The 72089-nt window shown below is 39.5% G+C and overlaps 3 protein-coding genes across 7 annotated transcripts in view; 1 reads left to right on the top strand and 2 right to left on the bottom strand.

The window, feature by feature from the left end:
- The window catches only part of smox (spermine oxidase), a 14740-nt gene extending 11118 nt beyond the window's left edge, over window positions 1-3622 (bottom strand). The window contains exon 1 of one of the 2 annotated variants that reach the window (XM_034130487.1): window positions 3509-3622. The gene's annotated coding sequence lies outside the window, so the exon portion shown is untranslated. The remainder of the gene's footprint in view (window positions 1-3508) is intronic. The other variant, XM_034130488.1, reaches the window with a different exon arrangement.
- A 25973-nt stretch (window positions 3623-29595) lies between these two features.
- Window positions 29596-57532, top strand: rnf24 (ring finger protein 24). Of its 4 annotated transcripts, none has more exons than XR_004555789.1 (6): window positions 29596-30112; window positions 43361-45179; window positions 45734-45776; window positions 46558-46599; window positions 50649-50728; window positions 53306-53378. XR_004555789.1 is itself a non-coding variant. In XM_034129334.1 (6 exons), the coding sequence occupies exons 2-6, from the start codon at window positions 43368-43370 to the stop codon at window positions 53445-53447; spliced, it is 450 nt and encodes a 149-aa protein (XP_033985225.1). In that variant the 5' UTR covers window positions 29613-30112; window positions 43361-43367; the 3' UTR covers window positions 53448-57532. The 4 variants fall into 4 exon arrangements, 2 of the variants coding, with proteins under 2 accessions (XP_033985225.1, XP_033985224.1); XM_034129334.1 differs by having other exon boundaries at window positions 29613-30112; window positions 43361-43510; window positions 53306-57532; XR_004555788.1 differs by lacking the exon at window positions 29596-30112 and adding an exon at window positions 40639-40997.
- A 6107-nt stretch (window positions 57533-63639) lies between these two features.
- Window positions 63640-66441, bottom strand: ccdc86 (coiled-coil domain containing 86). The gene is made up of 5 exons (XM_034129332.1): window positions 65938-66441; window positions 65758-65891; window positions 64757-64886; window positions 64595-64669; window positions 63640-64071 (listed from the first exon to the last, which is right to left on the bottom strand). The coding sequence occupies exons 1-5, from the start codon at window positions 66286-66288 to the stop codon at window positions 63883-63885; spliced, it is 879 nt and encodes a 292-aa protein (XP_033985223.1). The 5' UTR covers window positions 66289-66441; the 3' UTR covers window positions 63640-63882.
- Between the last annotated feature and the right edge of the window lie 5648 nt (window positions 66442-72089).

Genomic DNA, 72089 nt, shown 5'->3' with positions numbered 1-72089 from the left:
CTGTGGCGCTTGTTTATCAAATCTGTGGTCTTAAGTGGAGGCTAACATGTTTGTTTCCTGCGCTGTAACGTGTAGAGCTATAGTTAAAAAATAGACGGTACAAATTGTTTCTTTTTAATGGATGTTTTCAAACCGCGGCTCTTTTATATTTCACAGCTGTAATAGGTGAGGTTCACAGGAGGACTCTGCTTTGTGGCAAACAACAAAGATTGACAGCATATCTGACCAAATGAGAATGCAGGGTAGATGATATTGTTTTGTAATGTATTATATTTTGTTGCATGTTTTGTGGCTTTGGGCCAAATGCAGCTCTTTGTCCATGACTTAACGAGTGACCATAATGCTTTGCGGTTAATTGCATGTTTGTGTGTGTACATGTATGTTAATATCATAACATATAAAAGGCTATATTATGTGTTAAGGAATAATTCTTCTAGATATCTAACCTTTTGCTCTGTGACGTGTTATCTCCTTTAAGGAAAGGCATTGGTGCCATATGTGTTGTTGTCACCAGTGTGTGACCGGTCAACTTGACTGGCATGAAGGGTAATTGTCGTGGGAACACTGAGGCACTTCTTTATCGGTGTTTGTGGGCTCTAGGATGTGAAATCCTTGAGGCCATGAGCGTCGGACGCAGGTGACTCAGTGTTTAGTCTACTCCTTCAGAGATGTTGATTTCTCTCTGTGAACCTGTTAAAAGGTCTAGCATAGAGAGAGGTTCTTCAGAATTGACGTGGCAACTCTACCGTGTAGTCAGAACCTCTGACTCTTTGATTTGTGATGTGAATCCTCCGGCCGAATACTCTGAATAAACCCATCAGTGTTTGACATCAAAGCTCCAACTCTCACCGTGTCTCCTTCCTGAGTCGGTGACTCCATGCATTACTACACAGAAGTTTCCTCCACATTATGTACATTAGCACCCGGTTGTAAATCTATTAGCGTATGAAAAATCTTCTTAGTATTACCTTTTAAACCATTTAAATCCTTTCTGATGAAGGGTAATGTATGTTTACTTCCAATGAGCAAATGTCTTGTGAGTAATGTGAGAAAAACGTTATGTAAATCACAATATGGTACTAAATGCAAAAATATAGGTTGTGAAAATGTTTACTGCCATGAGACCCCAGGGAACAGCTGTTTGTTTTACACAGTTGTTTCCATTTCTGAAACACGTTTTTCCTCATAATATATTTTAGCGGCTATATAGAGACTATTTAAATCTGTAAGCTTGAATTTCCTGCACTTGCATTTTTTTGCGTATATTTGCATACATGTCTTAGCCTTTTCTTTGTTTGTTATGAATATGAACTCGAAGTAAATATACACTTCAATAAACCTGCAGTCCCTGTTTCTGACAAGGCCAAAAATCGTAATCATTTTGTAACAAACTCAAGGAACAAGGGTCAACTTTAAATCCTTACAAAGTGTTTGTTTCAAGTTCTTTGCTCTACAATTCTCACTACTGTGTTGACCTTTTCAGAATACAGTATATTTCTCTCTATGCATATGTATATGTATATTCTCTCGTGCCAGAAATCCATACTCTGGCAGCAGAAACAGGATGACCAACCAGATTTAATATTTCGCTTTTCACTACAATAAGGTTAGAAAAGATTGGTGGACTTCACTGCAATTCAATTAACTTTTACAATACACATCTTTCCATCCTTTCAAGGGAAATCTATATTATATCTTCAAAGATTCAAGTGTCAACTCACAAATAATGTTTTATTGTTAGGCTTAGAGCTATAAAAAGAAGCTAATTTCAGTGCAAAAATGTACTTGATTCTGCAAATACGTACGCCACAGTGACTTCAAAAGGAACAACACATCTAATTCATAGACAGTGTTCGAACTCTTAACACACACGCCCCTGTAACATATTGTGCATCCCTCCCTTGTTGCTTGTAATTATTCAACGGCTGGTTGATACACTCGCCACATGCCGCCTCTCCATGCTTTACACCAACCCTGCAGATTAATGTGTGGACTGGCCTTGGATAGGCAGCTCAGGGTGGGGGTGGGGTGGATAGGGGTTTACTACTGACCTAGAAATGGCAATCTACAATACAGTGCATCTGCCAGAGGCCTTTTGAAGAACAGGGCTAGCGTTCAGTGGGAATATCTTAAATGAAAAATAAACTCCCTGTCTCTCGTCTTTACTGCTCTCATCTCTCCTTTTACTCCTAACATTGCGCTTTCCAGCTGTGTCTACACTCACATCTGCATCTTCTGTAACACATACACACACACGTTCTACTACTGTACACCACACTGGATGATCCCCTGGTGCAGTTAATGAGTGCCCTGAGACTTTCGTAGTATACCTAAAGACACACAGGCTCAATGCTCTCAAGTACACAATGATGACAGGAAAGTATTATCAGAAAGAGAGGGAGACCAATAAAATATATGTTATTTGTTAAGTAGGGCCTATTGCTGTCATAAAAAAAAAATAACATTTAAAGCCCTGAAAAATAAAACACAGGCACCACTGTGCAACAAACACTCGTTATAAAAAGTTGATATATTATAACTAACGGCAACATTGAGAGATTATAAAGCACTTACTACTGTTACTGCATTATTACTTGTTTTAATCTGGTTGGACACAAACTGAAATCAAAAGCTCTTTTTTTATAGATATTCACAGACTTGTTCTGTTAAAAAACATTTCCTTAGTGTCTTAATAATAACAAGCAAAGGCTTATTATAAAGTGAGTAAGCGTTTTTTTCGTGACCTGATCTTTCTTGATCTTTTATAAGTAGATTATAAGTGCCTGTTAAGCATGAATTAAATGAATTATTCACCATTCATACAGCCATTAGCTACAATTCATTAACCCTTTATTAACGGTGGCTTGTGGAAACTGATATCTATGTGCAAATAAAAGAAAAAGATCACAATGAAAACTTTAAATAGGTAAGAAGAACATCTTTCTGAAGACAGAGAGAGGATCAAAGTGTTTCTTGTCATCCTATATGCTGCCTGCCTTCATGGAAACTCCTCTGAAAGCCTTTACTGCCACGTATAAGATGAGATGCCAAAGTGGCAGCAGACAAAGCGGACAACTTCACTGACTTACTCTGATTATTGCCTTCGAAGGACACCATGTGATGGAGATAAAGCAAGACATACACATTTTAAACCTGAACCTGAATTAACCAAAAAAGCGAAAAACACAATCCACCTTATTCCAGGCAGCGTCCCGTTAAACGATGTAGAATACATCAGTGTAAATAACGTTTCCTGTGCTCGATGTGCTTTACAGGTTGTTGTTGTTTTGTGCAGCGTTTTACTGTTTTGTCAACAACTAGGTGACATTTAGCGTAATGTACGTTTTCTCACAGCTCTGACAACTACAGAAAATAAGCTGTTCTCACTGTTTCTCCTGCGATGTGAAGGTACGTATAGCGGAATCATTTTAGTCAACATTTAAATCGCCCCCCGCCCCGCAGTTGAATAAAAATGCTCCTAAATGTTTTTAGTGGAGCAGCTGGTTACCTGACTCTCTTGGTCTTCAGATTTAAAACCTCTGAGTGCTCCTCTTTCCTTTGTGTCCGTTTTCCCTGAGACCGGCTGCGCTTTGTATTTATGCTGGAAACCAGAAGCAGCCAGTTTCCCTGTGGCCGCCGCCTCCTCATTAATAAATATGAGAGGCGATGACGACAATGACCAGCCCTCCGCTGAGTAAGCCTGCTGCCCGTAATACACACACACACACACACACACACACACACACACACACACATACACACACACACACACACACACACACACACACACACACACACACATACACACACACACACACACACACACACACACACACACACACACACACACACACACACACACACACACACACACACACACACACTTGTAAATGCTCCTTATTGTCTTCTGTGTATATGTGACACTGTACGTGTATGCACTTGTCTTGTAACTCCTATATCGCTAAAGAAAAAGAAAAAAAAAAAGAAAATGTTATTACTGTAAAATACATTGAAAAATAATTATTGAATGATCATGCATTATTTATTAACTATTATATATTACCAAACAATTTGTAAATAATTGAAATGACAACAATAACTTGAAATTACTTTTTCCACTCAGAGGTGGGAAGTAGTGGAGTACAAATACTTTGTTACTGTACTTAAGTACATTTTTCTGTTATCAGTACTTTACTCCACTACTTATTTTTCTAACGACTTTTTACTTTTACTTCTTACATTTTTAACAGAAATCCCTGTACTTTCTACTTCTTACATTTCTAAAACAGGCTGGTTACTTTAGTTTTAATCTGTGTTTGGTGGCATGATCATTATTATGTAGAGTCATTGCGTGCCTATTGATTTCAACACGATCCGGGTATCCATCATTTCCTGGTCTTCTCTAAAGAACAGGGACCAATGAAAACTTTGTCATGTTGCCGTTGTTTAGCAATTTTAGGCCCCGTCCACACGGACACAAAACGTGTTGTATCTACAGTTCTCTATCGTTAGCTACTACTACTGACCATGCTATGTACTGCAACTTCCGTATCAGTCCGTGATGTCCCTGTATAGTATATCTTTATATAGGTAGAAACGTACTAACACTTACTTAATTATGCCGTCAAATGTGAATAGCCTACTACTACGCATACATACAAATAAATGTATTCAACTACACACCTGTACATTTTTGTGAATGCTTCACCTGTGGGCTCAATTTGAAAAACTGTCTTTACAAAAAGTGTTTTTTTTTTTTTTTTAACATTGTTATGTATTGGCATTTGGGTCTTACAATAAAGTTCAGTTAAAATGTAATAATCCCAATGCTAATAAAAGCATTTGTTTTTTTATTAACGTATATTTACATTTTTTATAGGCCGTATTTAAGGTGTGACATCATTGCATGTGAAAATATCCTGTAATATTAAATGTGAAACAGCATTTCCAAAAGTTCACATGTGGTTTATCAGGTCCGACAATATTTCACATGCACTAAATAAAGAGTAACTTAACTCCACTTAAATTTGTTCCCAATTGTTGTGGGGATGTTCCTTGAAGGCGTCGAGGTGCTGGGTCCAACCCGGTATCACGGCAAGACGTGAACATGTGACGATCTACCATGCTGGGAGACGTGAATATGTCACGGTTTCGTCCCTTCAAACGTGACAGTTACACGGTATTGTTAACATGGCCCAACCAGTGGAGAAATACTACCCGGAAGTGCCTAGCAAATGGTCTACCGCGCCTATTGGTCGGTTTTTATTGTCAAAATTAGATGTTTTTAATTTATTTTTTAATCGTCACACTCGATTTTGCCGATTTTCTTGTTGCCCTAGCTGGTCGACACCTCTTTTAGCAGAAACAAAGGCTACATTAATGTATTAAATCGATGTTAATCCATGTGTGTGGAGGTGAGGATGTGGAATTAACGGACGTGACGTTGTGCGATTGCGTTGCCAGGCAACGCAATTTACAAACTCTTCAACTACAACCCTAATTATATTTTAAAACATTTTAGACGGCCTCACGAAATACTTTAATGTAAATTAAAATGTAAATGTGAAGGAATGTGTGTAATGTGGTGATTGACATTATTCACCCACGGATCTATGGGTTGGGGGTATTATTCCGCACGGACATTTTAGTTAACCGGACTCCTGTTGATGTGAAATCCGAAAACATTTAAAAAAAAAAAAATAATACTTTATTCCGAGTTTGCTTGCTTTTCTCTTTGGAGGTCATCACATAACGGCATTGTAATACACGGTTCGGCTGCATTAAATATTATATATCTGCCGTAGTTCTGTATTTATAGAGCCCTGATGAGAAGACTTCTGGACAAACAGGAAGCACTGCCGCCAAAACTGAAAACGTGACGTGGATCATAAATATATCAGCAATTAAACAACATCTTACATTTATTTTCACACAATACGTCTCCTTGCAGTATCAATACTAATTCGGCTGACTTTTATATGTGATCCAATTGGTAGATAGGCTGTATTTACACCATAACGGTGCACAGCTGATAGAAAGGCACATCTAGTGGTTAAAGCACGTTATTGAATTTTATTATTTTATTATTTTTCACAAAAATGAAACCATCAATAGCAGAAACAGAATTAACTGTCATTAGTAAACCACCCAAAAAAAAAGATCATAAATGGTTTTGTTTTATATATATTTTAAGGATAATAATAGCAATGTAACACTGTCTATGACACTTACTGTATAACACTGATTTGAAAAACATACAGAAAAAACTAATTAACTGCCCTTAATAAAGTATTTAAATATACATTTCAGGTGTGCTGTTTTGTTTAGATCATTGACATCTGGAGCTCTTTTAATGTCCTTTTTGATTATTGTTACACCAGGTCTTGTCAAAACCTTTATTCCATATTCAATATCCATTACTAAACAAAACAGCAATTCTACTCCACTACAATTCAGAGGTTAACCTGGTATTTTTACTCCACTACATTTATTTTAGTTACTTTGCAGATTCTGATTAATGATGTGAAATATAAACAACCCTTAAATCAGGCTTTAGTTACACCTGAGTAAAATTCAGGGAAAGGTGATTGTTAAGTGCCAACAATCAGGAGAGATATTTGATAGTTGCTGCTTGAGAAGACTAAACATTTATCTGCAGATCCCTATAAAGTATATTCATTACTCGTTATTCTCTACTAATAGTTAATGAAAGACTGTATATAATGGCTATTTTGCATATCCCTTTCAAGATTTCAAGATTTTCTAAGGATCATTGACATATCATATACACAACTAATTCAATAACGTGCTTTAACCACTAGGCGGTGCACACAAGGTACACACAGCCATAATAACTTTGTATTATTAGTGTAGGACACTTGTCCACTTGTATAACATCTGAAGATGTGTAGTTTTATTCATGTTTTCACATAATTGTACAGGATATTGCTATATTATTTCACATGTTTTACTTATAATATCTGATTTGTAAAACATCACAGACAGAAAGGTATATCCGTCATTTAACAGTAAGCTATTGCAATTCTGAATCCATAGATGTGTCTCCCATCACCCAAATCCCCTGACTATTCTCTCAACTCAGTATTTACATTCTTATATTCAAAGAAAATCAGTAATATCTTTAAAAACGACAAGTCCTTTTATATCAGCTGTGCACCGTTATGGTGTGTATAACGTATTTTTTTTCGGATTTCACATCAACAGTAAGTCCGTTTAACTAAAATGTCCGTGCGGAACAATACCCCCAACCCATAGATCCGTGGGTGAATAATGTCAATCACCACATTACACACACCCCTTCACATTTACATTTTAATTTACATTAAAGTATTTCGTGAGACCTTCTAAAATGTTTTTAAATATAATTAGGGTTGTAGTTGAAGAGTTTGTAAATTGCGTTGCCTGGCAACGCAATCGCACAACGTCACGTCCGTTAATTCCACATCCTCACCTCCACACACATGGATTAACATCGATTTAATACATTAATGTAGCCTTTGTTTCTGCTAAAAGAGGTGTCGACCAGCTAGGGCAACAAGAAAATCGGCTAAATCAAGTGTGATGATTAAAAAATAAATTAAAAACATCTCATTTTGACAATAAAAACCGACCAATAGGCGCGGTAGACCATTTGCTAGGCACTTCCGGGTATTTCTCCACTGGTTGGGCCATGTTAACAATACCGTGTAACTGTCACGTTTGAAGGGACGAAACCGTGACATATTCACGTCTCCCAGCATGGTAGATCGTCACATGTTCACGTCTTGCCGTGATACCGGGTTGGCTGGGTCAGAGACGACTCTTCTGACGACGCCCAGGTGTGGTTTATTGTAATTGTACTATCTAGTGTACAGTACATTCTGTAATTTAACCTTCAAGTTCACAATGTGCAGTTTTATCAGTTATTTCGATCTACCCAGTCACATCCCACTTGATTAACATCCTGTGTGGTAAAGCAGTATTTTATTCTGTAGAATGTCCCCGCAGCGAGGCTTCCTCCGTTGACAATCCACTAGCGTCCACTAGTTTTACCTTTACCCATGGATGAACAATAAGAACGGATTATATGATTATATGAATACTTTCGTGACGTTTCGCTCTCTCAAAAGTTGGGCCATTTTGTCTTCATGCGCCAATGAGCAACTCTCATAGGAATGTACGAGGCCCCGCCTCCCACGCTGTATCCAGTTCTTATTATACATCCATGGTGTACGCCCTATGATAATTTCCTGATAACAATGACGCCATAGCCCCGCCTCTCCCCACCTCTGCTGCTCACCCCCGCGTCACTCTTAAATGTTGTGGAGTGGAAGAATGAATCAGAACAACCTTCTGGATCCGCACCAGTCTAGTTTCAAGGCAGGTCACTCAACAGAAACTGCCCTCCTCGCTGTCCCTGAGGAACTGCACACGGCTAATGCAGCCTCCCTCTCCTCTGTCATCATCCTTTTGGACCTGTCTGCTGAATTCAACACGGTGAATCATCAGATCCTCCTTCGCACTCTCCAATAATTTGGAGTTTCAGGCTCTGCACTTTCCCTCCTCACCTCATACCTCAAAGACCGTACCCACAGGGTAACTTGGAGAGGGTCCGAGTCCGACCCTTGTCAATTAACTAAAGGGGTCCCTCAGGGCTCTGTTCTTGGACCCCTCCTCTTCTCCTTGTACACAAACTCGGTCGGATCTGTCATTAGCCCGCATGGTTTTTCATACCATTGCTACGCTGACGACACCCAATTCATTCTGTCCTTTCCCCGCTCAGAGACCCAGGTCGTCGCACGCATCTCTGCTTGTCTAGCTGACATCTCTCAGTGGATGTCTGCTCACCACCTCAAGCTCAACCTTGACAAGACTGAACTGCTTTTCCTTCCGGGAAAAGATTGTCCCACTCTTGACCTAACAATCAACATCGGCACCTCTATTGTTTCCCCGACATAGACTGCAAGGAATCTGGGTGTGACCCTAGATAACAAACTGTCCTTCACTACAAACATCGCTGCTATAACCCGCTGCTGATACACTCTTTACAACATCAGAAGGATACGTCCCCTCCTGACCCAGAAAGCGACGCAACTTCTGGCCCAGGCTCTCGTCATCTCACGCCTAGACTACTGCAACTCCCTCCTGGCTGGCCTACCTGCATGTGCCATCCGACCTCTGCAGCTCATCCAGAATGCAGCGGCTCGTCTGGTCTTCAACCTTCCAAAATGTTCCCACACCACGCCCTCCTCCGCTCCCTTCACTGGCTTCCAGTAACTGCTAGAATCCACTTCAAGACAATGGTACTTGCGTACCATGCTGTGAATGGATCTGGCCCTTCCTACATCCAGGACATGGTTAAACTGTACACCCCAGCACGTGCACTCCGCTCTGCATCGGCCAAACGGCTCGCTGCACCAGCACTGCGAGGAGGACCCAAGTTCCCATCAGCAAAAACACGTCGGTTTGCTATCCTGGCTCCAAAATGGTGGAATGAGCTCCCCATTGAAATCAGGACAGCAGAAAGCCTACACATCTTCCGGCGCAGACTGAAAACTCATCTCTTTTGACTCCACTTCGAGCGATAGAATTACTAACAAAGAATGACTAACAAAGCACTTATATACTAATAAAGGACTGGCTTATCTAAAGCCAGTTGAGTAGCACTTGAAATGTTTTGGCTCTATGAAACCTGATGTACTTATATGATCTTCTTGGTCGAATGCACTTATTGTAAGTCGCTTGAGATAAAAGCGTCAGCTAAATGCAATGTAATGTAATGTAATGAAGTAAAACATTATTCAGTAACTATACTTTACAGAACTTTACACCACCGATGATCAGAATGCTCTGAAGGAAACATGCTGCTATTTTATAATCCTTCACCTACTGAAGGTTGAGTGAGTTATGCAAATCTTTCTTGCTTTTGTGCATTAAATGTGATCTAACATTGACTCTGTGGAATAGGAGAGTTTGTTTCTTAAAGGGATCTTGCTGGCAAAAAAAAAAAGGTTAATTATAATAAAACTATTGAATATACTGTATATTACTCTATGATCCTGGTGGGGACCAATCCATTTTGATTGATTATAAAAATAAGAGAATGAGTGTGTTTGACACTGACACAATTAAAACACAATTTATTTAGGAAGTAAATGAATGGTCTTTGATATTTGCGTAATTAATTTAATTACACAAAATAGAAAACAAGAAAATATAGCTTGAAACCCAGCTACATCCTGCAACCACACCAAAACAAATATCTTAGATAAAAAATTGTAAATAATAATATAACTGTTTAGATAGTGGATAGATAGTTTTGATGGTGTTTCCTTAATAATGACAAGACAAAGTGTTTTTAACCGATGATGGGGCCTGAGGTGGATTTGTTTCATGTTGTTGAGCAGGAAATCCCACGGGAAGCAGGCGCTGTTTGTTTTGGTGGGTTGACCCTTAAACCTCTCCAAAAACAAAAACCCCAGCCGCTTTGTCTGCAGGTCCAAACTCATAAATCACCAGGAAGATGATTCATTGGTGTTGTGCACCTCTCCGATGTCATTAGCACTTGTGTGTGAGCGGGCCAACAATCACCAAGGTTCATCTTTCAAGTCGCCTCCCTTCCTGTTCTGGGCTTTGTCTGTATGAGAAGAAGGAAGTTTGTCAGACAGTCATTTGAATAATCAGCAGAAAATGACAAAAGCTTCCATGGAAACTACACATTTTTACAAAAGAAAACACAAATACACTACTATGTCATAGATCTGATGCACTAGTTTCCTACCTGTTTGTTTGAAGATATCATATTGCTATTGCTGCCTGTTACAAAGCTCTGGGTATTATCAAGTTAAACCACTGAGGACACTGAGGGTTTCAATATTAAGCAGTGCATTAAAGCAAACCATGTGACAATTTATGAAAGGGCTCACTTTGATGAATATTAATACATTTAGCAGCTTCCCTCGGCCTCACAGAGCTTTATAGTTTATAGATTTTCAGTTTAATTTAGTGTCTTTGGTTGTTGTTTTGTTTCATAAGCTTCTATAGCATTGTAGCAGGACAGGGGAAAAAGTAACCACACTCCTACAGATTCCCTGAGAAAAAGGGGAGTGGCTAATCAAGCCACCCCTGAGAGAAGCTGGAGGAAAACAATCAAGGAAATGATTGGCACCTGTGTGCTGTTAAAAGGAGGACAGCATGTCATTCAAGGAGAGGAGAAAGAACCAAGAGGAAGTCGGATCTAAAAAGGAGGAAAGTAGATTCTTATGGACTTCATCAGATAACACAGGCTATTTTGGGGAGTTTTTGCCACTGAACCCAGGAGCTGTTGGGGAAACATTTAACTTTCCCCTTCCCAGTTAAAACCTGCAATCCAGTGATCTACTCTGGCCTGTCACCCTCAGATAAGTTATTCTCACTACACCAATATAATTTCCCCTCCTCTTGCACTCTACATCCACACACCACACTCTAGACTGGAAAAACAGAACTTTACAACTTTATTTTCACACATCCCTATCCCCTGAACTACACTCTTACCCTGAGTGACAAAGGACAAAAAATAATTCTTCTTCCCCACACTCACTCACAGTCAATCCACATGATGCAAACAATCGTAGGCTCTCGGAGTCACATAAGTGACTGATGTTTTGTGAGTTAAGATTGACTTGTTTGTTTTTGTATCTATTGGATTTAAGTTTTTCTGGTAAATGGTCTGTGACATGAGTTGTTTGTACTGATTATTATTTGGGTTTAAAAAATACAGACATTTTATGTTGAAAGTGAATTGGTTGATTATTATTTTTTCCTTTGTAAACTTCAGTAGCTAGGTCACCGGGCTATCCCTCTGTTTCTGCGTGTTTAAGCATATCATTCTTTTTGACAGCTGGCTATATTAAATAGTCCTCTGTCTGGCGCCCAAATTAAATGTATTCGTTCAGGGATAAGATACGCTACAGCATCAGGCAGCTGCTTTCAGTGAAATACCCACTGTACACTACCTCCTCAGCACAAGATGAAAGGGTTAAAAAATAAAATAAATCACAGTTAATTAAATATTTAAACATTGGAAATCTAAGGATTCTGGAGAGTTCTCTGAACAGCATTTATACTATTATACAGGCTGATAGATTGTCAAACAAAATAAAACTGAACAGTTGAATGTAAGATAATCAGAACATTGTAGAGACTTTCTGCCAGTCAAACATTTCTTAACAATCCCATAATAGTTGCATATTTTAGTTTCCTTTGGTAGTTTGCTAGTATTTTGACCCACCTTGTTTATAATGTCTGGTTTTCCTCCCTGCCTTTTTATGTTTTCCCAGTTTTAATACATTGATACATGACCTTTTGCATCCTTGGGCTGCAGGCTTCTGTAGGACGGATCAAAGATTCTCTTTGATCAGTGGGTCATTGATTTTGTGCAAGCCACCCACTTTGAAATAGATAAAACATCCACAGTGGCGACTTTTCCACTACTTTGTTTTACTGAGGGTTTAATGCTCATTAGTTACCTTCTTGAGGAGTTGTACTCATGTATACACATTCAACAACCAAACTTGTATTTGTTTTCAAACTATTTTTCGTCCACCTATCAGCATTAAGAAATATAATCTTTAAAGCTGTGGCTCTCCAAGTGATGCCACATTTACATTTTCATTGCTTCATGAACTAATTGAAGTTGGGTGCTCATTGTTCCACTAATACGTATTATTAGCACAGATGTTGCTCTTGCCAGGTTGTTGGGATAATACTTTTTACATTCAGTTCCCTGGAATCACTGCGGTAAGCACAGTCTCCTCATTTAGCTGTCGTTTGGAATACACGTTAAATTATCAGGTTTATTGAATGCTGCTATGTAGTTCCAACACTGCAGCAGAAATGTTTTCTTTAGCATGGCCTTATCGTTTTGATAGCGTATTTCCTGATGGAATCAGAACCTGAATTGAAATGTCATTGTACTGAAAGCCTCTTATGCAAGAGCTCATAAGAGTTTATTAACCTGTGCACTCTGTGCAATAACACTCTAGATAGAAGCACTTAAACCCTTATATCTATAAAGTTCATCATGTAATACCTAAACGACGATAATGCCAATACATTTCCTTTATGTTTATTTTACTGACAGCTGTCTTGAATTGAATACCCATGAGTGGGCTTGAACCAGGCGCTGACACATGCAAAACATGGAATCAGAAAGTTTAGGAGTATTTTCGACCTTACAAAGGGATGGAGATTGTTATGGCGTTAATACCCTTTCCAAGAGTAAACTTGTAAATAGGAATATTGTTTTAACATGGGTCTGTACTGGGAACTTAAAGTGGACCTATCATGCTATATTTAAATTATATATTGTAGGGCCATACCTATATAAGGTATATTTATAAGTTTCTGTTTTCAAAATACCAAACAGATCATGCATTTTAGCCATGCCTCATTTCGCTCTATTTGCTGTTCTCCAGCCCTGTTTTTGCAGGGGGCTGATTCTGTGAGCTGCAGCTGACCACGCCCCCCTGCAGGAGAGGATAGCGTGCTCTGATCAAGTCAGAAGAGGGGGAGAAAAATAGATCTCCGTCCTCCGTGTTTTATTATATAGAGTCATTATTCATTTGTTTTAAAGCTCAAAAATAACAAAGAAGACCTTTGACCGGCATTTTTCAAATTTTGTCCGGAAGATTGAAACTTTGAAACATCTTGACCGGCGAAAGAAAACCTAACTGAAACTCTGCCGCACGGTCCCCTCGTTCCTTGGAAGAGGCGGAGAGGTGGGTGTTTGTCATCTGCTGGTGGACTAACCGGAGAGAATTACAGTGCTTGCCTCGACGGGGAGGGATTACATTGAATTAAAGCAGCAGGAGCAAACGCTTGCCTCGGGGAGGGAGAAAAAAAGCCACAGCGGAGAATAAACAGAAGGGTTACCATGTTAACCATGCGCGGGAAGTCTTCTTCGCTGCTTTTGTGGCAGACTACAGCGCCACTTACAGGCCTGGCATATGTACTACAGCGTCTCCAGCGCTTTCGAGCGGCAATGGCTGGCCGTGGCCCAACCCCACATTCCCCTGATAGGTGGAGAGTTGGCCCAATAGTCGTAGTGCCACCATCCTGACGTCAGGACAGTGTTCAAATTTGGATCAGTTTTTATCAGATCCGTTGCAGCCCCTTTTTTAGAGATTTGGGTATGGAGGAAAATAGAGAGGGTTGTGTTTTCTGACACTTGGTGAGTTCCCTGGAACACCGGGGACACATATTCATGTATAAAAGACGTACAAAAGTGCATTTTGCATGATAGGTCCCCATTCTTCATCCGTCATTCACGCGAGGCAGTCGCAATTTTTACAGGCTCCCACTACCTGTTAGCATCTGGCATCTGTTAGCATCTAGCTCTCCTGCTTACAAACATTTAGCTATCCCTGCTTATACAAGTAGTAGTTTTAGCCTTCTCCCACCTGTAGAGTACGGCTGTGCTGAGGAGGTTTTTTTACCCCGGAGTCGTCGCGGAGAGACGGAGTGGCTCCACGCTTCGGGCTTGGCCTGCTTCCACCGGGCGTGTGCTGCTGTGCGGAGGAGGATTTTACCACGGCTGGGGCCTGCTTTCCACCTGTCCTGGTTCTGCTGTTGCGGAGGCCTGCTCCCACCTGTCGTGTGCTGCGGTGTCGTGTGCTGCTTGCTGAGGAGACCTTTCACCCAGGGGATACCACGGAGGGACCGGAGCGCTTCCACGCTGCTGCTTTAGCCTGTCCTTTGCTGCTGTGCTGATTTGCTCCAGGAACATCGCGGATACTGTGTGATGGTCTGGGAAAATGGCCCATATCGGGATTCTGCTGTGCCTGTTAACTATTTTGGACTATGAGAAGATCTCTAGTCATCCTGAGAAGTCTACTGGATTCAGGTCTGTGTGTCGATTAAGAGGAAAAGATGCCTGTTTTTTGTTGTTATTACTGTCAGGAAATGTTCAACCTAACCCTGGTCCGCCCAGTAGTAGAAGTCAGATCGCTACTCCTGCTGATTTTAAAGCTAGGTCTGGGTTGGGTTTCATCCACTTGAATGTGCGCAGTCTGTTAGGTAAACTAGATTTTGTCCGCATTTGGGCAAGCTCGACTGACGCTGACGTCATTGTTTTATCAGAAACATGGCTAAATAAATCTATTTTGGCCTCTGACATTGCCTTAAATGGTTATAATGTGTATCGCTCCGACTGGCCTAATAAAGGTGGTGGCGTTGCATTTTATGTTAAGAATAAGTTCAGTGTAACCACATTAGTTTCCAAATCTATCAGTAAGCAATTCGAATTTTTAGCCTTAAATATAGAAGTGGCAAAGGGGCAACAGGTCATGGTGGTGGGGTGTTACAGACCCCCCTCAGCTGTCAAGGACTCCTTGTCTTCACTAGCAAATCTTTTATTGCAACTTGACTACAAGGACATAGTGCTACTTGGAGATTTTAACTGGGACTGGTTAACTGCAGTATCAGAGGATTTAAAAAACCTTTGTATCTCTTTAAATGTTACTCAGATTGTTGACAGTCCTACTCGCCCTAACATTAAGTCCCCTAATAAATCCTCCCTAATTGATCTCATTCTAACTAATGTTCCCTATAAATACTCATCTGTGGGAGTATTTGCGAATGATGTGAGTGACCACTGTGTTGTAGCCACAATTAGGGACACGTATTATTATTAAGAGAGACATAAAACATTTTGTGGAGCAGGGTTTTGTTCATGATCTGTTTGATTTTGATTGGGGAAAAATCGATCTGTGTGCTGATGTAGAAACTGCATGGTCTTATTTTTATCTTGGTTTTATGGAGATCATTGATAGACATGCACCCCTGCGTAAATTTAGAGTAAAGGGACGAGACAATCCTTGGTTTTCTGCTGAACTGTCTAGTCTCCTGCATGAGAGAAACAAGGCCTGGGCAAAGGCTAGGAAATCAGGCTCAGAGGTAGAATGGCTGCGTTTTAGGCAGCTAAGGAATAGCTTCACTTCACATGTCAAAAGTGCTAAGTCGAAGTACTATTTGTCAGTTACCACAGAAAACCTAAACAATCCTAGGAAATGTTGGAAAGCCATAAAATCGATATCCACCGGTGATATCCGTAATGAGCTACCTCCGTGCCTTGCCACAGCATCTGGCTCTATATCGGACAGGGCCACCATGTTAAATTGCTTTAATAAGCATTTTGTGTCCTGTGGCTCTCTGTTTGATTCTGTGACTAACTCTGCTTCTGTGAACACCACAGTCTGTGACTCTGAACAATGTGGTCTGGAAAACCCTTTCAGTTTTACTCCTTTTACTGTTAATGTTGTTCATGAAGCCTTAACCAAGTTAGATCCTAAGAAACCGGCTGGCCCGGACAACGTAGAACCTTTCTTTTTAAAGATAGCTGCAGATTTTATTGCTCCACCTCTCACTACTCTTTTTAACCTCTCCCTCAGCACAAATGCAATTCTGAAAGTATGGAAGTCAGCTTATGTCTTGCCTTTGCTAAAAGGAGGGGAGGCAACTATTTTAAATAACTATAGGCCAATCTCAAAATTGTCAGTTCTGGCTAAGGTTCTTGAATGCCTAGTGAGTGAACAAGTAAAGGAGTTTTTATGTAAAAAGGATATCCTGTCTAAACATCAGTCAGGCTTCAGAAAGAAACTTGGCACCATCACTGCGACAATGAAAGTGGTGAATGACATTACGAGTATTTTAGATAATAAGCAGAGTTGTGCAGCTCTATTTATTGATCTTTCTAAAGCGTTTGATACCGTCGATCATCGCATCTTAAAGCAGAGGCTACTCAGTATTGGCATATCCAGCCATGCAGTGGGGTGGTTTGTGAACTACCTCTCTGAAAGGTCCCAATGTGTTCACTTTGATGGGCTGTCTTCTGAGTGGTTAAACATTGCTAATGGTGTTCCTCAAGGTTCTGTTTTAGGTCCACTTTTATTCTCCATATATATCAACAGTTTAGGTGAAAATGTGGATGAAGCTACTTTACATTTTTATGCGGATGATACTGTGATGTACTGTGCAGGTCCCTCCATTAAGGAGGCGGTTGTTAAATTACAGGCTGTTTTTAACATTATTCAGACTCCGCTCTCTGAACTTAAGCTTCTTTTAAATGTTGGTAAAACCAAGGTAATGCTTTTTTCAAAAGCTAAAAAGACACCAGAGCCTGCTTTAGATATTGTTACTATGCAAGTACTAGAAGTGGTTGCCTGTTATAAATACCTTGGTATCTGGCTTAATGATTGTCTCATTTTTATACTTCATGTCAATAACCTGCTTAAAAAGCTGAGGGAGGGTTAGACTAGGTTTCTTTTTCAGAAACAAGTCCTGTTTCTCACTTGAGGCCAGGAAAAGGCTAGTCACTGTGACCTTTTTACCTGTGCTGGACTATGGTGATTTGTTGTATATGAATGCACCTGCCCATTGCCTGAACAAGTTAGATGCCGCCTATCACAGCGCACTGAGATTTGTCACAAATTGTAAAGCACTTTCACATCACTGTACCCTGTATGCCAAGGCAGGTTTGCCATCACTTACTGTACGGAGGCTCAGTCATTGGTACACGTTTATTTATAAAGCTTTGTTGGGTAAACTCCCGTATTATATCTGCTCTCTGATAACACAGAGCGTTGCAAGCAGCTATTGTCTGAGATCGCATGATGTAGTATTGTTAGATGTGCCAAGAGCAAGGACTGTCTTAGGTAAGACAGCTTTTATGTGCGCAGCTCCACTTGCTTGGAACAATCTTCAGCAAGAATTGAAACTGAGCAATCTCATTCCTCTGCATGTTTTTAAAGCTAGGCTAAATTAAATGCTCGTTGATACTATGGGTACTTGTAAATGTCTATAACTATGTAAATATAATGTATGATGTCCTTTATTGTTTTATGTTTCATGTGGAACCTATATGCGGCAGGTCTCCTTTGAAAAAGAGATCTATGATCTCAATGGGACCAATCTGGTTAAATAAAGGTTTGAAATGAAATGAAAAGCATAAATGGTAAGGTAGAATGAAACCCTTTGGATCCCTACTACACTGATTAAACAGTCCGCCGGTCTTTTATTTGCGGGATTATGCAATAACAAATCTGTACTTTCCTTTCTTTTGTACACTTGATCACATGTTTCTTTGCTATCGTAATTACTTTACAGTGTGTCCCGGCCAAGATGATGGGATTAGCATGTGAATGTAAATGTGTTTGCTGCATAATTAAAGCAGAGGAATGCTGGCGTGGGATTGGTGGAGCAGTCGGATCCTGAGAAAGGCCTCTCTGTTTGTTGGTCCAGCAGGGCACAGAGACCTCACATTGTGAGTCTGGCCAGCGTTGGGTTACTGTATTGTCCATCGTTTTCCCACCTCCCTTTCCCTCTCTTGCACAGCCACGCACCACAGAGGGGGAAGAAAGTGGCTTTTCATCGATGGGTCAGTTGGAGCATGCACATCAGGAACTCAGACTACAGGGGAGTCAGTCAGCTGGCTTCATGATCCTCAGCGATTCCCCAGCAACAAGCAACCTGGATGAAACCTACCGATTGACTCATTACCTCCACCAACCAATCAGTGCACTCATTAATGACAGGTTTATTGTTAAAGTGTACACTGGTCAGACTTCAAGCCAAGGTCCTCTGAGTGGGAGAGAACACCCACTTCAGGGAATCAGTGCAGAGTTCACTGCAGGACGTTATGCTCCTAAAAAAGTATTACTTGCTATAAATGTTGTCATGAGCAATTAAAAACCATATTTGGCGGACTTTACTCGGCACTTTATTTCTGTTTGTCCAAGGGTTAACAACAGGGCTGTAGCAGGTATTTTAGTTCATGAGTCAAAGTTCAGTGTTTTTAATGAAGGTAGCCCCCCCCCCCCCACAAAGGTTTCCATTATAACCCTAAATTCCCAGCCAAGAACATGTCCTCTGTGCCCTAAATGGCAGACACAGCACTGTTTAACAGGGATGAAAAAAGAAAACCACTCTATTTCCGTTATGAGCAATTCAGAAACACCAATTCATGTCAGTTGCAAAAGTTTGAAAAGTGAGTGAAAATATACATTAACGTTTTTACAAAAGAAACTTGTCAGCCACTTGTCAACTAAGCCTATTGCCAATTAAGGCATCAAGACGTTGAATGTAGACAAAAAAGACATTCCTTTTTATATTTGTCCAGTCATATTTATGACAGGCGCTAAGTGAGGAAGTTAAGTGGAGTCATGAAAATTCATCACCAACAAGTGAGGTGAAGATGAGTTTGGAAATGTAAAACTTTTAAAAAGGTTCAAGAGATTACATCTTTTTCCTAGCTTATACTGTAATGTCTGTTGCCCCTTACTCTATTTTACTCTTTGTTCTCACTATCACACCACCGGTTACGCAACAGGTCTTGGCGAGAGGTCTGAGTCTCTGTTGTTGTAGTGTAACAAGGAGCTCTGTTACAGAGTGTTTTGGCTGAAATCTTCCCCCCTGAAACAGATGCCCCCTCCTCTTCTCAAGTCCCTCTCCATCAAACATGTTAACCAGTAAGCGGCCTTTCTTACATAATAGCACAAAGGACTAAGCAGCTTATCTTAAGTAAGGCTGAATGGTGCTAACAATGTGCATTTGGAATTTAAGGTTGTCAAATTGGAGTCTAGACAGCACCAACATTAACCTCCTCTTTAAGTTTAGCTTAAACAAAAGGGGAAAAACAGCAACATCTGTAGAGGGCTGGGCGGTGTAAAAAAAAGGGAGTCGTTTTAATGTCATGTTTATGTTAAGCAAGAGAACAAGGAAGACTTCCAATTTGCGCAAAACCAAAACCTATTGATGTGTTGATGAAAAAATTGTACAGTTGCTGAGTATAAACAGCAGTAAACGACACAGCTCAAAGTTTAACTCGAGATAATCCTTTGATTTGAGTTATTTTAGTTCTAAAGCTAAGTGTAGCTCATTGGATCTTTTTAGTGCCAAAGACCATCTCTTCAAGCAAAAACAGGTTACTTTGCTCCTTTAATCTTATATAATATATATATGTATATCTTGTTTATACTTATGAGTATACTTCTTTCTTAATATTGTATTTACATTGTTAATTGGGGCTTTTTAAGGGGGATCTACCATAATAAATGTGACTTTTTTTTTTGCACCTGTTTTTACCACATGCTCACCCTGTCAGTGTTGAATCTCTTGTCTGTTTGTGTGGATGTTTGTTTTACTCAGCATTTTCAATTCTCTAATCCATTTCCTCTTCTCTCTGAGACAGCAGAACAGGGTGCAATCCATGCAGTCTGGTCAAAGGGGGGAAGGCAAACTTGCTAACAGGACAAAGGGAAATGCTGAAGGAAGAGGAAAATGCTATTTTTAGCCTACACAATAAGCATTGTGTTTGTTACTTCTAACTTCAGTTTTCTTCATGCATGTGCAATCACCATATTTTAACTATTGTCAGGGAAATAAGTAAAAAATGTTTACGATATAAAAAATGTAACAGTCAGTTTATTAGTTACTGACTCTGGAGAGAGCAAAGAAGATCGCTCTGTCAAACTTTCTTTCTTTTTGATGAATTAAATTCGTATATGTTTATTAACTTGTTAGTAAATCCACCGATATATATATATATATAGCTCTTAAAGCATGGCTTAAAGTGTGTAGTCTGCAATTCCACTTCTAAAAAAGACCCAAGTAGGCACTTTACTTTTACTGAATTGAGTGGAATTGTCTTCTCAGTAAATGAAAAAACTAAAGTATTAATAAAGAAGAGGTACTGAAGGCAAGCTTTAAAGGAATAGTTCAATATTTAGAGAAAAGCCATTGTTCAATTCAGAAATTAAACTTCAATATTTCATTTAAAGTGGACCTATCATGCTATATTTGAATAATATAGTCTAGGACCATACCTATATAAGGCATATTTAAACTTTTTTTTTTTCAAAATACCAAACAGATAATGCATTTTAGCCATGCCTCATTTTGCTCAATTTGACAATTTCTAGCTCTGGGCAGATTCAGTGAGAACAGCACCATCTACTGGCCTGGCATATGTACTACAGCGTCTCCAGCGCTTTCATACGGCAATGGCCGTGGCTGTCTCCTCCTGATTGGTGGAGTTGGCCCAATAGCCGTAGCGCCACCGTCCTGACGTCAGGACAGTGTTCAAATCTGGATCAGTTTTGATCAGATCCGTTGCAGCCCCTTTTTTAGAGATTTGGGTATGGAGGAAAATAGAGAGGGTTGTGTTTTCTGACACTTGGTGAGTTCCCTGGAACACCGGGGACACATTCATGTATAAAAGACGTACAAAAGTGCATTTTGCATGATAGGTCCCCTTTAAGTCCAGTGTGGCCACAAACTCCCCCGACTATTCTTGATTTCTTTATCAAATTGAGGAAGATGATATGTGTTTGGGCTTCAAGCACAACAATGAAATAAAAGGCCTTAAAGGGCCCATGTCATGCTTTTCCGGTTATTACCCGTCCCCTTGTGTGTTATGAAGGTTTCTATGCATGTAAACGGTGTACAGAGTCACAAACCCTCAAAGTACACCCTGTAGCGAGTAAAACTCTAACACAGAAAATACCTCCCCAAAACGCCTCGTTGGAGATACGTCATTGTCCATTTGATTCTTCCATTTCGTTCCGGGTACGGCATGATGTCAAGCCGTACCCGGAACGAAATGGACCAATCCGTGGAGCCGTTACGTTAAGCCCCCGCTGATTGGTCCAAATTGACCAATCCACGGACTTCCTCACACACACATCTGTGTGCAGGGAGCAGGCAGCTCAGCTGATTTCTCCTCCCTGGCTGCAGGCTGATAACAGACAGTTGGGATCGCGGCAAAATTCTCTCTGCAGACCCATTCTCACAGCGTTTATCAACCTTTTTCTTACTCAATATCAAGCCACACTTATTGTTTTTACTTCGGCTGTGAGTTTGTGTGTGCTCAGGATGAGTTTGGCTGTGTATCGCTAACAAGGAAACAACACCTCCACGGAGCTCAGCGCGATTCACAACGTCCCGACCAATCAGAGCACACTGTGCTCACAGGGAGGGTGGGGGCTGGAGCTATTGGAGCTACAACGAGCCGTTCAAGGCAGAGAGTGAAATTCAGTGAATACACGTAGTTTACAGAGATGCTATATGAGAAACCAATGTGAGTTTGGAAAATTGCACAATATAAATCTATTCTAGTAGACCTCAACAATGGAATTATGATCAGTGGAAATGGCCATGACATGGGCCCTTTAAGATGATAGTTAAGGTTTAAGTAGGTAGGACCCAGACAAAGATAGACTTGAAAAGGGAGCGGCGGGATAATAAATATAGCTTCCTGCCTTATGTTTGGCCTGAAGAACAACAAATGATGCATGATGATTACATCATTGTCCGGGACCTCTGCTGGGTTTCATCCGGTGGTCCTACAGTGAGGACATGAATGGGAGGTGAGACATAACTCTGACCTGACCTGTGCACATGTGGAGGTTATTTTAGAAGTCCAGGAAAGGGATGAGAGGCTGCCTTGATGCAGACGTCATTTTTATGACCTTCAGCTATTTATTCTTCTCATTATCACTGATACAGATAACAGCTCTGAACCTTTAGTAACACTTCTTACCAAGACAGAAGGTTTGGCTAGCACAGTGTTGCAGATCATAGGTCAGTAAAATGTACAAACCATCTTTTTTTTTAAAGTAGCATTATGTCATGTTTTGTTCTCATGGGGCAGCAGTACACTCTGGAAACAAAACATTGACATACAGTATAACTTTGTTCTACATTTACTCATCCAGCAGACACAGAGCAACTTAAGCATTTGTTTGAACTTGTTTTTATACACACCTGACACACCTGTTTTAGCTCCATTTTTGGTCATCACCAAACTCTTTAAAAAATAATGTGGCTAATAATTCCTCTACTTTTTTCACCAGCTTGTCGCTACATTTGTCTCTGTGGTGCTGAGCACGTAGTGTAACGTGGGTTTACCAGAGCTGTTGTGCTGCCAAAACATTAGGCTGAAAGACACTAAATCGTTCAACTCTGCAGATTTCAAAGTTGTGTGATTTTTTTTTTTTTCTCAGTGGGTTTATCACTAAAAGTGACACATTGCACATGTAGTAGGCCTGCAAACATACATACATATTGATGATTGTAAGCTTGAAGCCTCAAGGGATTTTTAAAGTGAAATCACCTTTTAGGTGACCTTAAGAAAACATACAATATTTTTAAATATAATAATGCCAAAGGTTTCTGTTGGGAATCACATTGTGCAGTATTATGACTATGAATACCCTCTAAATCACAGATTACAATACCATGAAACAATGCAAACAAGACATTTGCAGTTGTTTTTCAGGAAATGCTGTCTACAGCTGTGCAGCAACACCATGCATACATTGCTATATAGGAGCTCAGCAAACAGTGTGTTTCCCTCTGGCCTGTGTTTGTCACTTGATATGCCTCCTCGTCACAGGCAACTCTGTTATATGTGTCTCACTGGGAGAACTTGTGGAGATATGTACCGTGGACCTCTCCGGTTACAAAACATAGCCTACATTGCAGCAGCACTACCCTGCTGCTTCTAAATGTCAGGCAGACTGCAAGAGATGCTGACTCTGTTACATAAATGGAGGATGTTCTCATAATGTACAATCCAAGAAGGCTTGTAAACTTTGAACACTGTTTTGAATGTGTCTGATCTCTAACTACAGCAGCGGGAGATCATTTGTAGTGGAAATAATTTGGACTTGTATGGGCCTCTGGGTTAAAGTTAGTTAATAACCAAACCAATCCTGTTCAAGTGAAAGAAAACATTTACTTGTTGCATCTGAATAAGCTCATTTAAAATAAGAAAAAAGTAGTCTAACAGAGGATTATAAAAAATGTATTGTGAGCAGCATTCCAGTGAAATACATCGGAACATCTTAATACAATCATCATCTGTTGAGCTAGCTTCAAGTGTCAGAAAAGGCAATTGGGTCGAAATTATGTATTTGTTTTTACTGCATAGCTAAAAGTGGGTGAAACAATATTACATGAGGCACTGAAAGTAAAGTCACGATGAAACAGCTGATAAACAATCACCAGCACTCCATCAACACTGGTCATTCAGTGATAGGCTCATCCCAATATCTGCAGAGAAAATATATCCTGAAAGGACATTGTTTTTAGAAATCAAACCTGTCTGCAGGATAGTAAACTTATTATTTTGGAGTCATACACCTGCAGAGTATTGACACAGCTGATACATGGCAACAATCTATACACTTCAGAGTCCAAACGTATGGGAAATCAATGATAACTGCAAGAAACTGTATCTCCAAAGAATATTTGTGTCTCTTATTTTGCTGCAAATGCAAACAACACTTTATAATCTGCATATCCTGTACTTTTTCACACAGTAATACTTTGAAATGTTCTTTCTAAGTTTGTTACAAAATGTTGTCTATAAAAATAATTGCTACCTCACAATGTTTTGTCCAAACATGTCTAAACTGACACAAATGTCTGAGCTGAACACACAAAAGAAGACAGAAACCTGAGACACTTGGAGCTTTTAAAGGCAAGCAATGATATTTCTAAATCAACCCTAAATCACTAAGCAGGCCGGTGAAGAGGAGATAATGTGCTCTGCTTTCTTCGTCCCAGTATTACCTCTAGCAGCAGTGTTCTGAGATATACTGTCTCAAAGCTATTTTAAAAGTCCATTGCCTGTAACATAATCATGACATCTGTAATACAGTAAAGGCTGAGCAGTAGATATTACTTTAAGGACACATGCAGTGGCCTAATATTTCTTCTACAGACCAGCTTACTTACCACAAGGCATGATCCACATGAACTCCCTTGCAGCCTTCTTTACTTTAATTTGAATCAACTTTAAAAGAGTAGACAAAACATATGGAACAGAATGAGTGAAGAAAACAAAATAAAAAGACCCTGTGCAGTTTGTTGGCAAGTATGACAAAACGTTTATAATTCCTATTTTAGTCATTACTTTTTCCAACTCATTAAACGGCATTTGGTATGACATATACCATGTTAACTTATGATTGTTTTTAAAAACACACCTTGCTGCATTTCTCTGAGATAGTGATAAAGGCACTTTCAGTAATCAGGCCGTATAGCATTCTGGCCTGTTAATCTTTAGGTCCTGAGACTCATCTGTTTCCGATACAATTTATATTGTACGTTTTATTCTGCGCCTTCACATTGTTTTAGACTGGAAATTAAGCAAGTGTTTTGTAATTGTAATGTACAATCATTACCACTAGAGGGTAGCAAGTAGTGTAATAATGTTTTGGGATGTCATTTGATAACTGCACATGATACTGTATCACTGTATAATCAAACAATATCTGCATTGATTCAATTTGCTGCAAAAAATTGAGCTTACAATTTGCAATTTCTGTCCTTTTTTAAACGGTAGGTCCTTAATATTTTCTAGAACTTTGTAACAGATATGTCTGTAAACATAAATAACTACCTCACAATGTTTTGTGGCGTCTCCAGCAAGGATATTTCAAAATCAACCCTTCATCACTCAGCAGGCCAGTGAAGAGGAGGAGATAATGTGGTCTGCTTTCTTTCTCCCATTATTACCTCTTGTGAATTTTCATCAATGAATAAATAACATTTCCTTAAAATACATCCTGCAGTTTAATTGTTGTTTACACACAGATATTTAGTTTAAAATTGTTTATTTTTATATTTTGACCACATATTACAAGTATTTTTGGATTAAGTGTACATTTCCATATAATTGTATAGCTATTTAAATAACATTTGAATAGCTTTCAATATAAGGTGACATGGATTTGCTTTGACCCATTTATACGTTCAAGTTAACCCAGAGTTTTGAATATAATTTGACCCAGCGGCTTAACCAGTGTGTGTTCTGTTGTATAGTTAACCAGCAGCTGTTAAAAAATCTACCCAAATTGCAAACATGCTGAACAATAGGTCTGTTAAATATTTAGAATGTCTTGAAAGGAAACAAAGATAACCTTTTTTAGGTCTGACTGACAGCTTTCTCTGTCAAAGCCAATGGCTGCTACAAAAACTTAAAACACAAGAAAAGAAAAAGGATTTCACTGAATTACATATATAAGCTACTGTAGTAGTGGTAAGAAACTGTACATTATTAACTGCACTATATTTCATGCTCTTCTGTTTAGTTTAAGGTAATCTTATATAATACATTTAACCTGTATTATATTCTCTATGGATTTGTATTACAGTAAATGCACTATGCTTATTTGATTGTGTTACAGTGCTGTTGCAGTGAGTGGTCCTGAGTAATATACTGAACAGATACCAGCTGCTTCTGAGGCCGAGTGCACTTTTATCCTATTCTTCTTCCTGAATGAGGCCTCTTCTGTATACAGGCTATCATTTTACAAACAGCACCAACTTGAATACAATTATGTGAACTGCAGGCCAGTAAAAATGCTTTTCCTATAGCCTAAAACTTCAAATAGTTTCACTATTTTTCTGGTGATATGCATATTTCAATACATTGTTCATGTTATTAAACCTGACACACCATTTATATCCATGGCTTGATGCACATAGTTATGGATAGTTTTCTTAAATCCTTGTAACTTTTACCAGCTTAATAGGTTTTACAAAATTAATTGTCATACCATGGTCTATTTAAGGCTGAAACCAGGGACAGCGCATATTTGTAAAAGTCAACATTGTTAACACCTGTGAAAAGGAAGATGTGCATGTTTTATCAAAGAGAGGATACATATTGTAAACTATCACTATATGTTCTGGTTAAGTGTGATTAAGGTGTGAAAAAACACAAAAGTTGGTGAAAACATGTTTTGTCATTACTTTTGCTACGTGTGACTCTCTCCCAGTTGAATGAAATGACAGTATTTCCTAAGAAAGAGCAGTCATTACTTTGACCCATGACAGAGTCGAGTTTCATGGCTTTCACTTTGTGTAAAACACAATGACCTATTGTAGGCTTTATGAAGCAGACACAGGGGTAACTCACTCAAGACAGTAGTGTACAGTATGTGCAGAAGAGGACATAATGGCCATCAACAGACTGAAGGAAGTGTAACATGGTGATAATAAACCTCCGCTCTCCAATTCTTTTGAAATAATCCCTCCTTTCAGTCAGTACCAAGCAGCAGCCTCCTCCTGCCATCCCATGGAAGGGAAGGAGGACCAGTGCCAGTCTTGTACCTAGTCTGCAATCCTTCAATGGGCCTTTGTGATTCCTGCCATCCTTCCCCCCCGGCTAACCCCCGGCAGCCCATTCAGGAGTGTCACATGGCACTCCCTCTCTGCGCCCATCTCACAATGCTGCCCTGTCATTCGCCCCTCATTGACATGCGCTCATAGTGATGTGCATTGGGGAATGATCGTGCTGGTGTACTACTTTCAAAGGAAATGAAGTGCCGGGCTGGGTGGCCAAAGTGTGGCTTCCTGGATACGGTATTCATATTTCTTAAGAGGAAGTGCGTAAGCGTGTATGTGTGTGTGTGTGTATGTATATGTGTGTTGGGAATTGGTGGTGAGATTCAGCAAATGTCTCACACTCCCACACCTTTGACTGTCAGTTACCATGGGAAAATGTTTGATTGATGCTGAACAACAAGCCTTGCTAACACCATACCGTATATAACAATGTAAAAGATTATGTTTGAATGTTACTATGGAAAAAACTACCAAATGTATATGTAAGTGCCAGGCTACAAGTATGTGTTAAACCCCCAGGCTTATTAGGTTACAGCACGTCTGTTAAAGATGAGGGAAACTGATCAGCAATAAGGTTTCAAATGTATATCTTGGTTACATACTTCCATATCACACAACCCACAAGTCTATTTAGCTTTGATTGTCAGATTATTTTATATTATAATTCTAGATGGTTTTAAATAGGTATATGAGAACTGACAATTTCCAGTGACATTACAAGCGTTCCTTCAACCTAACACTGAACACAATTCAGAACAAATATTATACTCCTTGACAGTGACATGTGGGCCTGTACAAGTGCTGTTCTGGGTCTAAAAGAGGTGAGCTTTCTGCTCTCAACTTGGTGGAAATCGAGTTACTTGTGAGCTGATACTCAGTCTGCAGATGAAATAGTTTACATAGATAGTCCAGGTCATTTAGAATATTCCACAGTTGTAAAAGTTATGTTAAAATTATCTAATTTGGGCTCATTGGAAAATCTAATTACAAATATGGTATGTTTTATACCTAAATCCTAAAAAAATGGCATGTTGACGAATAAAGGCAACTAAGCATTGACTGCAATCAAATAATTAAAACATATTTGACAATAAGTTAGGAAATACACTTTAAAATGCATTTGAAAAAGGCATGAAACTGTTATGTAAAACAGATAATAGCCAAAGAGTTTTCCTTTTAAAGTAGAGTGTTTGAATATAAGACCTTTAGCATAAAACGATTTTTGAGGATGAACGATTTTTACACATTGTAGAATAACTTCATAATAAATCACCTGACCTAGAATAGTTTGGGACAATATCAATATAGTTGTAGTTTCAAGAGTTACTGTGTGTCCCTCATATAGCATAATGGCCTTGTGACTGTCTAACTTCCAACTGTCTTCCTTGGGCCTTAAATTAAATCAGACATTCATTATTTGATGGATTCTAAATTGCCTACCAGAATATATCTGAAACTCAGTTTAGATTATTCATCCATTATCCATTGGGGAATATTCCTTGAGAGACACTGTCTTCTTCTACAATAATTGACAGATTCACAAGAAAAATGGCCCAAAAAATAGCCGTGATGTACAAGAACATGTCAAGAGGGAATTTTAAGAATTACCAGCATTTGTGACTCTTTTTCTCAGCCTTATCCTCCCTTTACCAAAACAGGCAATAATCACCAGTACCATCTTCACCATTGAGAAAGACTAACAGCATAGTTCACGAGAGCAGAGAGCATGAATGAACCCTGCTTGCTGCTATTACATCACGCTTAAAAATAAAGGCTCAATTTAGAAGCAGTGGTGGTTTCATATCATGAAAAATGAACCTTCATCATTTTTTATCGTTATTATACTCAGATGGTTCTCAATGGTGTGTTGCACAATAACTTTAACTTGTGATGGGGTATGTTTACACTGTGGCCCAAATACTTAAAGAGCAGAAGACTTCTTCCAACATCATATTACAGTTTTTTATTAAGTGCATCAAGTTTACATTAAAAAAGACAATATTGAGTCACTTACTAGACTCTAGTTTGTACTTTTTATATTGTAAAACAATACAGTCTATTTTGGTTTTATTATATAAATTCTATAGGCCTACTGTGTATTTGTTTCTTTTATCTTTATCCTTTAAAAAGTATACTTAGCACTTTTGTATTCTTATGTAATAATGTGTACTTTTATGTGATTATAATTATGTTGGCTATTATTTAATTGATGTCATTTCATTACATCACTAGATAACTTCAGATGTAATTCTGTATTCTGGACGGAAATATGAATAAAGCCCTCTTGATTTATTTTTATTTGAGTTCATCCATCACCATTAAGGAACCAGTAGTGATTCATATGCCCCAATATTTTTAAGAATCACTTGCAATGGCTACGTGACCATGTGCAGCACCCCTCCCTCCCTCCTTTACCTCCCCCTCTCTCCCATGCTAGCATCACTCCCCTCGTGCTGTACTCAAAACCTCCAGCGGAGCCATCGCTGTGTATGCCGAGCTGACTGGGGGAGGTCGGATCTGTACTGGTTGTCGTGGGCTGTGCAACGTGTAGAGCCGTGCTGATTGCGAACCCTCTGCATAACGACGGATTTTTAAGAGGGGAATTCACTCACCCGGGGAACCCTTCCCTCCCTGCAAACACGTCCATCCACCACGTTCTTCATTTATAAACGGAGTGTTTTTGTTGCCTCTGCTTCCCACTACCACAGCTGGGATTTGGTCAACATCTCAGGCGGGGGTTGTGTGATGAGGTCGCCCTGCAGCCGGGGTCTGGTTACGATAAGATAAGGCGTTTTTTGTTGCTAGGGCACTTTTGGCTAAAGCGTTTTTTGTTGCTAGGACACTCTTGGCTCCATTTTCAAAGCCTCCTCGCACCCCGAGTGTGTGAAGAAATACACAGCTGAAGGACATAGCTACTACTGGGCTGAGAGACCCGCTGGTGAGTGGATGCTACTCCTTGTTTTAACCCCTTGTTGTTAGCTGCTAACACTGTTATATTGAATGTGTTGTACTTGGCAACAAGCAGTCATATTTTAATGTCAAGACCAGTCAAAGGTGTTGTTTACTCACTAGTTTAACCAGTTAGTCACAGTATAACATCACAGGGTTTTTGAAGAGCTGTGTGTGGATGTTTGAACTGACACTATTATTGTGTTTTAGTAAACGTGGACAATGGGTTGCTCCGGGGAAACTAAACGCTATGTCATTTGCAGCTAGCCGTAAACGCTGCTAGCTAGCGAGCCTACGCCCAGCTGTCTCCTGTCCTTTTAATGAGCAATAACCACAGAAATATTGGGTTAATCTTAGCTGCAACATAAACCTGTATTAATGTAACGATATATATACTGTCATTAAAGCTCTCATAGTGCCATAACTGGGTACAGTCAACCCAGCTCTATGATATAGACTACTATCAACGCACATAAAATATGATTAATTATAAGAGCAGCAACCATGGTTTAAACTCACTTTTAAGAGAAAACTGTGATGGCCCTTTTGAAAACGCATGGTAGGGACACCGCAGGGCTTTCTCTGCGTTTCCGTCAACACTGACAGCATTGTGTGGGCTGTAACCATAGACTTGAACACGCATGAGCCATAACACGCTTAGTGGGTGTAGTTGGCAGCAGTGCAAATATGAGGCAGTTAAATGTGCATACAGTTTTTTTGTAGAGATTTACATATAGGAAATGTGCGCTTATGGTCTCTAATCTGATAAAATGGTGCATGAGAGAGGGTTGTTTATGATGTAAACCTGATATTGTCAGAAATCATGTTCATATTGAACGACTGCCTGCAGTGGAAGCAGCTGCCATGTAACCAGAGACAATGTTCAGTGTCCTCTCCTGAATCGGTCATCTTAATAGCATCTGTTGATGGAATACATCTCAATCATGGAGAAGATACTGCTTAGCCTTCTACCGTTTAAGAATTGTGGGTGTCAAATGTTTTAAATGCCACTGATGCAAATTTGTGATTTCGTTGCAAGGTATGCTGACAGGCTAGATTATTTTACTTAAGTAGCTGGTGGAAAGTACAGTGTGCACATGTGTGGAATTTTCTATGCACTGATCTCTGAGAGTGAAAACCAAACTAAACATCTGGTCTCTTAACAACACAGATGCAATTGGTAAGTATTGTTAGTCCCTGAAAATTCTCCTTCAAATGCAAGTAATATTGTCACTAAACCATGCAGCCATGATAGTGCTAGAAAATGATTTTTATGCAAACAAGAAAATGTGTTTTCAAGACAGAAATCATAATATAAGACTGTCTTAAACACAATACTGAAGAGATGCTTGGCAATGTGAGCATTAGCACTCAACTCATCTTGAGCTGAAGTGGTCAAACATTGCACTGCACGAGTCGATGCACAAATGTAAATGCACTGTAGTAGCTACTGCTCGGCTAGATACAGGCACAAAACAAAGAAAACATTCAGGTTTGGAACATCATGCATTTAGGGCAATTTCAGGCAACCTTTAGATACAGCTAGTAAAAAATGCAGTCTAAAGCTCAGTCAAAAATATGTCAAAGCAGGCAGACTGATTTTGGTTCTCTGCAGTGGTCAGATTTTGTGGGTGTTTTTAAGTATGTATTGTTTTACAGTTGTTAGGCTTAGGATAAATAAATATGTCATCACATTCACAATATTACAGAACACTATATCGTCTGCAGATTTCATTACTTTGTGCGGCCAAAGAAGCATCTAGGATCTGTTGATTTGCCAGCCTAGTATCCAATGACTAGCACTAATAGCAAATCATTTAGTATTTGCTAAATGACTATAATGTTACTTCCTTAGAGGTGAAGCCAGATAACATTTGTATTCTTCAATGAGAGGGTATAAGGCTCAAATGACATAATTATTGAAATAGCTCACCTGATAACGAATAGCGGCAACCCAATCCTGAGGCGAGCGTTGAGCCCATGCCTTCCTGTTACTTTTGGAGGGTGATCATGTTGGTGCAACACTTGGCTTCTGTAACAGCAAGTGCAGATAGTCTTCTTACTTCACTGTCATTCATGGTTTTATTGGTATTTAGGGTTAAAGATCTTTAGATATTTCTGAAAAAACTATTACCAAAAGTAAAAACCAATCCTGTATTTCAGATTGTTTATCAGGGCTGCAACAATTATCTTCATTGTGGAATAATCTGCCGAAAATCTTCTCGATAATACAGTTACATCTAAGTATTCCTAACAATTACTCTATGATAAGATCACCAATCATTGCAGTTATGTTGTTGTGTTGAAACTAGTTGTGTCATTTTCAAGAGGAAATGAGCATTACTTCATGAATTTACTAAAGAGCACTGGTGCCTCATATTGAGGGCAAAGGTTGAACAGTCAGCTACTACATTACATAAATCAATTGAATCAAACTGGTGTCTCTTGAACCATGTGGAGCTGGTCCAACATGTTCAGTATAGGCTACACATTGCTGCAACTTTTGAGATGTGGCTGAGTAGTGTAGGATTAGTATGCAGAATTAGTGGAAAATATATATATATATAGGCCTTAGAGCTCATGTCAAACCATAATAGACTAAAAGGCCTTTTGTGTGGCTAGTAGGCCAGTCTTTTTACTCTCAGTGTTTTAACTTCAGGGTAAAAAGATGCTGTGGTCCATTTTTATGTTATTAACCCTCCACAACTCTCTTGTAAGCAACTTAAACTGTAACGTGGTTTAACCTTAATTGGCATCCTTCAAGCAGCTTGAATATGAAATAAAATGAACGGACAAAAACAATAGTGCTTTCAATATGTTTACTCATCTACTCATCTAATTTCAACACCAGCGTTATATGTAGCATATCATAATCTGTCTTGCTGAGATTTTGCTACATAATTTGAGATACAGTATGCAGGGTTTTGTCTGAACCGCTGCGCCCTCTTACTTTCGGCTTGCGCCCTCATACCGAAATGCAGATTTCCCCCCAGAAAATGTTAAAGTGGTGCCAGAAAACAATATTTCTGTTAGTCAAAAAACGGTATGATTACAACAAAAATATAAAAATGGTGTCAAATCGACCGTCAGACAGCATAGACGGCTTCGTTTTACGGAGCTCCGAATAATTAGGGGATCTGTTGTCATGCCAAATGGATGCCAAGTGTCATGCATAAAGCCTGCCTGGGCATCGGTGATTGATCAAGTTGCCTTTGTTGCTATCTCGATGCAGAGTAGTTGGTGGCTAACTTTTGACTTTGTCTATTTATTGTGTTACTCATTCGTGTCATATACTAATTATATCATAATTGTTGTTGCTCTTGGCTTTAAGTACAGGCCCTTGGCAAACTCAAACACATTTCTCAAATAGATTGACTAAAAATTCTCTGAAAATACGTTCAATGAGTAGGCATACAATGCGGGTGTCCATTTATAAATAAAGTGAGTTTTTTAGATTTAGTCATAGTTTGTGGTTCGACACCTTTGCATGCTTGCATGTCTCAGTTAAAGTTTTTGTTTATTTCCTGCAGGTCAGTATAACTCCAAGAGCCGATATGATGTGTATTGGGTTCAGGTTGTTTTTATGTTTCAGCATGACTTACTCACACTCACATGACTACAGTTTTTATTTATAGTGCTTGTGACGCTGCACTATGCAGACCAATGGTCCGGTTGCTCTAAAGTAGGTATCACTAAAAAATACATGGCAAAAGATTAGGCTTGTTACAAGTAATTATAATCTTGTTCAGTGGTACTGTTTAGAAAAGGTTATTTTTAAATGAAATCACTGACCACTGTTGATTTAAAGGTGACAATGTGTGGGTACTAAACAACCATAGACAAAAGTCAACAAACAGTTCACAAAAAATATAATTAAATTGGGTAGAAAGTCAAATGTTGACCGACAAATGAGGTGACATGGAGTACTGAAAGTAGAAAAAAAATCCTCCAGAAAAATGTGGCGTTGGATACGGGGAGACGAGTGCTATGAGACAGCTGTGTGTGTCAGTTCCTCTTGTTTGTGTCAGCTTGTGTTACTATCAGAGTCCACGCAGGAAGGATGAGCTTTAATGGGAGAGAGGAAGGGGGGGAGGGCAAATATAGTAAGGTCATAACACACGTTTTATTCTGGTCACATTTACATGCTTTTAGTTCATGAATGAACCGCTCTTCTTTCACAGATATATCATTACAAGTTTCTAAGAGGTTTTATTTATAGTTAAAACCATAACCCTTATTCTCAGACACCATTCCAAGGATTAATAACGTCTCAAAGCTATGTCAGTTTAAAACTTCACTAAAGAAAAGTAGCTTAAAGTAGTAGATTAAAAGTAGATTATTGTTTTTGGAGCAAAGGAGGAACGATTTAAAAGTCATCACAGAGCTTCAGTCGGCAGACTTTAAAACAACAAATAAAGCAAGAAATCTAGGTGTAGTGATGGACTCGGACCTGAATTTTAACAGTCACATTACAACAGTTATTAAGTCTGCATTCTATCACCTAAAGAATATATCTAGGTTTAAAAGACTAATGTCACAGCAGGATTTTGAAAAGCTTGTCCATGATTTTATCTTCAGTAGACTCGACTACTGTAATGGTGTCTTCACAGGTCTCACTCAAAAATCCATTAGAAAGCTGCAGCTGATTCAGAACGCTGCTGCTCGAGTACTCACTGACACTAAAAGAGTGGATCACATCAGTCCAGTTCTGAAGTCTTTACACTGGCTTCCAGTCTGCCAAATAATTGATTTTAAAGTACTATTGCTGGTTTTTAAAGCACTAAATGGTTTAGGACCAAGTTATATTAACGATCTCCTGCAGACGTATGAACCGTCCAGGAGTCTCAGGTCTTCTGGGACGGGTCTGCTCTCTGTTACAAGAGTCAGAACTAAACATGGAGAAGCAGCGTTTAGTTTTTATGCCCCGACCATCTGGAACAAACTCCCTGAATCCTGCAGGTCAGCTGCAACTGTTAATACTTTTAAATCCAGATGAAAAACGTATCTCTTTGACGCAGCATTTGGATGAGTTGTTCATATTCACACTGCAGTATGGCTTTTATTCATGTATTTTATACCAGTTGTGTTTATTTTATTATCTTTGCTTTTTAAATGCTTGTCTTTAAATGCCATTTTATAATGTGCTTCCACTGTATTTATTCTTAATTGTCTTTGATTTTATTTTGTAAAGCACTTTGGGTTGCCGTGTGCTGAAAGGTGCAGTATAAATACACTTGCCTTGCCTTCATTTTCAGTGTTCAGTTTAAATTGAATAATTTTGTTCGCAGTTGGTCATTCAGAAAGCAACTTTAAGACCTTAAGGCTGGGGTAACTTGTACATGATAGACTACCGGTAGTATTGGGTGTAAATCTAAAATGTGTTTTTGACCATATTTATAGGACGTGCCTTTTATTTCTTGCAGTAAAGTCAGAATCCAAAATGATAAACATAACACATAACAAAAGACCACTGCCTTCAGTAAACGAACAACACCTCACTGGACATTGCTTGCAGCATGAAAGAAGCTTTATATTATTACATTTTGTTAAAAGAAATGATCGTGTGCCATTCATTATTGACCGGCTGCAGTTAGATGCATGCTTGTAAATATACATAGGTGTATTAAGTGGCATTTAAGATAAATTGGAATTCAATCAGCATCAGGCTGACTTTCTCAGCTCCTCTCAAGTCGTTTTCCTGCCACATCTCCCAAACTAGTAATAGTCACAGCGACCTACTTACTGTAGAACTTGGTACAACTTTGAAAAAGCCAACTTTTTTTAATGCATATTTTAGGACTTGAAGTTGAAACACAGTTCCTGAACTTTGTACACCGCTTTCACAAGTAATTGGTGTGTGTGTGTGATCATACATATTTTCATCTTTATTTCTCCTAGGAAGAACCACTGTCGTACCGTTTAGAGAGAAAAGAGTCTTTTAAAGCTTTATACTCCCCTTCCTGAGAGCTGTATCCTAAGCCTGTGTGCTTTTTATGCTTTGTAATCGATCCGTTTCCTCCACTTCGGCTGAAAGAATGATTTAACTAACCAGTCTTGTCGTAAAGCATTTAAACTATGAGCAATTTTGTTTTGATGGACAGTTAGATTCCCCGCAATTAAATGACTGAACATTTGGTGTGCAAGTATCATCTGAATGTGGGCATTACACTAACCAGAGCCAGAACATTTTCAAGAGCCCTTTTGCTTTTCCTCCGAGGCCCCGGAGTTTGTTGCTGCCCTTTGGCATATTAAGTTTCAGATGTGCAAATCTCTAGCACGGCTGTGGCTGCTGGTGGAAATTTCCACTTCTCATTTGGACAGCATCTGGTGAATGTGATGCAGTGGGCTGATCACAAGAGACTACTGTACAGAGCTACGGTTGGAGGGTTGGTATTCCTTATTTGATCACAGGATAAAACAAGCAAATAAAAAAAAATAAGAAAAGTGTGAAGGATACATTAAGTAAAACAACAATTATGGAGAGGAAAATTACAGAGCACAAGGGTATTCTCAAACCCATTGCCAAACATTTTTCTTTAGAAAAACAAATACAAGTATTACTCAGCAGCTTCCTGAAACTTATTCTATCACATGACAAAAATGTGAAATATCATGGGTCCAAACATGTCATTTGTCCATGTGATTTGGATTTGAATAGTTGAGCTACTATTATATATGAGAAGGGTATAGAAGAGGGCTGTGGAGTCTGATGGGTGGCTTTGTGTTCATTATGTTTGATTAGGCTCTACAGTCATCCCATTGTTAGTAATTCGTTACGTAATGACTGCGCAATGACCGAGAGAGGGTTCTCCGGTCAGATTTGTTCAAGAATGATCTTCGGTTGTCTGAAAACATTAGTGGTCAGATGTTTTTGTTTGATAAAGAGAAGTCTATATACAAATATGGTTTCTGATATGGTTTTAAAGATCAATTACCATGTTCTACAGATACTCTTGCCAACTATTCCTACATGCAGCATTGTCTTGAATCAGATTTCAGTTTTTTGATAAACTGGTATCGCATATCAAACTGTGAAGTATGTGTACTGTAATGTGTTTCACTTTTTAAGAAAGTCTGAATACTTATTTGACATGGAATAGGTCAAAATGAAACCATTTTGTAACTCAAATAGGTCATGACTCATTGGCGTAGTTGAAAGGGTTATTCAAGAAGTGATTGTGTTTGTATTCTGGGTTAATAATTACTAAATACTAATAATGTGTCCAATAGTGAAACAATACCGACCGACTGAAGGAGGTGTAGTAATAACGTGTTGTCTTTGCTTCACTTGGTTAGGGAGTGATGTTATCCTCAGACGAAGAGCTCCCACACACTAGCAGCTCATTGATTTATTGGAAAATAAAAGTATAGCCTACAACTGTTAGTCAAAATTCCTCCTGATCTAAACAGACCCTTTGAATGTTCGATTGTTTCTCGATCTTATGTAGGGGAATGCTCTCTTAGTTCACAAAGAGGGGTAGAGTGTAAACAAAGATCTGATGTTCATGTGTATTGTGTGCCCTGACACCCTGACTGAATCGTGTTTTCTTGCTGACTTGTAAAGGGTTTTTTCTTGGTAATTGTTTGACATGATTCTTGGTATTGCCTATAAGCATCCGCTGTGTGCATTCAAAAGAGTGTGGCTACCTTTCTTGTTAAGACGTTACTTACTTAGTAGCATTAGCAGTAGCATACTATGATTCAATTTCTTCATTTTTGTCCGGGTTATGTCAATTTTTATGCATCATTTCAGTTTTAATTTAACAGGCAAAAGTATGTCTCTTTTATAATATGGTTTAGTCCTGATGCAGCAATTACATGTGATGTAGCTCTATAACCGCTGATATTGACCAAGCAATGTGGTGTGCAGTCACTTTGTTACCACATCTTTCTGTTCAATCATACCACAGGAAACCGTTCACATTGAATGTGAAGAGTGATTTGTTCACTCGCGCTCATATCCTATAAATGTGATGTGCTGTGCTGTGCATGGTCTTGTTGCTGCTTGTGTAACAGGGTGAGGTCATGTGAAAATGTCTGCGTGGGCAGCTGGTGGCAGAAATGGTGGGATGTGGAGAGCAGATGCAAATCAACTGCCCTCTCCAACTAGAAGACACTAATGGCGCATTTCCACTACAGCGTGTTTTAAGCGTGCCCCGGCCCGTTTTTGGTTGCGTTTCCGCTAGGCGTAGTTCCGGCTAGCGGGGACTTTTTCACAGTTTTTCTGGCTCTCCAAAATCGAGGTTCTTTCCGGACCAACAACCGGGCTGAGTATGCTAAATTAGTGAGAGAATCGCTGGCAACTACAACAAAATGAACACATTTGACCGTGATTTAATTGTAATACACGTTTCAAAATGATGCCGAAGTAACAACATACTGATACCGGTTAGTAAAAACCATGAATTAATGCTTTGACAAGTCTGCAGACAGACGGCAGGTGAGAAACCTTTTAAAATGCGTGTTTTCTGAATGGAGATCGGCTAAGCTAACGTTATATGCTCCGACCGTCCACACTCACAACAACGGCCTATACAGACATAAATAAACCAGCGACTGTATTCACCATGACACAGACAGTCTGTGGTTTGTACTTGTTTAACTTTTGTCTAGTTTCTGAACAGATATGAGGAGCTGTGAGCTCTGAGTGCTAACAGCTAACGGCTGATGTTGGTTTTGTGGTTCGCATTGAAGATGACATCACGGCTCCGCCTACACTGTGTTACTATAGTTACTACCCCAGTTCCTAAACTGTAATGGAAAAAAGCATAAAGTGAGCCTGGCCTAACAAGGCCTAACGAGGCCTAGCCATACCGTACTAAGCCGAGCGAGGCCCTGCCGTGGAAAAGCGCCATAACTGATACCAAGTCATTACATTTTAGCATTTCTTATTGGTCTCTAATAGGATTATCCTCTATGTTAAATCTGTTCACTACCATTGCATTTTAAATATACATCCCCCCTTCAACAGAGGGCAACAAGGTATTTTTAGATGCACTTTAAGCTATTTAATAACAGGAAGCAGGACTAATTGCTAAGCTTTGACTATGAGTAGTTTTTAATTAATTTTCTCTGAAAGTTGTAGAGCAACTACTCCCTGCCAGAGGAGCTGCACTGGGCCGCGGGATAGACCTCAAGTCTGTTGACGTCTACTTTATAGACCAGCACCACTGGTCAATTCACTCATTTGATGTTTTGATAATGATAGTGGAGCGGTCACAAATAAATCATACTAACATATCCATTCAGTTTTCCCTTACCGCCTGTATGGAAGCATTTGCACTTATTCTCTGTTAACTCATTTAGTTACATTTTGGACTGCGTATTTGCATCTGAGTGTTTAGTATCAGTGATATAAGGGTTGTTTACTGAGAAAGGGTTCCTGATAGCTTGATCTATCCAAGTCCTCTGGATCAGCAAATCTTGATACTGTAAGGGTGTTGCACATAGTGAAGAGGATAGCCTAAGAACAGATTACTTTTGAAGAAGGACCTTCAATAAGTCAAGCCTGCTTTGAATACTCCCCCCTCCTAAACTCATACTAGCTTAATGAGCTACATGTCTGTTCCGTAGCTTTTCATTGAACTGTAAAGATGGAGTTTTTCTTGTTCATCGAGTGTTTTAGGAGTCCTGTAGCTGACTTGTTTGTAGGAAGAGTTCAGTGTAGATGTTACTCGCTGATAGCACCACCACATTATATGGATTATCAGGGCCATGTCAAGCATCCATTTAATACTAATGTACACTTTGTGATTTACAGCAATGATGGGAAGGCCTGACACCATGTTAGGTTATCTGTATTTAGCATGGGGTTATTTTGATGTAGCAATTAGCAGCTTTGCAACTGTCATTTTTAAGCTACATGGAAGCTGTGGTAGTGGATGTTTGGGAGCAGGTCATTTTTAACAACTGGCTAACAATTATGCAGATTTAAGTGTTGTGTTGGCTTACAACACTCTGTAAAGTTGTTTTAAACATCTGTCAAGCGCGAAAAGTGTTAATATATTTCTCAAAATCCTCCTTGGTGAGATGTTCTGAAGAAAAAACATCACGCATTTTTTGTATTATGAATATGATGCATGACTGTAGAAAAAAACAAGCTCACAAGCAGAAGCAACATTTCTAATTCATGCACTGTTTTTTTAGTAAGATTTGAAATAGCTTTACTGGATTACTAGAAAAGGGGAACTAATGAGCCTTTCACACTCCTTGAGGTTGTTGAATCATCAATGTTTATGTACCACCATTAAGCATGTCTAGGAGAAAACTATGTAGCTTTAGCTGCCAATTCACTGGAGGTGCATGCCCTCTCCGGTGGCAAGCCACAGCTGACTATTTAAAGCTGATATGTTAATCCACATCTCAAATTGGACCTGCTTTTACACACCTAGGTAGCATTTGCTAACCTCCCTGGCTACAGGAGCTGCAGCTGAAAAGGACAATTTCTAAGTTAAGTTCTAAGTTTGAAGCCAAAATTATAGAAAGGACCGAAGTGATTTCCAGCTACTCTTTAGAGGCCTCTGTTCTTACTTAATTATCTACTATTTAGGGAGGATTGTCGTTGCTTTCAAATTTGTTCCGGGTTTTTTTTTTTTTTGTGCGTGTATAAAGCATGTTGCTCCACAGCACTTTGTTTCATCAGATAAGCAGGGGAAGGTTGTTGTGGCTATTTAGAGAGAGTCAGAGGGTGAAGCGAGGCTTGAATTTGGCATGGAGCCTTTGTGAACGGGGCAAAGAAGGGCTATGATCTAAATAAGTCAACAGGAGGCAACCCAGTGACAAGGCTCTCAATGACAGGTTATGTCCCTTCTCAAGGACATTTGTTAGAGATCTATGCAGACATCTCTACTCTTCAGCATGAAGGCGCCACTTGGGTATGTGTGTGTCGACAGGAAAACAATAATGATTTAGTTGTAAGTGGTCTTGCAAGATCAACACCAGTCTGTCTTTTTGAACTAAAGCTATGGAAAAGTCTGCATTTGAAATGTTATTAAGTAACTGTATTAGTGGACTAGTAGCAGTAGTTTGCTAGTAAAACAATAGTTTTCAGTGGTTGTATCTCCAGAGGTGCTTGTAGCTTATGTGAGTAGCATGTAGGTCTGCGTGTTGAGAAAAAGGGAGGTTGTCTGTTGACTTTGCTTGAAGGGAAAGCCAAAGGAGAAGCAGGGCTGGAGTTTGGCAAGCAGCCCTAAAACTTGGACAAAGAAGTCAAAATGACGTCATTACATGATTTATCTACAGCTTATTCAATTGTTGACAATATATACACAGAGTCATGCCACAAAAGCAATATCTAAAATGACCTGTTCTGTTTGGAAATGTAAAAGGAAATGGACCACGCTTTTGGGAGGTGGCCAACTTGACCTGGTAATGGTTGGGCTTCCCTTTTAATTTGATTGGCATTGAATCTCTTGGTGTCATCCACAACACACTGAAGGCATCCATCTTTTGTCTTAGCTGCTGTCTGTCTCATCAAAAGATTTGACAATGAACTAAGAGGAAGCCATAGAAACATTTTAGGGCCATTTACCATCAGCTTTTTTTTCTCTTCTGCATACTAGTGGCTGCGTATGTTGTATATGTAAGTGCTTGGTTGGTAGTTATTTAGACATTTAAACATATGTTGAATTACAGAAGTTACAAATATTACCAATCAAGGTAATATAATGAGCCATATCATTACCAAAAGAACTTGTTTAAGCCTAAACAGAAGTGATCTTCACAGCAAATGACGTTTATCCCTTTTACGGGGATACTCTGCATTGAGATACCGATAATGACAGCCGATACTGGATGGAGTAATGTTATAAAGAGGCTTCTGAGGGTAATGCTGAGAGTGTTCCTCACTCTGAGAAACCTAAGTGATATAAAAGAGAGCAAGTATCGGTGGCATACACTCATGGTGTAATCATTAAGCAGGAGAGGATTGTTAATGGCCTCAGCAAAACTCTGAAAACTTTCCACTGTCCAGTAAGTGTACAGGAATGAAGCTCTTGGTGTTTAGTGAAGGGGAGGGGCACAAGAGAGGGTTCTCAAAGGAGCCAAGTTATTCCTGTCCTCTCCTCCTCCTCCGCTCCGGTAGGCGGATACATGTCTAGTCATGTCCTTTTGGTATATGGAGTAAGAGCTCTTGACCCTGTGTGGTCCTTGGCTTTTATGAATCACTTTTCCAGGAAGCTATATATGCTGTTACAATGTTGTCAAATACATGTTACACGATAGCCTTTATAAACATTGTTTTATTTACCAGTTTTTTTTTACAAAAACGCTGTCTATGGTTTTGATGCTTTATGTGTGAAATATAAGATGGCTGTAAGTATAAAGCTCAATAAGACTTTCACATATCCTCTAAAGTAACAGTATGGCAGGTATTGCGACAGACATCCACTGTTGACGTTCAGGGTACATTCTGAGGTTTTGGCATCTGGCCAAATACAGCAATTCTTATATCAGCTGTGCAGGAAGGACCACTGACTCATTAGTTAGGGATGTCGGGAATAAAGGGCCAAAGGGCATATTTATCCATAACATACCGTGGTATTTTAGCGAATAACTCTCGTGTTTTTAGTGTCTGCGGGTTTCTGGGTTAAATCAGGACGGAGTCAGCAGATGCCACAGCGAGAGGAAACCTACCTCAAACGTACTTCGCACATTTCTAGTATACATCCTTGCATGTCTTGCTTACACAAAATCCACATAATGTTCAGTTTGAATGCACTATACTCAACTTTACAAAATACTTGGTATGAATAGTAGGTTAGTGTGAAAATATAAACACACCATGTGTCTCTTTCCCTTTTGTATTAATCTTTATCGACCCGGCTTAGCAATGGCCTTTATGCCGATGTCTTCAGTTACTAATGACAATTCTTATTTTAGACATTTTTAGACACATTTAATCCACATAAAAACATGGAAACAAATCTTCTAGTCTAGGGTTAAGTATAAATAATGTCAACAGAGAACTGCGTGTTACTACACGTACTGTAAAGAAGTGAAAGCTCTGCACATGCTGCTAAAGCTAACTATAGCATTTACAGTAAACCCAAAACCAAAAATAAAACAAACCCAAATGTTTATGTAATACTGAAAGTAAAACTAATTTGAAAGTGGAACTAGCTTACCCTGAGTTACAGTTTGACATTATTATTGGGCCATGTTTTTTTCCACTCACTGAGTATGTTAAAGTCCAAGAAAATATTTATAAACTTTATGACATTTATTTCTCTCCATCCAGAATATCCATGAGCTCCGATTTCCCGCACTACAGTTTCAGGATGCCAAATATAGGGTTTCAGAATCTTCCCCTCAATATCTACATTGTGGTGTTTGGGACGGCCATCTTTGTCTTCATCCTCAGCCTCCTCTTCTGCTGCTACCTAATAAGGTAAGATCCATGCTATCTTTGCATTAACACTACGCTTTTTTTTGTAATTGCTTAAAACTAATGGAAACTATAAATCTAGTAATCGACATGATTAAAAACATTGCTGTAAGGTCAGCGCTAAACTTGTCTGCATGCTGAATATAATTTATTCACCAGCTGTATGGCATTTTTATTTGGCTTCCAGTTGAAGTTGAATGATTTGTTTTATTTTTTAGAAATGTGTGTTTTTACATTTGTCTTACTAATCATCTTTTTTACACAAGGGCACAATGTTTCAACAGCACAGTTTGGAGGAAGTATCTATGATACTACAATTGATAACTTTACAGGATCATGGCACAAGCCAAGTTTAAACCTCTTGTTTGTCATCAATAACGTTCATCTAGTTAAAGCTCCTTTATCAGGCTTTTAGTTATGAGTGTAATCCAGTTATTCAGGAATAGTGGAGGTACTTTACTGGTCATTCCCGAGCCCCTCTTTTCAACCCCACTGGTCTTTTCAAAGAGTCCTGGCTGCCGTTGCTGCAGTGGTTTTCTCCTGGCAACAACAAACTGAAAATAAACAATGTCCAGCGTTTTTTATCTAAGACAGTGAGAAGCAGCAGGTCTCAACAAAATTCACCCCTCGCCACCCTGCCATATCCTATGTTGCAGGGCAAATGGTAAGTAGGTTAACTACTACTGTTGCTACGATTCCTCATCTAACTGTGAAGAAAAAACCCTATAACTTTAGTTTAGAACCATGATTCAAAACTAAAGTCAAGATTGCCTGGTTTAGTGATTAAAGGCAAAAACAGCAATTTAGATGCATTTTATGGAGCCAAATCCGAAAGGACTGGCCCCAAATGACTGAAATGATATGCACCATCATGCATGACGACTGTACAATTCATTTTAAGCCACTACTTTTACAAATTGGCAATAGTTTAATTAAACGTCAATGCCTGCCATGAAATCGTAGGGTTTCTATGCAGTTTATGTGGCTCTTGTTTACATTGAGGTGAATCAACGTTAGCATTGACATGTGACCAACACTCACATATAGTTTGACACAAGGCAGACTCTCACAGAGGAACTCAAGCTTCTCTATCAGTGAGTATTCAGTTCACACACACATATGTGAAATATGCAATGGTGTATACATCTTAAATAAATACAAAATATATTTTTAAAGTATTTCGTAAGGGCATTTTTATCTCAAAGTCTTGAGGCATTGAATGCTGAAATCATGATCATGGCCTAAACATTTTATTTGGAAAAGTAACTTTTAACATGTATTTAGTGTTCTTGAATGTTTGGTGACATACCACAAGGTAGACCATTTGGACATGTTTCATTTAAATTGATGGCATACATATATTAGATTTTGAGTTCCATATTAAATGCAGGTGAATTATGATAATGCAGCTTTAAGAGGGGGGGTCCATTTGACCACCTGTTTTTAGTTTGTCAGCTGGTTATTCTCCTCTTACACTTTGACATTGCACTTAATGGCCCCGTCAGTCACCCACGACCCCCTAACCCATGACCAGTTGTCCTCGACCCTTAGGAGTCTCTGCACCTTTTCCTGCTGACTTCTTTAAAATGTCAGTTTCTCTCCTAGACTGTGCTGCTTGTTTTACAGATCCCTCTCACTCTGCTGCGAGAGGTTAAGGTTACTTGTAATGGAGGTAAATCATACAAACCTATGAATTTCTCCTATCTCTGTTGTTTTCTCCCCTTTTTTCTACATATTTTATTATTATCCTCAGTACATAGATTCTCTTCTTACACAGTACTCTTTCTGTTCACTATTTGGATTGAGTTGTTTTGTGTTTGCTCATTTGCAAGAGCGATGATAACAAAGAGTTACACCAACAGTTGGATATAAACCTTTAACATTGGTTGTATTGGTTATATTTAACTTAATGTTTGGTGTTCGGTTTGACACTAAGGCCTAAGGTCTTCTATGAATGATATCTGCTAATATGTAACTTGAACAAATAGCTAGAAGTTTTCAGTAATGTGCTCTATTTGCACTCCTTACTGAAACTAGTTATTCCAATGTAATCTTTATTTAGTCAGTATTCTTATGTTTTCACCTGACTAATGTCAGAAGGCAAGTATTACATCTATGTTTGTCATTTCTCTCTCTTTTTCCAGGATGTATGAAACTCTAACTGACCTGGTCTGTTGTAAAACCCCTTACTCATCAAACAGATGTTTTGTCTTTCCGTCTCCCCAGGTTACGGCACCAGGCGCACAAAGAGCTTTATGCATACAAACAAGTAAGCATTCCAATGACACACACACAAACACACACACACACTTCAGATAATACAATTATTCAAAATGTAATGCCCAGCAGTAATGCGGTTTTGGGAGTATGTGTCTAGTAAAATCATGAAGATACCCTCTGGTCCTTAAAATGTCAGTTCAGCTGGTGCATAAATTAAGTTTCTAACTCTTCTGGTGGCTGCAGGTATTTTTGAGGTTTATGCTTATTAATGGATCTAGACCATTTCAATATTTAGAGTTTGTTCGGCGGGCACAAGTGTGCTTTCAAAAAATTCTAAACTGCACTTAAGCTGAAGGGAAGCAAGTGGCTCAGCCGAAAAAATCAGGTTTCACAGCTGGAGTGATGGAGGGTAGAGACACAACTCCCCTGTTCTTTAATTATGTAATACAAGCATGCAGAAAAACCCAACATGTCAAAGTCAAACACGCTGGTGACCATTAACCAACTACCTGCCAGCTAAAAAGAGTAATGGGTCCAGCTTCTCTGTGGGTTATAAGGTTACCAAGCTCATATTATATATATATACACACACACACACACACGCATACACACACAGGCATACACACACAGGCATACACAAACCCCAAAACACCTTTGTGCACATGCATTTACTGTAAGACTGTATTGTGAATTATATTATAACACACAGTATCTCTGATTCTCTTTTTTAACCTGTTGTTTTCTATTTACACTCTGATTATTAGATGTTTAGTCTTTTATTGTATTCCCAGATAACCTAATCTGCTCTTATCTCTCACTGTGCCTCTCAGGTCATTCAGAAGGAAAAAGTAAAAGAGCTAAATTTGCATGAGGTAAGCACTCATCTTCTTTCTTACGTTATTATGAACTGATCTCTTACTATCTAGTGTACAGTACATTCTGTCATTTAACCTTCAAGTTCACAATGTGCAGTTTTATCAGTTATTTCGATCTCCCCAGTCACATCCCACTTGATTTGAACAATACTTTTGTCAAAAGGTCTTCCTCTCTGTACTTTGCTGCTCTTGGTTATGCATTAGTGATGGTTGTGCCGTAATGCACTGTGCTCTCCACTGATTTGAAATAAAAGGCTAAGCCCTGGGACTCTAGAAGGTGCATTCATGCTGACATTATGAACATAAACCTTTTGGCTCTGACAATACAATTCTAAAACAGTAAGGACTCATGGGATTGTTCTGGCTATCTGTAGGTCTTCTGGGTTTATATAGTTTCTGGGTTGTGTCTAGTTTGTCAACAGTGATGAAATAAACATTATTAGTGATTTAACATTCAGTAAATCAGTCTTCACTGTCTTGTGAAAACTTGCATCCCGTGGTTAAGTCAAGAGTCCTCTTCCTACCGTTATTACGTAATGCTTTATGTCAGCTCGGCTTGGTTGGAAAATTACAGGCAGCAATCGGTGTGTTAAGCTGGCTACACACCAACCCGATTTTGGGAGTCAGAGGCAGTCGGGCATTCGCGGCGCCCTACTCAGGTTGGTGTGTCCCGCACCGTCGTCTCTTTACGGCACCTTTTCACACAGGTCAGAGAAAGTCGGCCCCAGCAATCACTCTGATTGGCTGTTCACACTACCGCTGCCTGCTGGTAAGGACAGTTATTGCCACTCGTCGACTGAAGTATTTGCGGTGTGTTCGTAGCGGGCGGCGTAGCTGACGCAGGCGGCGTAGCTGACGTAAAAGTTGGGAAGCCTTCGGTACGCGTTCTTTGGTCTCAGGTGGGTGTGTAGCGGCCTTTAAGCACCCGCACTGACTTTGCATCCAGGAACCCTTTAACACTGAAGTGCAAATGAAATGTTAACAATAGCATCTTCGTGTGGGCTTTGACACGTGGCTAAGCACACTTTCTTGTCATCAGTGTTGTAACTTCCCACTGTTTCATCCGGCCGCGGGCTTGCGCTGTTTATGTTTTTAGAAACGGAGAGAAAACATTGGAAGGTGTCATATGAGTGAAGACTGTGACACAATGTCCAAGCTGTATTTGTTTAAAAACAACACACACACACACACACACACACACACACACACTAGCCTTGGTGGAAGACCTAGTTTTGAAGGCTCCCACGCCAAAGGATCACCCTGGATACACAATTATTGGCTAAGATGCATAAATTCAATCTCTGCATTTTTATGGAATATGTGAGTGAGAGTGCTAATATGGGATCAGCTTACTGGGCAACTCATGTTCAAGGTTGTTTGATGTGAAACCTGATCAGTTATCCTTTTTGTAGTATGACTTTAAACCCCTCTGTCTCATATATCAAAGAAGACCTCATACACTATGATATGTGAAGAAAAACATAATGCAAAACCATCTAATATCTTTCATTTTTTATTATTTTTACAATCGTAGTTATACTCAAATGTACAGTACATACAGTAGATGTGAGCTAATAGTTAGCCTATGCAAGAAAAAAACTGACCCGCCATAAAAACAGCAAGTAAAACCTGTTGTCTATGGGATGGCAGTCGACTGATTGTTCTGTGAGTGAGATTGTGGTTTGCCTTGTATTCAAATCAGTATGTAATCGACTGCTGGGACAAACTGCTCTAGATAGAGAAGGACGTGATAACTTTTGATAAACATAAAACTATACCTGGTATTAAACTATAACTTAATTAAATCTATATTAAAAGTCAGTATCTGTTACGGCCCCTACACACGGCGGCGTGCGTTGAAGCTTGCCGGCGGGCATGTCTGACGCTCGACCAACAACCAATCACATGAATCTCTGACCCCAGACACACAAGCAGCGGTTTGATTGGCTAGAGCTTGTGCTGGCATATGATTTGATTGGCTGACGCTTCCGTCGAAGCTTTGCTCCCACAATGCAGTTCGGCGAAGCGTGACGTCACCCCATTCAAAGTGAATGGGTAGAAGCGTTGAAGCTTCAATGCACGCCGCCGTGTGTAGGGGCCGTTATGGTTACATTATTTTATCATATTTTAGAAAGGTGTGTAAAGATAATGCAAATATCAGAGGTGATGCAAAAGATGCCTCCTCACTAGAGATACAAGAAGAGGGTGTGTTTGTCCTAATACCCACTTGCTATGGTAAGGTTTTTTCCCACAAGCCTATCTGTTTTGCATTGAATTAGTAACTTGCTCTTACAGGGTTCATTCAGTTAATAGGGAGAAAGAGATGTTGTCAAAAGTTTGGGAAGGTTGCCAGATCCCAACTGTGAGAGTGACACCGTAGACAAGGCACTGAAAGGAACAAAAACATTGATCTTTTCACGTGAAAGACAGACAACATAACAGAGGATTGTTCTGTGTCTAAATATCATCAAGAGACAAAGCTCAGAGCCCCCATGCTGTTCTTTTCATCCCTCCTTATCCATCCACCTCTATAATGTAGAGCTGAGAAAATATATTCTGTGTGGCTAAAGGGGTAACAGTCACAGGGTTAGACTGCCAGATTAAAACTCTTTTTTTGGAAATGTTACCCACGGGTTGGGTGAAGTTTTGTGATAGAAATACTTTGTGGGCTTATTCTTTGCCCAGTTTCTTAAGATTTGAAATGTCCAGTTCAATTTGCACTGTTTGTCCTATCAATGCTAGTCCAATGGTGGTCTGGAGAGTGTAGTCAGATGCCACTTGCTTCTTTTTACCAGCCAATAATGAGTTTCTCTGGGAGGTTTGATTATTGCCAACCCTGACCTATGCTCTAGATTATGAGGGGAAAACAATGACATTGCATATACAGTATAAGTTGCCAAAAGAAGGTTCCTTGGTGGGGTGGGCTTACACGTAGGGACAGGGTGACAAGCTCGGACATCCAGCATCTGCAGGAGAACCTCTGTTCCTTTGCTCTAAAGAAACAGCCATGATGGTTCTGCCTTCTGATTGGAAGCCTCCTGAATGCCCATTATACTGTTTATCCCAGCTACATGTTAAAAGATGAGATGTCACTGTAACCTAGACCCCCGACCACTTGTGAGTGGATGACTGTGGGCTAAACTGGCTTTGCTTCAAACTGTTCCAGCATATTCTTGTAAATGTATGTCAAAATGGAAGTATTCACCCAGGATGCACTGAAAAAGATGAACATTCCCTCGCATATTTTACTCTAGATTTAGCTCGAATGACCTGGTCACATACAGCCAAAACATTAAGCTAATGCTATCTGGCAGATCATGACTTGTGGCATCATGCCTGGTGAACAGTTGCGCGTGTGTGTTTAAACAAACACAAAATGAATAACAACTCCAACCTGTCCTTCAGAAGTGCCTCTGTCACAGGACACCAGTGAGAGATAAAGGACTTCTGTTATCACTGACTTGTTTTATCTAATACGACAGAAGCTATTGCTAACGGAGCTGAGATCATTAGATAGTAGAACCGGGCTACATAGCCCATGAAAACATGTTTGTTTTTCTTTCAAAGATCAGGTTTTTATATGGTCTAATAGTCCCTCTGGGGTGCGGGTCCACTTGTATGGCTGTTTCTTTATATCTTTCAGGCTTCCTTAGCTCTGTACCTTGAAAAGCAAAAGCTGGGGGAAAGAAAGTTTCACATCGCAGTGTTTTTACAGATTTTCTGTTAAACGGAGGAATCATTTTTTTTAAGGGAAGCCTCTCTCAAGGAAGCCTCTGACCAGCAACTGAACCAATCCCCAGTGTGAGTTTAGTGTGAGTTATGTAACAGAACACAGTGGATGAGTTACTGCTCTGTTTTTTGTGTCAATTCTTTGCAGATGTTGGCCACAGTTGTCTTTTTCATGAGCGCTTGACCTTTGCTTTCATACACCAACACATAGTTCAGATTAAGACTTGAAGGAACAAACACCAGTCAACCAACAAATCTAAAATGTTGCATTGTCCCCCCCTTATAAAACATCTCTAACGGCCCCCTCTTCCTTTCAGATTTGTGCGGTGTGCTTAGAGGAGTTCAAACAGAAAGACGAGCTGGGGATTTGTCCATGCAAACATGCCTTTCATAGGAAGTAAGTATGAGGTTTTGTTAACATTCATGTAAACACACAAGTGCACAAACATAAGTCAAGGACATGTGGAAAGGTGCAGATTTAGACATGTTCATACCATTTTACCCACCCTTAAGCATTTTAACCGTGACACAGTAAGTCGTTGTAAATAGACATATTAAAGCTCCCCTATAATACTATTTTTCATCAATATATTATAGGTCTCAGATATATACAAAACATGTCTCTGAACTGTTTTGCTCGAAATACCAAACAGATCATGCATTGTAGCATCCCATAAACCCCTCTGTTTCAGCCCTGTTTCGAAAGTGCTGATTCTGTGTCTGTTACTTTAGATGAAAATAAGGAGCCACTCCCCACGCCCCTCTGAGAGATATTTGGTTAAAAAGAACACATTAGGCGCTTTCACACCGGAGTACTTTCCCCAGGAATAGTTCCGATAGTTCCTGGGATTTTGCGTTCACACCAAAAAGATCTGGAACTAGAACTTTTTTTTGCGAACCTTTTCATCCCTTTTTAGTCCCTGCTAGAGAGCAGGAACTTTCCTGGGGAGAAAAAGGTTCCAATTTCTGATTGGCTGGGCGAATTGCAAACCACGCCCCGTAAAACTCTAAAAAGTTTTGTGAAGCCGCCATTTTATTTGCTCGCATTATCACTATTAGCATTAGCATTAGCCCTGCGCACCAACGGAGAGAGACTAACTTATGGCAACACAAAAGAAAACATGGGAGCGGTGGAGATGAGGAGGTGTCGGCGCTTCTGGCGATTTACTCGGAAGGCTTCAGTAGAAGCTGCTGGGAGTCCCAGCAGCTTCTACTGAAGCCAGTCCCCAACTCCGGGGACTTCCGGCCGGGGACTTCGGGTGGCAGTATACGCCGTGAAGTTGCCTGCCAGTAAACCCAAAGCAGAAGAAGAAGTGACGGCAGCGGCTCCCTCAGGGACTTATTCCGGTGTGAACGCGATTTACTAGATAGTTCCAGGAAATAAAAGTTCCGGGAACTATTCCTGGGAAAAGTACTTGGTGTGAAAGCGCCTAATGGTGCTCGAGGAGGAGATTCAGGTGGTAACGTGGGCGGGTGTTACCTTGGTTGGTTATTGGCTAATGGTTACACAACCCAAAAAATCGTTATGACATCATAAAGTGGCCAAAATCTGATCAGCTCATTTTCAGACAGGTTTTTATATAAATGGATCAGGGTAAAAAGAGGGCGTATCTTTTTCCCTGAAACTTTCAGAATCTCTTTACACAGAGGGGACACATGTTTATGTATAAAAGACGTGAAAAAGTGGATTTCGCATAATAGGTGACCTTTTAAAACATTTTCAGACACTTGAGTGAAGTTATTTTGGATGCAGTGCATGTAGGTGACGACAATAACAAAGAGTTAATGGTTATGTATATTTGTACATAAAACTAAAGCCAACTGTGTAGACGTGTGGGACAACCCAGGACATGATGGATCCCTTGAGCCAACCCACACACACCTCCCCCCGCGCCCTGACCATTGAAACTCTGTTGTTTGTCAGCATGACACCTCCCTTGGCCTAATTTTCCCCCAGTTGCAGCAGGAGTGGTCACAACTCACTGAATCCACTGGATAAACAATCCTTTAGTGTGTGCTCAAGTAAAGCCATGCTGCTTTAGAGGGGGAAAGCAGACCATGAACAAAAACATCAGTGGTGAAGAGCATGCTATCTTATTATTATCTCTTTTCAAGTACTGGATCAATCATTATATCTATAATTGTCAGAAGATAGTGAAAGCTACCTATTCAGATGTAGACCAAATGTCTTGTATTGACTGGTCAACAGTTCAAAAAACAAAGATAATCAATGCAAAACACACATTAGTAGAGCTGGAACCAGACAATGTTTTGCAGTTTGGCTGCATTGACTGAGTTAATTGACTGCTTGTTTCAGTGTTTTCCAATTTTTACAACATTTAAGTTACTTTCAGATCAGAGAACTGCTAGGTGCAACTGTAATATAGACTACCAGACTCGATCATTCTGTGAAACTGCACAGCCCCTGCCTCTGTCTCAGTGAGAGTTCACACACAGCTGGAGCGCAGAACAATCTCACAATAATGAAGCTGTCTGTGACCTGATGTTTGACCTTATGCACAGTGTTGTTGTACAATGTGATCGCCACACTTCGTTTAAGTTGAATATATTTAGCCGCAGTGTGTGCATGGCCAATAGTCTATGTGCACTGTTACTAAATCATCACAAACATGTATTTTCCATTTATTTACTGCAATGTGTGTTTGCCTACTAAACGGTATGTTTATGATAAGCTAAATTCATCCTGAAGAACAGATATAATAATACATTTAATTGTGGCAAAATAGGATTTTTACCTTACGCACCAGCTTGCCAAGCTCATTAGCAGTTCTACATATTCATTGTTGTAGTTTATGTCCTATGGCCTTTATAATATTATTTTCATGATATAGAGGCTTCAGCAGTGACTTTGAGTAACCTTTGTGACTCAACCTAACCAGTCTTTCTGTACTTCTTCCCTTATCTCTCTCGTGTTTTTGCCTTAACCGTATGATCACTGTCTGTTTTCCTCCAGGTGCCTCATTAAGTGGTTGGAGGTGAGGAAAGTGTGCCCGCTGTGCAACATGCCGGTCCTGCAGCTCGCCCAGCAGGCTGGCAGCACGGAGCCCGCTGTGCCCATACAGCAGCCTCTACCCGGCATCGAGAACCTGGTCTAGCAGACTCTCTCATTGCACACTACACACACACACACAGACACACACCCCATCATTCACACCCTCGCCTGTACAGTTACACATCACTATGAGTCTGTGGACAGAGAGGAGAAACTGGAGTTCATGCGCAGACACAAAAGCTGCCATCGCCACCGCTCCTATCCTTACATTGGTTTCCAAAAAAGGATTTCCTGATATCAGATCTGACTGATTATCAACCGTTTTCATGTTTTTTCTTTCGCTGACAATGAAGAAGAGTTGATCTAGAAGAGGTTTACTTCTTGGCCAAGATGTGGTCGATAACTTTTCTCAACCAAAGCACTTTTCTGGGGACACCAGCTAAAGACCAGGAGGAAAAAAAAGAAAAGCCAAGAACTACAATACACTAAAATATATGAAATGTTTGATTATTTTTAACAAGCACTTTACGAGAAGGCAAACCTTAATTGCTTGTGATCTTAGAAGCAAGGTTGTGTTTTATATTTTATCATTAACTATTATTTTTATGTATTGTACAGAGCCTTATGGGTTTTCATTTTTATTTTGTAAATTATACAACAAATCTCAAAGGGACAACAATACCTATATCAGTAAATAGATGTCAGGAAACAATGCTTTTAGCTGTAATTGCAAAAAAACACACATAAGAAATTAGACTCAAAGCAACCTTTACAAATGTGAAAAGGTTTGAATGTGTTGAAAACCAGAACTCACACGAAGCCTATTGAACTCGTTCCCTCATCGCCTGTTTGTCGTTTTTTACAATGTGACTGTATTTTTTTATTATTAATTTAAACAGGAAGAACCGTAAACAAATTGTATTTTCATTAAAGGAATTCACCAGGTAACATCCGATATATATACAAGTGCTGTTAGGCACAGGCTATATGTAGTCACCCCATGCATTACTCAGAAAAACAATCATGCCTCTCCAACAGAAATCACAGTTCGATGTAACTGCTTTAACAACTGTGATTATCTAAACAAGTATTAGTGGGTAAAAACTGGTGCTTTATCCACAAAACTGTTCCACAGAAAGAAAAACATTAATGAGGCAATATTATACAAAGATCTACAACGTGTAACATTAATGTTCCGGTTTCATTTTGCTCTGCTGCTGCAATATTTTTACTTTATTGAAGATGTGCTGTGTTAATGTTACAGTAACACACTTCAGATAAAGGAGACACTTCACAAAACAACAAATGGCAAGCATGTCAAGTTGATTTATCTCAAATTCGCAACACATCTCCAGAAAAAGAAATGATTGATAACCCAATTTATTAGAGACCATGATGAAGCAGACACTGCCGATTCAGCTCCTACTTAAAATGTGCTGCATACACAGATGCAGTTTTCTTTTTTGTATCTCTCCCAATATATTATATGTATTTTTTTTATTTTATTTATTGCAATCTCTTGGTACAGCTGCATAGAGTACTGTGTTTGAGTTTGCAGAATGATACCTGCATCAGAATTACTGCCCTCAGCAGATCATCAGCATATCTGTTGGTCAAGATAAACACTATTTGTAACACACACACACACACATGCACACGCACGCACACGCACACACACAGGGAGGGGCTCGAGCTGCCAGTCATTTGTCAGCAGGTTTTAATGAAGCAGCATTTTCATTCATGCACACACACACTCACACACAGACATATAAAAAGGGTAGTAGTGCTTTTTGGCTGCAGCATTCTGGTGCTTTCGCCTCTCTCCCTCTTTCTGTACGGTACAGAGAGCTTTTTCTTTTGTGCCAGCCGCACATTAACTCTGAACCCCGCCAGCTTTTGTGGTTCTGTTTTTGTTCTCATCCTTTGTTAGCTGCATCTGGTAAATGGGTTGTAGGTAATTGTGCTGATCTTTAAAAAAAAAAAGCTGCGTGTCAGAGTGATGGACCTATGATGAGATGGTGTATTACCTCGGATATGTGTTACAATTGTACTTTTAAAAAAAAGGTATGAAATACATTAGAGAATATTTAGATCAAGTTAAACAATGTGCTCTGGAGTTACAAAAGAAACGTAACTGATGGAAAATAAACAACTTAACAGGATTATACTTTTGAATTCTGATTGGTTTATAAACACACCAACATTTAATTGGGCCTTTGACAACTCAAAATGTCAAATTAGACTTAATTCTCGAACACAAAACACTGTCACAGGCAGAGTTGCAGAGGTTCCCTTTACATGGATGGGTTTAAATAATGACAATGCCATTCACTTCCTGTGGCAGCAGAGCTCTGGGGGTTGATATGTAATCTCTGCTGAATGTCTGCACACACCCCACAGTGGTGACCTTTGTGGTTGGCTCAGAGCAAGCAGCAAGATGACAATGTCAACTGTTAGGATAAAGAAATTCTGCTTTTGCTTTCATCTGTTATGAGTCCTTGATCCATGCCCTTATCACGGTCCAATTCTCTGACACTAATGCAGCCCTTCCCACTGAGGATAAACTATAATCATTTCCAGGCACCTCAAATTCAAAGAAACCTAATGTCCACATACGCCTTATTTAAACAAAACCTGCCAGAATTACAAAAACAAATACATATTTTTCTTTGGCTTTTAATGAAGAGGTTGTGGCTTTATGTTGGAACAAATAAGCAACAGTATGGCAGGTAATGTACTGTATTTGGTACCTTTTTGCTTCTTAATCTTAAGAAGAAGCTGCCACTGTTTCTCTTATCTCACTGCAAATGTCCAAGTATTATAAGTCTTTTTGCCACTGTCCCTGAACAATGAGATCTTTTGTAGCTCAGTGCGAGTAACACAAGTCTTAAACGGTTTTGTCTTGGAATGTAAAGTTGTGAAAGCACGCTTTTTTGCATAGTCAAGTTGCCACTGATATCACCATTGTTAAATGTATGTAGACAAGTGTCAGTAGTGTATTTATGAATAAGGTGCAAAAAAGATGCTCCTTCGTATGAAATAAATGGCAGCTGAGCACTTCCTGCCATTTGGCCATCTTAAGTGTTGTGTTTGATTGTAAACACGTATAGCCTTTCCAACTGAACGTCCCTTTTACCTTCTTGTTTGCCGTCCTAATGCCACTAAAATCAAAGTGCCAACCAAAAAAGGAATGATTATGGTTTCAAGTCCTAGCCAATAATGAAGATGGTTTACATTTTGAAAGGAAAAGAGACGGGGAGAGTCTCTGTCACGTAAACAAAGCAAAGGGAGCCAGCCATGAATATAGATAGCATCAGGGGCGGACTGGGACTAAAAATCAGCCCGGGACTCTCGACCGGCCCACTTCGGTACCGCAAGTAAATACCACTAGTAAATTGTTGACGGGGGAGGGGGTGCTAGTGACTTATCCGACAGGCCCACTTTAGTACCGGCCCATCGGCATTCGTCCCGAACGTGCCAGTCCGCCACTGGATAGCATTAAAAGGCTTCCCACCTCTGGCTTCACGATTGACGTCAGCGCTGCTTTTGAGTTAACACTATTATAAATAGACCAGTCACAATCCTTTAAAAGACGACGTCACTGCTTCACATAAAAAATGTAGTCGGGGTAGAAAGCGTCAGAATGATGGCCTCAGAAAGCCATGTTCTGGAAGAAAATGACAAACCTCTACTGTTTTATTAAACAATATAGACAAGGGTTTTCATTATATTTCCATGGTTGGTTTTAGCGACCAGACCATTTAGTATTTGTAATCTCTATCACTGCCTCCCTGAAGTGAACTTTCCTCCTGTTTTTATTGTGTGTTATTTATTCCTCTGAAACTCTTGTAGTGCCCTCCGAATTCACAAACAACCTCCCTCCTTTACCAGTGTACCTGGGCAACCACCCCCTCCCCCACACCCACACACACCTTTTTGTTAACACTGATATGTTTGTGGACTCTCACAGACATTGTTTGTAAAACTAAGAATTCTGCAGCAGAATATTTTTGGAGACAATTGCTGTACAGTATTTGTAAGCTCTATTTTTGTATATTGCTATTTTGGAGAAAATAATATGCATTTTTCTTTTTATTGTTTTTGCTAATTTCATCTTTATTCATTTTAAGAAAATGTTGCATGTAACTGACTTGAACTGTAAATAAAAATCTCCAAGTTTTGGAAACATTTTAGTGTTTTTCCTTGCATACACTCAAAACATTATACCCTGGGAATGATTTGAAGATATGTATTGCCTTGGATATAAAAGTTGATGTTATCTCATACAGGTTACACAGTATATTTTTGTTGTACAAATGTAATTATCAACTGCTCATCATAAATGTGTTCTGAGGTTTGATAAATATTTAGCTTGGGAATTGTCAAGTCGACCAGCTAGCCCTAAACATTTGTGTTATACCTCCACCTTGTGGTTACACAGCGTAAGTCCAACTCTCATAGACTGTAGTCTACATGATAACCACAATTACACTTTCTTATGATTTTTCCTGCTCTATAATGTCGAAGCACCCCTTAGAAAGACATAAAGATAATTGCAACCCTCAAAAGGCATAATTTAACATGGTGTGGAAATGCTAGTTACACTGTTCTTTCACATTTCAAGCCTTATATTAAATTGTGGTTGAATCATAAAGTACACATTGTATATAAACACCTTCATAACGGATATTTAAGAAAATACCAGCAGAAGCAGATATATTTTAGTTAACCCATGCATTATTAGTTCTCTGTCTAAACCTGGCGTCCACCCACATTACCCACAATGCAACTCGACTGCCCAGTGCCCACCTCGACAGTCGGAGATCCAGGACAGGTGTGTTTCAGGTGACAGCGGCTAATGTAGCCTGAAGCAGAGAGGAGGTGCGGGCTGAAGAGGACTGGTAAGCTCACTTTATAACTCCACATGCCCAAAGACTTTTAATTGTACCCACCTGACTCATGAGCTGAGCCACTAAAAGCTTCATTAAACGTTGGCAATTTTATGCAGTAGCTTCTCTATGGAAAGCCAAGTGTAACACTATTCGCCTGTATATTTGATATACTTACGTTTTGACTTTCCATACTTCTCCCTTCATGAATGCAATCAATGGTGTTCTATTTTAAATAAGAAGCAGCCTTTCTAATTTCGGTGGGTGGTTTACTCAAAGTAACACAAAGAGCATTATACTTACAAAACCTGTAGCCTACCTTAGCAGGTAGTTTTAAACTCTTTTGCACCCTGATGCCTGGGATTGATGAGTTTGTCTTGACACCTGACCTCAGTGACCCTGGACTTATTTACTCAGTGTTTACCAGTATGTTTATATGACTGGTATTGTTTTCACCTTATGAGTCTAAATGTGGTCTGGAGACACCTACTGTAAGGGGTTTTAGTAATTGCCTGTGTTTATATGTCTGTCTTTCTGTCTGCGGACAGCTGTTGTCAATGCAAATGTGTGACAATAGTGCAAGATGCAGTCATAACATTTGACAGGTGTGTAGTTGTAGTTGGGCTTAACTTCTATCTGTTGCATGATGCCGTTCGGCCCACAAATGTTTAATTTCGTAGACCTAAATTGGATAAGAGGTGTCTGTAAATCAGCCATGTTTAGGTGAATAAACTTAAAGTTTAAATAAAAATCACAAACAAAACAGCACACATTGGTTAAATGGGACTCTATTCAAATTATAATTGAGATATAATTAAGGAGTTAGGGTTAGACTTTGGGCCCATAGTAGGTTTATCTGCCAGGACCCGTTCTTGTTCATTGCACACTTCGTAGTTTATTAATGTCCCCCATTTGTAAAGAAGACAAGGTGCATCTGTTTGGTGTGTGTGAAACGGTGTCCTTTGGCAAATAGACTCAGACTCAACAAGTCACTATGATGAATGTGACACACCGAGAACACATTTAAAACCATAAATCTGAAGCCTTTCTCCATGTCTAATTATTAAAACACACATTAGAAGAAAAGACTAATGTGGAAAGTGTGCATGCATTAAGTTACATATAAAGTGCGTATATCAAATCTTGATTGCAGTCATAAAATATACATGTATATAAAACAAGATGAGTTGTATTTTATCCAAAAGATAACTTTAAGGTGTGATCAATAATCGGTCACACCATAATAATTTGTTTTTTGGATATAAACTGAAAACAATATCTGAAAATGATCAGCAGTTTCTTCTTAAAAATGTTTTTTTTACTCTATATATTAGATGTATCATACATTTCTGTTCACTTCATGCAGGAAGAAAACAGTTAAAAGTGTGAAAAAAAAGTAAGAAGAAAGTGCCTGTGACAGAACAGGGAAAGCTTTAAAAAACACACATTGTGACTTTGATGACAATAAACAAACTGAGATATTTAGATTTGAACAACCTTTAATTCTTAACATTTCATCACACTGGATCATCTAGATGTTCTAAACCTATCAACATAAGTGCTTCATAAAATGATTGTGAGGTTGTTCATTTCACCATCAATGACATACTATGTGGTGCCTGTGTTCTGTGAAATAAAGGCATCACTACCCAGTTACACTGTAAAGAGGAACTTGTAGAGCATGATGCTGAGGTGACACACAACCAGACAGCTGAGGGGGGCATGTGCAGCAGCAGCAGCAGCAGTGTTGGTCGTTGTAGCTGCGACGGTCGTAGCTGCAGTTGTAGCTGCTGCAGCGGTGGGGGTGGCTGCAGCGGTGGGGGTGGCTGCAGCGGTGGGGGTGTCTGCAGCAGTGGGGGTGGCTGCAGCGGTGGGGGTGTCTGCAGCAGTGGGGGTGGCTGCAGCGGTGGGGGTGGCTGCAGGTGCCGCAGTTTGAGCATGTGCTGATGCTTTTAATAAAATAGAGATAAAACAACAATAAAAGAGAGGACTGTTTCCTTTTCCAAAAAAAGTTGCACAAAATGTTTTACTTACCGATGAGCAGGAGGGGTATGAGGATTGTCAGAAGCATCTTAAGTTGCTGTTGCATCTAAAAGAAAAAAAGAGAAAATATGTTTTCTTACTTGATCAAGATAAGTCAATTCCAATTTAAAATGTAAGTCAAAGAGTAACTTAAAGTCCAACAGAGAAAGAAAAAAACTTCATTAACAGCTGATGAAACTACTAAAAATAAAACTGAATAATTCCTTAAAGTCAGTTTTCCACACACCAACAGACTGAACAAGATGGTACTTACTTCTCTGGATTTGACCTATGATGCTGCCTTGAGTTGTGAATGCTGCTTCTCTCGTCTCGCTCTTCAATTAGTTCACCCTCAGATTCTAGCCCTGCCTTTTATAAGGTGAATGACCAACAATTGTGAAAAAGACACCCAGCTTTGAGCATTTGAAGAATGATCATTCCTCTGGTCACCTCAGTGTAACTAATTGCTTTGTTTAACTGTGCATTTTTTAAACATGTCATATTGTTCTACTGCAACAAAAAGGATTTTAAAAGCAAACAAGTTGGCATGGCAATGAAGGAGTTGTTCCTCCATGTGACACAAAGACAGTAGTGTCTACATTAATAGTGGATGTCATTCAAAGTACTTGGAATGGGAAAGGTGAGGGAAAAGCAAAGTGTCTTTGTATGCAACCTGTTCTCCAAATTGACTCTTGCTATTTAAAGTGAACATACAAAACAGTATTTTTCCCTGAAACCTGAGTCTTGTGATGCATTCATTTACGTAGATGCTGTGTGACAAAGTTATATTTCACAGTTGATACCAGTGTGTTGTAAGAGGTCAGAGTAAAACTAACCCATTGCCAAAGATTACATTATTATTCAGTTTAACCGCTCCAATGTTCATTTATCTACTCATGTGTTATTGAGTCAACCTTTTATGCCTCTTAATGATCAATAACCACTGGTGAAATGTGACCTATTTTCTCAAGTATTTTAATTGAATACAAATTAGAGGTTACTGTAGCTACTTTACATCAGAATTTTATTTTAGTGCCAGTGTAAACTTCTACTCTACTACAATTCAAAAGTATAGTTACTTTACAAATGAAGATGTTTGCCAACAAAACATGAACAGAAGAATGTTTTTTTTTTGTCACAATGACTTTCTCCAACAGTATATACTGTAACAGTCAGCACAACTGTGAGGATTTACTGTTTCCGCTTGCATTATATTTTATAATGCTGAGGTGTGAAATATTGGTTGGACAAAACAAGGAAAAAAGGTGTTATTTAGGGCTCTGGGTAAGAAAAATACTATTTTTAATAGAAATCTTCAGTTGCAGTCCTATTCCAAAATAGTTAGAAATTCTCCCAAACCAACGACAACAGTAAAATTAAGGCATGAGTGCCTGCGTTGCGTTCTATTACTTTAATATGATGTTCTTGATTATACTTGCACACTTTTACTAAAGTAACATTTTCAATGCATTATTTCTGCAGTGTGATGTTGGTACCTTATATATATAATATATATAATATAAGGATCTGAATACTTCTCTCACCACTCAGTTGGTGTCAAACTGCCTCACTTTATAGGCAAGAATGTTTTGAGGAAACGTTTTAAAATGTCACACAAATAGCCATATTGATAAACTTGACGGTGGTCAATGCTCACTGTGACCTAAACACATTTTACTGACATCTATGAAGAGATAAGGGTGGCTTTTATGAGTTATTGTATTTGTTTATAGGATGTAGATTTACTACACTGTGTTAGTCTTTTAACAGTTTAATTACTTTAGTCACCTGTCCCTTGACAAGCCTCTTGCTTAACCCATTGAAGAATAAACAGCGTCTGACATAAGACAAAGGGGGTGTTTCTCAATCGCGAGTAAAGCTGCTTCAGAGCCACTATTTCAAGCATACTACGTCATCGAGTGCCGCCGAAGTACTGTTCCAATCTCCAGCATGCTTGGAAATCTACCGAGCCCGGCGTACTCCGTTTGTAGAAATATCGAGGCTGCACATGAGTAGACTCCGCGGTCTTAAAATCCCCACAATGCTTTGCGCACGGACCAATTTCCCCAAATCTGTGGCGGAAGATGTAAGAGGCGGGGCCTCTCATATGACGCACACCTGCACACTTGCTAGCCTGTTCCACTCTTAGTTTTCCAAATGCCAGGAAGTATTCTTGACTCGCTTCTGAAGCAAGATGCTTGGAAGACATGTGCTACCAAGCAAGCGTACTCGACATTGAGAAACACCCAGTGTCTCACCCAAACACTGGCCGTTTCTCAATCGCGAGGATATTGGCTTCCAAGCCAATATTTCAAGGATGCTACGTCATCGAGTGCCGCCGAAGGACTGTTCCAATCTCCAGCATACTTGGAATTCCACCGAGGCCGCGTCCTTGGTTTGGGGGAAATGTCGAGGCTGCACATGGGTAGACTTCGCGTCCTTAAAATCCCCACAATGCTTTGCGCATGGACCAATTTCCCCAAATCTGTGGCGGAAGATGTAAGGCGGGGCCTCTCATATGACGCACACTTGCTAGCCTGTTCCACTCTTTGTTTTCCGAATGCCAGGAAGTATTCTTGCCTTGCTTCTGAAGATGCTCGGCTGTGCTACCAAGCCAGCATCCTCGCGATTGAGAAACGGCCACTGACATCTCAGGTGATGCCATAACGATGAACTAAATCATTTTAGTATAGGAAAATGGTGAAAACTGCCAATTATAATTGTGGACACTCTCAAATTTGTCAGACCAATAGCCCAAAACTTAAATATTTGAAGTTCACTATCGTATAAGAAGAGCCTCAAAGATTCCAATTTGAGCAGCTGGTTAAATTTGGCATTTCTTGATGAAAATAAAGTTTATCTTTCAGCACAATTTATCAATTGTTTCTGCTGTAATAGAAAAGATCCAAGCATTATTCAAAACACTAAAGAGAATAATAAACGTTTCAAAGTCAAACCTTGACCTTATAGATATTAAAACCAAATAGTCCTTTCAGAAGTTCTCTGAAACTGTAAGATTGTATTTCACAATTTAGTTAAGAAAGTATTTCCTTTCAGTAATTACTGGATTGCCCAAAATGGCCACAGCTCTGTGTTATGGTAATATGGAGTGATATATTGGAAAATGTATGTATTGGATATAATATGAAATAAACAATATTGCTTGTTGAAGCTTATAAAGTCTTATGAGGGGAGATAAAGGGATTAACTATGCCCAAGTCATAATTATGTTTAACATAAAAATAAAAAAAATCTCAGAGCATCTCAATTTAAATGCAAAAACACTTATTCCACTTGTGTGCTAATGGTATACATGTAAAACTCCTATATATATACACCTACATTGATGTTAAAAAAAATGTGTCTGCAGATTTTCCAAAACAATTGAAAGAGCAATAATGATTCCATTTTTATTGAAAATAGGTACATCAATAAAAGGAAACCATACAAACAAAGGTGAATCTTAACTGTTGATCTCCTCAGAGCCCATGTGACCAGCAGCGCACACACTAATTGGGCATCCTTATTTTTGACTCAATATTACATCTCTCTTTAGAAAGCTTTCATTGGGTCCATGTGAAAATAAGTCCTCCCAGGTGTAAAACATGTAGGCAAAGTATTGAACAGTTATATTTTTATTATCTCAGCCTTTGTTGAATCTTTGGCAACTTTCGGACCTTTTCGCCCTTTGGGTTTCCCACCTTTGGGTTTCCCACTCTGCTTCTGAGACTTCTGCAGCAGAGTCAGAGTGTCTCTCTTCTCAATTCTCCTGAGCTGTTTCTTCTTCATCCTCTTGATCTTTGCTGTGTTCTTGATCTGTGATTAAAAAAAGAAGATACAAAAGTTTAAAAAAAAGGTTAAATATCCAATAGAAAGAATGTGTTTGTTTATGTTTTCCAATAATAACAGCCCATTCACTTATTTAGCTGTTTTATTGCATCAAACTTTGAAGAGTGTTCTATATATATTTATGGAGGCTTAAATGTGTAAAATAGGATATTTAACTTAATTTAAAGTTACAATTCAATGCTTTAATTACAATATTAGGAAGCTTGCAACATAATGCTGGACAGAACAAGCTCTTCAGTTGGTCACTTACTTTTTAATCCACTCTGAACTGGTCATATAAGCTATAGCGAAGCATTATATCGTAAAATAAATAAAGCAATTGTGGGGTTATGACTGTAAGCCCACAATTTAGAATACTTCAGTCTTCATAATATAACAATTCAGTGTTATTCTGTACACAACTTGTGTAAAACAGGCCTGCGTGGTGTTAGGGTGTCATCTTAAATTGTGCGAAGTCTCTTAGAAAGTTTAGTGTGAACAGTTGACATACCACTTCAACAATCTCTGATTTGCGTTCGTTCTCTGCACGACGTTTCAAGTTGTCTTCTCTCCGTTTTCTCTTATCCTATAGAGCCAGGAAATATAGAATACATCAAAAAACTTGCAAAGACCAACATTACAAAGGTTAAATTATTACATGACTTTAACTTACCTCTTTCTGTTTGATTTTCTCGTCTTTAAGCTGCGAAGTGTACTGTTTCACCTGCTCCTTCTCCCGCTTGGCTGCCATCTTCTTTTCCCATGAAGTGCACAATGGTTTATCTCTTAACAGTGCGGAGAACCTAAGAGAGAAAATCACATCTCGTAAAGTAACCCCCGTAAAGTGGAAATGCACTGATCTACAGTTTTAATCCCAACTAGAGTCATTTCTCGTATGTTAAATTAAGCTAAAGAACTGCAACGGCACTAACAGCTGAGTTTAGAGAGTGCTGAATGCAATTAATTAAAAAATATGTTTCATACATTTCTTTGTGTGGAACACTTCCTCCCTCCTCTGTTTTCTTATTTACTCAGTTTAAAAGAATCTCTACGATATCCATTTTCATTCAGGGAAATAAACCAACCTTCATTTGTTACATTTTGTTTGAACCCCAACTGCTTTACAATAACACAATTATTTAAATTATGTGGTCTCATTAAAATAAAATGTCAACACATAACAAATGGGATACTTGCTGCTAAGGAAACAACGTTGTTCATCATGTCCATCTAATTTAAAAGGGATTCATATAAGAGGAAAATCTGTGTAATGGTTACCAGTGCTAGTTGTAAAGTATTCAAACTATTTGTTAGAAAAGAGAAGCTGCGAGAACTACTGCATTACAAGTCATCCATGCAAAAATATACTTACATAAAAAACTATAAAAGTACAATTAAAAGCAGGCTGACAGTCCTTAACGATATATTATTGCATCATTTTATTATTATATAGATATATGAATATGTAAGCGGGACAAGAGTGTAGTTGTTCACATGTTTTATTCACTGTTGGGAAGTTTAAGCTGTAGTGACGCATCATAAACTGATCACACTCACTCACTGTTGTGTATGAACAATCTTAAGTAACTAAAAACAACTTCATCACAGCACTTTATTAATTTCCAGCTACTTAGTTACTTCTACAGTTAGCCACAGTTATAGGGTTATGCTCACCTCTGCTTGTTGCGGTCTTTCCACACCCTCCCAGATGCGGGTTTCCCCAGCGGAATGGCCGGAGTTAGTTTACCACTTGAACCCAAACGAGGCTTCTTCGCCGGGACGGTTTCTGAGCTCCTGGGTGCCGTTTTCTGCCGGTGCAGGCCTAGACAGACAGCTGTCTCCGTTAATAACAGCGGCTCCGGTTGTAACTGCTGCAGCCTCGGTGTGCGGCTCTGCGGGCACGGTACCCAGCTCCGGTTCGGTAGACATAGTGAGCTTGTCCTCGGCCACACTCTCGAGTATCGGCACTGAATCCTCCGTGTCTTTCTCCTCCTCAGCCGGCATCTCGTGTAGGACGGATCTCCTGGTCCTCCGGGTGGGAGTCCTCACCGGGGCCAGGGAGTCCAGCAGCGCGGCAGGAGTACGCACTTTGCGGCCGCTGCGGGTCCGCCTGGTCTCCGGCGGAGGATCCTGGGTCTCCTCCTCACCGAGATCCACTTCACAAACGGAATTTGATTCCAACATAGCTGCCTGTCTCTTCGACATGTTTCTAATCAAGTTGACTTCTCAACATTACTCTCATAAACTTGCTTACCCACGTGTGATCTCCACCAGCGTTGTGTACGTTGCTTTACTTCCGTTTCCAAGGCGGATGACACACAAGCGAAGCGCATTACCGCCACCTGCTGGTCTGGAGTGTGCACTGCACAAACTCTCTTCCACCTACTGTCTTTGTTGATCAAGTTTACACACAAGCTGAAGACCAGCAACAATAATTAAAGGTGGGGTAGGTAAGTTTGAGAAACCGGCTCGAGATACACTTTTTGTTATATTCCATGGAATGCTCTTAACATCCCGATAGCAATGAATATCTTAAGTGCTTTGACAAAAAATCCATAAAAAAATGTCATCTGTGGAAGCTGTAGTACTGTAAAAAGCACGACCAATCATTTTAGCCGGCCTGGCTAAAATAACTGGATGGCCGACCTGCCTGTCAGCTTTCCATCTGTGCACAAATTTATCTCGTGCCCTCATTGGTCATGTGCGCGTTCGTGTGTGTTGGAGGAGGGGCTCTGTAAGGAAGTGGCAGATTTTTTCCGGCTGTGTATTTTCAAATTCTAGCACACTCGAGCTGGTTTCTCCAAAATTACCTACCCCACCTTTAACACTATAGGGCAGGCGAAAAACGTTCACATAAAACAAAAATGGAACAACATCAAATGTTTAAGAGTAAAAGAAATCCGTGTATCTACCGTCCAATTGTTTTTCTTTATTAAACACGTAAACGGAAGAGCGTTTGAGAGGCCTTTTTGCTTTTTACCTTACTAAATGGACTCTATGGTCATTGGAGCGAGGGGCGGGGCGAAACTCACGGAAGTGATTTCAAAACAAAAGCACTCGTGTGCTGGAATGGTGATAATATTATAAACAAAGGGAAACAAGGTGAATTTAGTGATCACAACGAAAACGGCCAAGACACATATTGAGCCCACAAAACTAATGTTATTAAGGGCTGTAAATATAATAAGCCTATGTCTAAAATGGACAACATTGTTAGGAGATTTAAACTATACAGCGATTCTGCACTGCAGTCACCTCAGCCGTCTCTCGCGTTGTTTTTTCAAATCAGCCTGTCCTGCTATATTTGATGATCGATACGAAATATGTGTTACCATAAGTTCTTAATAAAACTGATACTGTTGGACTCGGTACTAGTTTGACTGCTACCAGAAATAAAATGAAGTACATTTACGTTGTACTTTGTGAGTAATCCTCTGTCAGAGTCCCCTCCATAGTAGCCTATGCATGTTTTCCGCTATCTTTGAAGAGTGATACAAATAAAATGTTACCATTAGTTCTTAATGATATTGATACTGTTTGACTTTGTATTAGTAAACCTGCTACTAACAATACATTGAAGTACTTTTACTGTGTATTTTTTTGAGTAATCCTCTGTCAAAGTCCCCTCCATAGTAATAATGCATGTTTTCTGCTATCTTTGATGAGTGATAAAAAGACAATTTTACCATTAGTTCTTAATGATATGGATACTGCTGGACTCAGTAGTCTTACACCTACTACCACAATACAATGAAGTACTTCTAGTGTGTTGTTTAAAAATAAAATCCTCTGTCAATGTCCCCTCCTGAGAACAAAATCAAGCCACTTCTGCTAAGTTTGATGAGGGACAAAAATGATTTTTGCCATTAGTTCTTCGTGAGATTGACATTGTTGGGCTCAGTACTAGTGAAACTACTTCCACAAGTACTATGAAGTACTTTTACTGTGTACTTTTGGATTAATCCTCTGTCAATGTCCCCTCCTAAGTACAAGAATGCATGTTTCTCTGCTATTTTGAATCAGTGTTAAACCACCTTTCTTCATGAGACTTATATTGTTGGACAGAGTATTTTAAGAGGATAGGTAGACATGATATCAGCAATACTTCCAGTCAGTACTCCGGCAGCAGCATGAGCCACGTTCACACCGGAGTACTTTTCACTTCTGCTAAGTTTGATGAGGGACAAAAATGATTTTTGCCATTAGTTCTTCGTGAGATTGACATTGTTGGGCTCAGTACTAGTGAAACTACTTCCACAAGTACTATGAAGTACTTTTACTGTGTACTTTTGGATTAATCCTCTGTCATGTCCCCTCCTAAGTACAAGAATGCATGTTTCTCTGCTATTTTGAATCAGCGTTAAAACACCTTTCTACATGAGACTTATATTGTTGGACAGAGTATTTTAAGAGGATAGGTAGACATGATATCAGCAATACTTCCAGTCAGTACTCCGGCAGCAGCATGAGCCGCGTTCACACCGGAGTACTTTTCACCGTACTTTTCGCGTTTAGTTCCGTTAGTACCCCTTATGGACCCAGGGAATGCTACTGAAGCCAGTTCAGTAGCTTTCACTCGACCTGGGAATCGTGCACAGCCCCACGGCATACCGGCTAAAAATAAAGAAACTCAGGCAGGACTACAAACAAATTAAAGACTATTATAACAAGAGTGGTAACGACCGGAAGACCAGTAAATGGTACGAGCGCTTGGATGCTCTGCTAGGCCACAGACCTTTTATCCCGGACAGCATCGACCTATGGTGTGGGAGGCCGCTCAAACGGCGGATTCAGTGGCCAACGATGACGACCACGACGAAGGTAAAATCAACTACATGCTCTGGGGTTTTAATCTGCACAATAATGGTCTCAGATGTACTTTTATTTGCACAGTAGATCGAGCTAGCCATGATAGGCTGAACAGGCTAACACTGGCCCCGAGCTGGCTAATAACATCTAGCTAGCTAGATATTCTCGGCCGCTATGAAAACGTTTTGACTTGTGAATAACTGTGCAGTGTTTCTGTAATTTGCTTCACTAACTCATGGCACTAATCGTGTGTTTCAGGCGAGGAAAATCAACTCTCGGGATTGGAAACAAGCGAGCTTTGCCTTCAAGATCAAAGCGCTTGCTCGTCTCCCTTACCAGCAACCAAACACAAAGGTACACACACTGTAACTTTGTCTTGAAAGAACGTTACGCATGGAACTGATGTTCACAATCATGTTTATTTCCTTCTTGGTACAATTATGAAACAGCGTGAAAACGTATTCGCCTAAACCGGCATTTACAAATGTTCGCGCCTTTTTACTCTCTCACAAAACATTGTAAACATCCGGGCTAGAGGTCACATGACTTCCGGTAAGAAATCGCTTCCACTTGGAGCATATATCGCCACCTACTGTTGATTTATTAAATGTTTATATTAAATCCTTGTCCTCAGACCAGTGCTTTTGAGGAATTTGAAGATCAGCTTGTTTGCTTCATTTCTTGATTTACTTTCATATATTGACTTGAAATCCATGTCCTTGATGTTGAGTTGTTCCAGTGCAGTTTTCAGAATGAGTCTTTGTCTGTTATAATCCGGGCAGCTAAAAAATACATGATGTATTGTCTCTGGTTGTTGGCAACCATCACAATTGCCATTTGGATGTTTTCCAATCAGATGCAGTGATGAGTTTAATCCAGAGTGACCCAATTTTATCCTGCTGTTAATGCTCTGTTCTCTTCTACTACTCCCCCAAGTGCTTCCCGTTCCTACTTCCCTTTGTATCTGGTATAAATGTCTGCCTCAACAACATTAAACAAAGTTCAAGCATACATGAAGCACTCTTCAAAAATACAAAACAATAAAGAAGGGCACTTTGAGCGGCAGCTACACACACACACACACACACACACACACACACACACACACACACACACACACACACACACACACACACACACACACACACACACACACACACACACACACACACACACACACACACACACACACTAGTATGTTGTAAAACTACATGGCGACTAAAACAGATCTTGTATCTTGCTTATTTTCCCCTCTTAGGAAAGCGGACACGGGATGCGAATTTCTTTGACACCGTCCAAGCGTTGGAGGACCGGCGTGCCGTGGTGAAAGAGTCGATGCACGGGGATCAGATGGTGCTGTTCACCAAAGCCCAGGAAACGGAGGACAAGATGCTCACCAGTTCATTTTATATTATTGTTATTACTGTTATTATATAGTCTTGATACAACTGACACTTTATTTTATATTGATAATGTTAATTTACATGTACAACTTCTATTTTATTTACATTAAAAATGTGAACTTCTATTTACTGTTAAACAGATCCTGTATCTTGCTTATTTCTCCTGACACTTTATCTTTAGTGACCGTAGCATCCTATACATCACATGTAAGCGATTATTCTGATACCATCATGTTTCATCGGTTATAAACTGGCAAAGCTTTATTTGTCATTTATTTATCATCAATGTTGCAACCTTGTGGAGGAATGGCAGGGGCACATACACAAATATGATAATTTATATAATTTTAAATATTATTTGACCTAAAACTAAATGTTTTTATGATTGTCCTCTGAGGAGGACATGGGGATTTGCAAACTTTTAATTCCCCCCCCCATTTTACACAACACAAAATGGAGTCCACTATGGGCCGAAACTAACATGTAGGTTTCCATAGTGTTTATGGCAGACGGATGCAGTGGGTCTCAGGAAGATATATAATAAATAATAAAGGTGGGTTTGCTGCTGAGCATATTTACTGTGTATACAACACACCTGGCACAGTTTATTGTTATTATATTGCCACACTGTACACTATTGTAATGTTGCCTGTCTTGACTGGAAAATAAAAGAGAGAAACAAAAGCACTGTACAAAAGATCATCTTTATTGTCAAAATGTTTACAATATACAATTTACACGCTGTTCAGATGCCTCATAAGGGCTGTGCGCGTGTCTTGCCCCCCAGCCTCGGCAATGGCTGGCCCATCAAGCTGGGTCGCCGGTAAGGCAGTCCATTCGTCCCTGTACTCATCATTACTTTCACAAAGGTTATGTAATATGCAACATGCTGCCACCTGGATTTTGATCTTGTCCATCTTGCAGTCGTTTCTTTTCATCAAGCACCGCCACCTGCCCTTCAGTCTGCCAAAAGCGTTCTCCACCACCACTCGTGCTCGGCTTGTTTTGTTATTGTACGCAAGTTGCTCAGGCTGCATTAACTCAGTTACAAAGCTGTATAACATGAGCACAAACAGCACAACTTCAGTCGACTCCATCTCCATCATGTCTGAGGTCGGAAGGTAAACAACAGACGCCTAATGTACAGCGAGTGGGTGGGCGTCGCAGTATACGCGGGAAGTTTTTCTTCTTCTCTTGTTTTGTAGCGGATTGCAAACAACTTTAAGGTGCATACCGCCACCTACTGTACTCGCCGTGAAGTGGTTTGTGGCCTGCCAGTAAAGCCAAAGCAGAAGAAGAAGAAGTGACGTCAGCGGCTCATTTGCGTAATCTTCCCTCAGGGAAAAGTACTCCGGTGTGAACGCGATCTGTACTAAGTGCCCTGGGGTAAAAAGCGCCGGGGCTCTTAGTGCCGGAACTAAGTACAGGAAAGTACTTGGTGTGAACGCGGCTATTTTTACACCTTGGAAAGTCTTTAGAGACTGGCCTTCAGCAAAGTGACAAACCCTTGTGACTCTTGTTGGCCTCTTATGACAATGCTGTCTTTTAAATAGGACTATTTCTCTACTCCTAGTTCGTTCCTCTCAGATTCTTCCATCAGTCCCAGTCATTGCATGTCAGTCAATAGAGATTGGAAAAATGTGTCCAATTCAACAAAATGTTTTTTTGTGAGTGAAGGCCAGAGCTAAATTATAGATTGTTTGATTGTGAGAGAAAAAAATTCCACATCCTCCTATGAAACGTATTTTATTTCCCTTTCCATGTTGTACTTATACTTACTTGTATTACAACATT

Source organism: Trematomus bernacchii, unplaced genomic scaffold, assembly GCF_902827165.1.
Source record: "Trematomus bernacchii unplaced genomic scaffold, fTreBer1.1, whole genome shotgun sequence".
NCBI lineage: Eukaryota > Metazoa > Chordata > Actinopteri > Perciformes > Nototheniidae > Trematomus > Trematomus bernacchii.
This window is presented reverse-complemented; position numbering and strand designations above follow the sequence as displayed.

Coding starts and splice junctions, on each gene's coding strand:
- ccdc86 (XM_034129332.1), bottom strand. CDS start 66,288: ATGTCGAAGAGACAGGCAGCTATGTTGGAATCAAATTCCGTTTGTGAA. Junction 65,892..65,937: donor CAGCAGTTACAACCGGAGCC/GCTGTTATTAAC, acceptor CTGCACCGGCAG/AAAACGGCACCCAGGAGCTC. Junction 64,887..65,757: donor AAAGACCGCAACAAGCAGAG/GTGAGCATAACC, acceptor TTTCTCTCTTAG/GTTCTCCGCACTGTTAAGAG.
- rnf24 (XM_034129333.1), top strand. CDS start 40,957: ATGCAGACATCTCTACTCTTCAGCATGAAGGCGCCACTTGG. Junction 40,998..43,360: donor AGCATGAAGGCGCCACTTGG/GTATGTGTGTGT, acceptor CTCTCCATCCAG/AATATCCATGAGCTCCGATT. Junction 46,600..50,648: donor AAGAGCTAAATTTGCATGAG/GTAAGCACTCAT, acceptor TCTTCCTTTCAG/ATTTGTGCGGTGTGCTTAGA.